Source organism: Anomaloglossus baeobatrachus, chromosome 2 (assembly GCF_048569485.1).
Source record: "Anomaloglossus baeobatrachus isolate aAnoBae1 chromosome 2, aAnoBae1.hap1, whole genome shotgun sequence".
NCBI lineage: Eukaryota > Metazoa > Chordata > Amphibia > Anura > Aromobatidae > Anomaloglossus > Anomaloglossus baeobatrachus.
Genome location: NC_134354.1, coordinates 8,573,921 through 8,646,009, shown reverse-complemented (window position 1 = coordinate 8,646,009; position 72,089 = coordinate 8,573,921). Strand labels below are relative to the sequence as shown.

Genomic DNA, 72,089 nt, shown 5'->3' with positions numbered 1-72,089 from the left:
TGCACATCTGGCCTCTGCACAGCATACTGTATCTTGCTGCAATGCACATCTGGCCTCTGCACAGCATACTGTATCTGGCTACAATGTACATCTGGCCTCTGCACAGCATACTGTATCTGACTGCAATGCACATCTGGCCTCTGCACAGCATACTGTATCTGGCTACAATGCACATCTGGCCTCTGCACAGCATACTGTATCTGGCTGCAATGCACATCTGGCCTCTGCACAGCATACTGTATCTGGCTGCAATGCACATCTGGTCTCTGCACAGCATACTGTATCTGGCTGCAATGCACATCTGGTCTCTGCACAGCATACTGTATCTGGCTGCAATGCACATCTGGTCTCTGCACAGCATACTGTATCTGGCTGCAATGCACATCTGGCCTCTGCACAGCATACTGTATCTGGCTGCAATGCACATCTGGCCTCTGCACAGCATACTGTATCTGGCTGCAATGCACATCTGGTCTCTGCACAGCATACTGTATCTGGCTGCAATGCACATCTGGTCTCTGCACAGCATACTGTATCTGGCTGCAATGCACATCTGGACTCTGCACAGCATACTGTATCTGGCTGCAATGCACATCTGGCCTCTGCACAGCATACTGTATCTGGCTGCAATGCACATCTGGCCTCTGCACAGCATACTGTATCTGGCTGCAATGTACATCTGGCCTCTGCACAGCATACTGTATCTGGCTGCAATGCACATCTGGACTCTGCACAGCATACTGTATCTGGCTGCAATGCACATCTGGCCTCTGCACAGCATACTGTATCTGGCTGCAATGCACATCTGGCCTCTGCACAGCATACTGTATATGGCTGCAATGCACATCTGGTCTCTGCACAGCATACTGTATCTGGCTGCAATGCACATCTGGTCTCTGCACAGCATACTGTATCTGGCTGCAATGCACATCTGGACTCTGCACAGCATACTGTATCTGGCTGCAATGCACATCTGGCCTCTGCACAGCATACTGTATCTGGCTGCAATGCACATCTGGACTCTGCACAGCATACTGTATCTGGCTGCAATGCACATCTGGCCTCTGCACAGCATACTGTATCTTGCTGTAATGCAAATCTGGCCTCTGCACAGCATACTGTATCTTGCTGCAATGCACATCTGGCCTCTGCACAGCATACTGTATCTTGCTGTAATGCAAATCTGGCCTCTGCACAGTATACTGTATCTGGCTGCAATGCACATCTGGCCTCTGCACAGCATACTGTATCTTGCTGTAATGCACATCTGGACTCTGCACAGCATACTGTATCTGGCTGCAATGCACATCTGGCCTCTGCACAGCATACTGTATCTGGCTGCAATGCACATCTGGCCTCTGCACAGCATACTGTATCTGGCTGCAATGCACATCTGGCCTCTGCACAGCATGCTGTATCTTGCTGTAATGCACATCTGGCCTCTGCACAGCATGCTGTATCTTGCTGTAATGCACATCTGGCCTCTGCACAGCATACTGTATCTGGCTGCAATGCACATCTGGCCTCTGCACAGCATACTGTATCTTGCTGTAATGCACATCTGGCCTCTGCACAGCATACTGTATCTTGCTGCAATGCACATCTGGCCTCTGCACAGCATACTGTATCTGGCTGCAATGCACATCTGGCCTCTGCACAGCATACTGTATCTGGCTGCAATGCACATCTGGCCTCTGCACAGCATACTGTATCTGGCTGCAATGCACATCTGGACTCTGCACAGCATACTGTATCTTGCTGTAATGCACATCTGGCCTCTGCACAGCATACTGTATCTGGCTGCAATGCACATCTGGACTCTGCACAGCATACTGTATCTGGCTGCAATGCACATCTGGCCTCTGCACAGCATGCTGTATCTGGCTGCAATGCACATCTGGCCTCTGCACAGCATGCTGTATCTTGCTGTAATGCACATCTGGCCTCTGCACAGCATGCTGTATCTTGCTGTAATGCACATCTGGCCTCTGCACAGCATACTGTATCTGGCTGCAATGCACATCTGGCCTCTGCACAGCACGCTGTATCTTGCTGTAATGCACATCTGGCCTCTGCACAGCACACTGTATCTTGCTGCAATGCACATCTGGCCTCTGCACAGCATACTGTATCTTGCTGCAATGCACATCTGGCCTCTGCACAGCATACTGTATCTTGCTGTAATGCACATCTGGACTCTGCACAGCATACTGTATCTGGCTGCAATGCACATCTGGCCTCTGCACAGCATACTGTATCTGGCTGCAATGCACATCTGGCCTCTGCACAGCATGCTGTATCTTGCTGCAATGCACATCTGGCCTCTGCACAGCATACTGTATCTGGCTGCAATGCACATCTGGCCTCTGCACAGCATACTGTATCTGGCTGCAATGCACATCTGGTCTCTGCACAGCATACTGTATCTGGCTGCAATGCACATCTGGACTCTGCACAGCATACTGTATCTGGCTGCAATGCACATCTGGCCTCTGCACAGTATACTGTATCTGGCTGCAATGCACATCTGGCCTCTGCACAGCATACTGTATCTTGCTGTAATGCACATCTGGCCTCTGCACAGCATACTGTATCTGGCTGCAATGCACATCTGGCCTCTGCACAGCATACTGTATCTTGCTGTAATGCACATCTGGCCTCTGCACAGCATACTGTATCTGGCTGCAATGTACATCTGGACTCTGCACAGCATACTGTATCTGGCTGCAATGCACATCTGGCCTCTGCACAGCATACTGTATCTGGCTGCAATGCACATCTGGACTCTGCACAGCATACTGTATCTTGCTGTAATGCACATCTGGCCTCTGCACAGCATACTGTATCTTGCTGTAATGCACATCTGGCCTCTGCACAGCATACTGTATCTGGCTGCAATGCACATCTGGCCTCTGCACAGCATGCTGTATCTTGCTGTAATGCACATCTGGCCTCTGCACAGCATACTGTATCTGGCTGCAATGCACATCTGGACTCTGCACAGCATACTGTATCTTCCTGCAATGCACATCTGGCCTCTGCACAGCATACTGTATCTGGCTGCAATGCACATCTGGGCTCTGCACAGCATACTGTATCTTGCTGCAATGCACATCTGGCCTCTGCACAGCATACTGTATCTGGCTGCAATACACATCTGGCCTCTGCACAGCATACTGTATCTGGCTGCAATGCACATCTGGACTCTGCACAGCATACTGTATCTGGCTGCAATGCACATCTGGCCTCTGCACAGCATACTGTTTCTTGCTGTAATGCACATCTGGCCTCTGCACAGCATACTGTATCTGGCTGCAGTGCACATCTGGCCTCTGCACAGCATACTGTATCTGGCTACAATGCACATCTGGCCTCTGCACAGCATACTGTATCTGGCTGCAATGCACATCTGGCCTCTGCACAGCATACTGTATCTGGCTGCAATACACATCTGGGCTCTGCACAGCATACTGTATCTGGCTGCAATGCACATCTGGCCTCTGCACAGCATACTGTATCTTGCTGCAATGCACATCTGGCCTCTGCACAGCATACTGTATCTGGCTGCAATGCACATCTGCACTCTGCACAGCATACTGTATCTGGCTGCACGCTGTGCAATATGGTAGGTGACACGTTTGCACATCTGTGATACGTGGTGGTAGGTCCTGCAATGTTGGTGGAGGGGTCGCATACACGGGCTGTGTGATGTGACCTCGCAGAAAGAAGTCCAATGGGGTGAGGTCAGGTGAGCGGAGGCCACACAGCTCCATACCCAATGACTTGTAGGAGGTCTCCACACTTCTATGCCTATAGCTGCCGCCGTTCTCAAGTTAATGGCGGTGGACACACTGTATACTGTACATATGTATATACAGGAATATACAGTCATTGCTGCTCTCTAATTATCAGCATCACGTTTTGGGCAAAATAAAGGTTTTATGGTGATAAACTTCGGATCTTTTGTAGAAAAACACTTCCTTCTGCTCAGGCAATGTTCCTCAACTCTGAGGACTGGTTTTCCCAGCAGGACAATGCGGCATGCCACACAGCTAGGTCAATCAATGTGTGGATGAAAGACCACCACATCAATCCTGTCATGGCCAGCCCAATCTCCAGACCTGAACCCCACTGAAAACCTCTGGAATGTAATCAAGAGGAAGATGGATAGTCACAAACCATCATGTCTGCACCAGGAGTGGCATAAGGTCACCCAAAAGCCGTGTGAAGAACGGAGGAAAGCCGGGATTACACATGATGGATATTCCACACAATATTGATTTCTGAATCTTCCTGAGGTAAAACATTATTATATTGTTGTGTGTAAATGATGATGGACTTGTTTTCTTTGCATTATTTGAGGTGAAAGCGCCGTGCATTCTGTGCATCCTGTGCATTCTGTGCATTCTGTGCATTGGGTGCATTCTGTGCCTCCTGTGCATTCTGTGCATCCTGTGCATTCTGTGCATTCTGCGCATTCTGTGTATCCTGTGCATCCTGTGCATCCTGTGCATTCTGTGCATCCTGTGCATTCTGTGCATTCTGTGCCTCCTGTGCATTCTGTGCATCCTGTGCATTCTGTGCCTCCTGTGCATTCTGTGCATTCTGTGCATCCTGTGCATTCTGTGCCTCCTGTGCATTCTGTGCCTCCTGTGCATTCTGTGCATCCTGTGCATTCTGTGCATTCTGCGCATTCTGCGCATCCTGTGCATTCTGTGCCTCCTGTGCATTCTGTGCATTCTGTGCATTCTGTGCATCCTGTGCATCCTGTGCATCCTGTGCATTCTGTGCATCCTGTGCATTCTGTGCATTCTGTGCATTCTGTGCATACTGTGCATTCTGTGCATCCTGTGCATTCTGTGCATACTTTGGATTGTTCTGTTATTTTCACCATTTCTCATTGTCAGAAAATAAATACAACATTTATTGCTGGAAATTCGGAGACGTCGTCAGTAGATTATATAAAGAGAAAAATTTGAAAAAAAAATGAACATTTTGCAAAGGTCTCTTAATTTTTTGCCAGAGCTGTATATACAGCAGTCTCGGCGTCTCCTAGGTAATGTATATACAGCAGTCTCGGCGTCTCCTAGGTAATGTATATACAGCAGTCTCGGCGTCTCCTAGGTAACGTATATACAGCAGTCTCGGCGTCTCCTAGGTAACGTATATACAGCAATCTCGGCATCTCCTAGGTAACGTATATACAGCAGTCTCGGCGTCTCCTAGGTAATGTATATACAGCAGTCTCGGCGTCTCCTAGGTAATGTATATACAGCAGTCTCGGCGTCTCCTAGGTAATGTATATACAGCAGTCTCGGCGTCTCCTAGGTAACGTATATACAGCAGTCTCGGCGTCTCCTAGGTAACGTATATACAGCAGTCTCGGCGTCTCCTAGGTAACGTATATACAGCAGTCTCGGCGTCTCCTAGGTAACGTATATACAGCAGTCTCGGCGTCTCCTAGGTAACGTATATACAGCAGTCTCGGCGTCTCCTAGGTAACGTATATACAGCAGTCTCGGCGTCTCCTAGGTAACGTATATACAGCAGTCTCGGCGTCTCCTAGGTAACGTATATACAGCAGTCTCGGCGTCTCCTAGGTAACGTATATACAGCAGTCTCGGCGTCTCCTAGGTAACGTATATACAGCAGTCTCGGCGTCTCCTAGGTAACGTATATACAGCAGTCTCGGCGTCTCCTAGGTAACGTATATACAGCAATCTCGGCGTCTCCTAGGTAACGTATATACAGCAGTCTCGGCGTCTCCTAGGTAATGTATATACAGCAGTCTCGGCGTCTCCTAGGTAACGTATATACAGCAGTCTCGGCGTCTCCTAGGTAACGTATATACAGCAGTCTCGGCATCTCCTAGGTAACGTATATACAGCAATCTCGGCGTCTCCTAGGTAACGTATATACAGCAATCTCGGCGTCTCCTAGGTAACGTATATACAGCAGTCTCGGCGTCTCCTAGGTAATGTATATACAGCAGTCTCGGCGTCTCCTAGGTAACGTATATACAGCAGTCTCGGCGTCTCCTAGGTAACGTATATACAGCAGTCTCGGCGTCTCCTAGGTAACGTATATACAGCAGTCTCGGCGTCCCCTAGGTAATGTATATACAGCAATCTCGGCGTCTCCTAGGTAATGTATACACAGCAGTCTCGGCGTCTCCTAGGTAATGTATACACAGCAGTCTCGGCGTCTCCTAGGTAATGTATATACAGCAGTCTCGGCGTCTCCTAGGTAATGTATACACAGCAGTCTCGGCGTCTCCTAGGTAATGTATATACAGCAGTCTCGGCGTCTCCTAGGTAATGGATACACAGCAGTCTCGGCGTCTCCTAGGTAATGGATACACAGCAGTCTCGGCATCTCCTAGGTAATAGGTAATGTATATACAGCAGTCTTGGCGTCTCCTAGGTAATGGATACACAGCAGTCTCGGCGTCTCCTAGGTAATGGATACACAGCAGTCTCGGCGTCTCCTAGGTAATGGATACACAGCAGTCTCGGCGTCTCCTAGGTAATAGGTAATGTATATACAGCAGTCTCGGCGTCTCCTGTGTGATGTATATACAGCAGTCTCGGCGTCTATATCCTGGTACCCAGGAAATGAGCTAAAGTAGATTCCACCAGCACCATGTACCCGGCCGCTTGTCCTAGGCTGGGACCTTCTTCCAAAAGAACCCCCCCAGCATCTGGAAACCCGCCGCTCATTCTCACCAGTACGTGCCGGCTGCCGTCTGCTCCTGACCAGTCATGACCTGGTTTAACCTTTTCTAAACATTTACAAGGACCCAAGATCCTGAATTATATTGTTCTGCTAGGAAAAAGTGGTTTGCACATAGCAGGGTCAGTGAGAGGAGCAGTGTCCCCAGCAGCACAGAGTATTTCAGGAGATCTGTGCTGACCTTGCATGAGATCACAGACTGACAGTTATATAGGAACAGAAGCACAGAGTATTTCAGGAGACCAGTGGGGGAATGTGAAATGAGTGACACCCAGTACAGTCTACGGGAGCGGTTCTCTTTATTACTGAGAGACCCCCAGTTCTCACATCAGCAGCCCCCCCCCCCTTTACATGTGGTCACATGATATAACAAGCTACAATATACAGAATTACAGTCCTGCCAATTGACACATCACCACAGGCACGAACACAATAAGTAATGCAGGTTACAGCGGTCTGGGGGTCTCGGGTGGTCCACAGCGTGCATTGGTTGTTTGATTCCTGAGAGACGTCTCCTTGTGGAGAATCAGCAATGATCTGAGCAGAGATAATGCAGCAGAAGAGAGGTGCGAGACGCCAGGTGCCCAAGGACCAACTGCGTCCTCCGCCGGCGGCCACTGGCCTGGGCTTACTGGAAACACAGACGCAGCACAAGGTGGAATCATGGATGAAGCACCCGTGTACATGGAAGAGTCGTGTGGACGTGGGAGTATCCCTCCCGTGGACTGTGGGAGTATCCCTCCCGTGGACGGTGCGCCAGCAAACTCCAAACCCACAAATACAAAACATCTCATCCCGGAGAAGAAATCCAGAGCTGGTACTGATGTGGTGCCTGGTACTGGGGAACGAGGGGGGCAGAAATTGGAATGGGGTTGTTCATTTACCGGTGAAGAAAGGGAGGAAGAGGCCGGGATGAGGAGGCTTCTATATTAGTGAGGAGAGGGGGGGCAGAGGCCGGGATGAGGAGGCTTCTATATTGGTGAGGAGAGGGGGGGCAGAGGCCGGGATGAGGAGGCTTCTATCTTGGTGAGGAGAGGGGGACGGGGCGGGATGAGGAGGCTTCTATATTGGTGAGGAGAGGGGGGGCAGAGGCCAGGATGAGGAGGCTTCTATATTGGTGAGGAGAGGGGGGCAGAGGCCAGGATGAGGAGGCTTCTATATTAGTGAGGAGAGGGGGGCAGAGGCCGGGATGAGGAGGCTTCTATATTGGTGAGGAGAGGGGGGCAGAGGCCGGGATGAGGAGGCTTCTATATTAGTGAGGAGAGGGGGGCAGAGGCCGGGATGAGGAGGCTTCTATATTGGTGAGGAGAGGGGGGCAGAGGCCAGGATGAGGAGGCTTCTATATTAGTGAGGAGAGGGGGGCAGAGGCCGGGATGAGGAGGCTTCTGTATTGGTGAGGAGAGGGGGCAGAGGCCGGGATGAGGAGGCTTCTATATTGGTGAGGAGAGGGGGCAGACGCCAGGATGAGGAGGCTTCTATATTGGTGAGAGGGGAGCAGAGGCCGGGATGAGGAGGCTTCTATATTGGTGAGGAGAGGGGAGCAGAGGCCGGGATGAGGAGGCTTCTATATTGGTGAGGAGAGGGGAGCAGAGGCCAGTATGAGGAGGCTTCTATATTAGGGAGGAGAGGGGAGCAGAGGCCGGGATGAGGAGGCTTCTATATTGGTGAGGAGAGGGGAGCAGAGGCCGGGATGAGGAGGCTTCTATATTGGTGAGGAGAGGGGGCAGAGGCCAGGATGAGGAGGCTTCTATATTGGTGAGGAGAGGGGAGCAGAGGCCGGTATGAGGAGGCTTCTATATTAGGGAGGAGAGGGGGGCAGAGGCCGGGATGAGGAGGCTTCTATATTAGGGAGGAGAGGGGAGCAGAGGCCGGGATGAGGAGGCTTCTATATTGGTGAGGAGAGGGGAGCAGAGGCCGGGATGAGGAGGCTTCTATATTGGTGAGAGGGGAGCAGAGGCCGGGATGAGGAGGCTTCTATATTGGTGAGGAGAGGGGAGCAGAGGCCGGGATGAGGAGGCTTCTATATTGGTGAGGAGAGGGGAGCAGAGGCCAGGATGAGGAGGCTTCTATATTGGTGAGGAGAGGGGGGGCAGAGGCCGGGATGAGGAGGCTTCTATATTAGGGAGGAGAGGGGGGCAGAGGCCGGGATGAGGAGGCTTCTATATTGGTGAGGAGAGGGGGGGCAGAGGCCGGGATGAGGAGGCTTCTATATTAGTGAGGAGAGGGGGGCAGAGGCCGGGATGAGGAGGCTTCTATATTGGTGAGGAGAGGGGGGCAGAGGCCGGGATGAGGAGGCTTCTATATTGGTGAGGAGAGGGGGGCAGAGGCCGGGATGAGGAGGCTTCTATATTGGTGAGGAGAGGGGGGCAGAGGCCGGGATGAGGAGGCTTCTATATTAGGGAGGAGAGGGGGGCAGAGGCCGGGATGAGGAGGCTTCTATATTGGTGAGGAGAGGGGGCAGAGGCCGGGATGAGGAGGCTTCTATATTAGTGAGGAGAGGGGGGCAGAGGACGGGATGAGGAGGCTTCTATATTGGTGAGGAGAGGGGGGGCAGAGGCCGGGATGAGGAGGCTTCTATCTTGGTGAGGAGAGGGGGACGGGGCGGGATGAGGAGGCTTCTATATTGGGGAGGAGAGGGGGGCAGAGGCCGGGATGAGGAGGCTTCTGTATTGGTGAGGAGAGGGGGGCAGAGGCCGGGATGAGGAGGCTTCTGTATTGGTGAGAGGGGAGCAGAGGCCGGGATGAGGAGGCTTCTATATTGGTGAGGAGAGGGGGGCAGAGGCCAGGATGAGGAGGCTTCTATATTGGTGAGGAGAGGGGGGCAGAGGCCGGGATGAGGAGGCTTCTGTATTGGTGAGAGGGGAGCAGAGGCCGGGATGAGGAGGCTTCTATATTGGTGAGGAGAGGGGGCAGAGGCCGGGATGAGGAGGCTTCTATATTGGTGAGGAGAGGGGAGCAGAGGCCGGGATGAGGAGGCTTCTATATTGGTGAGGAGAGGGGAGCAGAGGCCGGGATGAGGAGGCTTCTATATTGGTGAGGAGAGGGGGCAGAGGCCGGGATGAGGAGGCTTCTATATTGGTGAGGAGAGGGGAGCAGAGGCCAGGATGAGGAGGCTTCTATATTGGTAAGGAGAGGGGGGGCAGAGGCCGGGATGAGGAGGCTTCTATATTAGGGAGGAGAGGGGGGCAGAGGCCGGGATGAGGAGGCTTCTATATTGGTGAGGAGAGGGGGGGCAGAGGCCAGGATGAGGAGGCTTCTATATTGGTGAGGAGAGGGGGGGCAGAGGCCGGGATGAGGAGGCTTCTATATTAGGGAGGAGAGGGGGGCAGAGGCCGGGATGAGGAGGCTTCTATATTGGTGAGGAGAGGGGGGCAGAGGCCGGGATGAGGAGGCTTCTATATTGGTGAGGAGAGGGGGCAGAGGCCGGGATGAGGAGGCTTCTATATTGGTGAGGAGAGGGGGCAGAGGCCGGGATGAGGAGGCTTCTATATTGGTGAGGAGAGGGGGCAGAGGCCGGGATGAGGAGGCTTCTATATTGGTGAGGAGAGGGGGCAGAGGCCAGGATGAGGAGGCTTCTATATTGGTGAGGAGAGGGAGGGCAGAGGCTGGGATTAGGAGGCTTCTATATTGGTAAGGAGAGGGGGGCAGAGGCCGGGATGAGGAGGCTTCTATATTGGTGAGGAGAGGGGGGGCAGAGGCCAGGATGAGGAGGCTTCTATATTGGTGAGGAGAGGGGGGGCAGAGGCCGGGATGAGGAGGCTTCTATATTAGGGAGGAGAGGGGGGCAGAGGCCGGGATGAGGAGGCTTCTATATTGGTGAGGAGAGGGGGGCAGAGGCCGGGATGAGGAGGCTTCTATATTGGTGAGGAGAGGGGGCAGAGGCCGGGATGAGGAGGCTTCTATATTGGTGAGGAGAGGGGGCAGAGGCCGGGATGAGGAGGCTTCTATATTGGTGAGGAGAGGGGGCAGAGGCCGGGATGAGGAGGCTTCTATATTGGTGAGGAGAGGGGGCAGAGGCCAGGATGAGGAGGCTTCTATATTGGTGAGGAGAGGGGGGGCAGAGGCCGGGATGAGGAGACTTCTATATTGGTGAGGAGAGGGGAGCAGAGGCCGGGATGAGGAGGCTTCTATATTGGTGAGGAGAGGGGGGCAGAGGCCGGGATGAGGAGGCTTCTATATTGGTGAGGAGAGGGGGGCAGAGGCCGGGATGAGGAGGCTTCTATATTGGTGAGGAGAGGGGGGCAGAGGCCGGGATGAGGAGGCTTCTATATTGGTGAGGAGAGGGGGGCAGAGGCCAGGATGAGGAGGCTTCTATATTGGTGAGGAGAGGGGGGCAGAGGCCGGGATGAGGAGGCTTCTATATTGGTGAGGAGAGGGGGGCAGAGGCCAGGATGAGGAGGCTTCTATATTGGTGAGGAGAGGGGGGCAGGGGCCAGGATGAGGAGGCTTCTATATTGGTGAGGAGAGGGGGGCAGAGGCCAGGATGAGGAGGCTTCTATATTGGTGAGGAGAGGGGGGCAGAGGCCGGGATGAGGAGGCTTCTGTATTGGTGAGGAGAGGGGGGCAGGGGCCAGGATGAGGAGGCTTCTATATTGGTGAGGAGAGGGGGGCAGAGGCCGGTATGAGGAGGCTTCTGTATTGGTGAGGGGGGGCAGAGGCCGGGATGAGGAGGCTTCTGTATTGGTGAGGGGGGGGCAGAGGCCGGTATGAGGAGGCTTCTATATTGGTGAGGAGAGGGGGGCAGAGGCCGGGATGAGGCGGCTTCTATATTGGTGAGAGGGGGGCAGAGGCCGGTATGAGGAGGCTTCTATATTAGTGAGGAGAGGGGGGCAGAGGCCGGGATGAGGAGGCTTCTATATTGGTGAGGAGAGGGGGGCAGAGGCCGGGATGAGGAGGCTTCTATATTGGTGAGGAGAGGGGGGCAGAGGCCAGGATGAGGAGGCTTCTATATTGGTGAGGAGAGGGGGGCAGAGGCCGGGATGAGGAGGCTTCTATATTGGTGAGAGGGGGGCAGAGGCCGGTATGAGGAGGCTTCTGTATTGGTGAGGAGAGGGGAGCAGAGGCCGGTATGAGGAGGCTTGTATATTGGTGAGGAGAGGGGAGCAGAGGCCGGTATGAGGAGGCTTCTATATTGGTGAGGAGAGGGGGCAGAGGCCGGGATGAGGAGGCTTCTATATTAGTGAGGAGAGGGGGGCAGAGGCCGGGATGAGGAGGCTTCTATATTGGTGAGGAGAGGGGGGCAGAGGCCGGGATGAGGAGGCTTCTATATTGGTGAGGAGAGGGGAGCAGAGGCCGGGATGAGGAGGCTTCTACATCGGTGAAGAGAAGGGGGCAATGTTTGGGGGACGGGGGGCAGACGTCGAGGCGCTCCAGCTCCCATGAAGCGGGAGGTGCATACGGTGGGGTGTTCGCGCTCCTGCACTGGGAGAACTGGAATGAGGTAGGGCGTCTGTGGGACGGATCAATAATTCACACTCCAAAGCTATAGAAAATAATCCTCAGGCTCCGAGCACCCTCAGAGCTGCAATCACAATTCAGCTCAGGCAGTAGTTTCTGTGCTGGTGGATTTCAGGCTTCATGATGCCACCCAGTTACCCAGCACTGACCTGTGATCCGATGCTCGGGGGTCCCATCCTGTCCCCCCCCCTGGTTCTCCATAACTAAGGCACAAGACATTAATCTGTAGCTGGATGTAATGAGGACATGGATATTTGGCACTTGAGGACCCGGCAGCTTGTGGGGAGCAGCGGTGCCTCCGCTTTATTCCTCTGTTCTGCATCTTGTGCCTCGGACATACAATTTACCTAAAATACTCCAGTCAGAACAAGAGCTGCATTCACGATTCTGCTGTGACCTCTGCTCAGGCGAGAGGACAATACATGACTGAACAGTGACCAGCAGAAAACCAGCTCCTGCATCTGGTAAAGTGGAACCTTATGAATGCAGCTCTGGATGTGACCGGAGTGTAAGATCAGGATGAGGACGGTGTCCGTCCCGCCAAGCAGGATGCACAGGAGGCGGAGTTTCAGATGTAGCGCTATTGTCCTGCCACTCGCCGGGGATGTCGGCCATCTTGACGAACCACAGAGGAAAAAAAGTGCAAGAAACTGAGTGCTGCAGTGAGAATGAGTGTGTTGGGCTGAGTCCAGAGCCGGCACTGATGGAGCGTCAGCTCCGGGGGCTTACAGGTAGGTAATAGGTTGTGGTTTGAGCTTATTCCCTGATGGGGCGGAGATATCACAGCACTGCCGCCAAGCGAGAGGTAATCGTTACAGCAGAGGCGAGGAGAGCCGGCAGAGGGCGAGGAGAGCCGGCGGAGGGCGAGGAGAGCCGGCGGAGGGCGAGGAGAGCCGGCGGAGGGCGAGGAGAGCCGGCGGAGGGCGAGGAGAGCCGGCGGAGGGCGAGGAGAGCCGGCGGAGGGCGAGGAGAGCAGGCGGAGTTCATGCCTACCTGATGGCGGCGAGTCCTGAGATTGTCGCTGCCGGCCTCCGGTAGTGATCAGTAGTGATGGCGGAAATGCTGCAATTTCCAAAAGTTCACATCCGAAAAACACAAACTGTTCACAGCGTCCGTCTGTCCGGAGCCCGAAGATCACCGGGAACGCAAGTAACGCACCGACAACGGGACTGACCTCAGCGATCAGACAGACGGATGCGGTCACTCCGGCAATCTGCTGAACACCTCGTGCATTAGGGGGGTGTAGTCCGGCTGGATGTCCCAGATGTGCAGCAGCTGCTTACTGTGCTCGTCGTTCATGGAGCGCAGCTCCGTCAGACACTCCATGATCTTCGCCAAAATGAACCTGAGACCAGAAACGAAAAACAAACATCTGCTGTCAGCAACGGGGGCAACATCACTCCCCCCAAGGAAACGTGCGCCACATCTGTACAGTCACCGGCGGGAAAACACGAACCGTAGTATCCGTGCGCAGACCCCTTCTCAGGGAAGTCTCTGGTACTGTTCAGCCACCCTTTATACATACAGAGTCTCTACACGGCTGTACACTGCTTCCGGGTCCATTCCTCTCACCCATCCTCTGTGACCGAGTCTGTGATTGGTTGCCCTCACACTAGCTGTCTGGGCCCCAGAAGTGGACTGTAAAAATAAATCATTGGAAATCATGGTGCAGGATCTCCTGTAATATAATACACAGCGCAGGGCAATCAGGATGAGCCGGGTAAAGCGCCAGGATTGGAGCCTCTAATAGATGCACCAATTCTGGGGCGGCTGCCTGCTGCTATTTTTAGTCTTAGGGGGGACCAATAACCATGGGCCTACCCAGCCTGAGAATACCAGTCCCTAGCTGTCTACCCAGCTGGGTAACAAAATTGGGGGGGAAGGGGGACCGCAAGCCTTTTTTTTTTTAATTATTTTTCTTAAATAATGTAATACCTGGTAGTTTGATAACCAGCTAAGATAACACACAGCTGAGGACTGCAGCCTCCAGCTGTCTGCTTTATCTGCTCTGGGTATCAAACTACGGGGGACCCTACGCCATTTTTTTCAATTATTTTTACATTCCACTTCAGGGACCCAGACAGCTAGTGTCGGGGCAACCAATCACAGGCAAGAGGCAGCAGGAAAAGCAGTGAATATTCATGAGATTTAATGAGCTGACCCGTAAACAGTGTGACACCCACACGGAGACTCCGTAAGTATAGCTGTCCTGCTTAATCCGCACTTTGCTTCCTTTTGCAGCCCCCATTTTATAAAACTCGAGATCAGGTCTCAGACTTATATCTGGGTCGGGGTCAACTACAGAGCAATTTCAGTTCCAAACCGGACCTTTTTTTTTTTTAAAAAAGTCCAATTGGACCTGCTGAACCTGAACATCTGCAAATCTGCCTCTCTCTACCTAGGACGCACCCCCAGCTTTCTGGCACTGGATGCTACATTGCCACGCAGAATCCTTTGGTAATCTTCAGATTTCATGATGTCTTGCACACAGTCAAGGCCCCCAGAGGCAGCAAAAAATCCCCAAACATCTCTGACCTCCCCCATATGTGCCTGTAGGTGCTGTGTGCTTTACTTTGTAGGCCTCATTCTGTTTTCGTTAAACAGTAGAATGATTTGCTTTACCAAAAAGCTCTATCTTTGTCTCATTTGTCCACAAGACGCTTTTCTATAAAGATTTTGGTTCCTCACGTAAATTTTGGCTTTTTTCTGTCTCTGTGTCAGCAGTGGGGTCCTCCTGGGTCTCCTCCATAGTGTTTTTCTGTCTGTGTCAGCAGTGGGGTCCTCCTGGGTCTCCTCTATAGCGTTTCATGTCATTCAGATGTGGATGAATAGTTCTCGCTGACACTGATACCCCGTGAGCTGCAGGACAGCTTGAATTTCTCTAGAACGTGATTGGGGCTTATCCAAGTTCCGGACTATCCTGTGCTACTCGTCCAGGGAGATTATCTACAGTACCATGGGTTGTAAACTGCTTGATTATGTTACACACCATGGACAAAGGAACATCAAGATCTCTGGAGATGGACTTGTAACCTTGAGATTGATATTTTTCCACAACTTTGGTTCTCCAGTCCTCAGACAGTTTTCTTCTCCTCGTTCTGTTCTCCAGGCTTAGTGCAGCACACACAGTGCAAAGATGGAGTTAACTTCTCCCCTTTTTATCTGATTTCAGATGTGATTTCCATATTGCCCACATCTGTTACTTTCCACAGGTGAGTGTGAACGAGCGTCACATGCTTGAAACAAAGATATTTACCCACAATTTTGCCTGACTTATTTTTTGAGTTTTGTATACAGTATATACTCACACATAACAAAAAGACAGCTGCCCCTTTTCATATAATTAGTATCTCAATTTGTATACGTATTTTCTTAGCAGTTAATGCATGTTCCTATATTCACTGTTAACATAACTTAGCATTTCAGTGACCCTGTGTCTTTCTGTAATAACAGATCTCGTGTTCAGTATGAGCCTGTTCACACCTGCGTGTTAGGAAGCGCCATCAGGCTTTTTACACATACTTATATACCCCTCACCTGTTCTCCGGAGATGGCGGCCGCTGGCTCTCTATATACGTCGTGAGCGTTAGCGCCAGGTACTCCTGAATCTTATCGATCTTGTCGTGGTCGCTGACACCCGGTCGGTCTAGAATACAAAGAAGTAAAGTCTGACCCCGGGGCGCTGCGTCTGATCCCGGGGCGCTGCGTCGGGACCCTCCGGACTGGTGACTATGTCACGACTCCGTATCTAACCAGTACATGACATGAGCGGCTCATCACTGACCACCTGACAGATGTAATAGCGCCCCCTCCTGGTGGTCTCTGGTTTATTGCAGCAGTTTGTACTCTCGAGCTGCTCCGGGGACTAATTCATGTAAATGGTCAGATCATTAGTGTCAGGGGTTTGATCGGACTCACTATTGACTGTAAAGCGTCTGTTATTCTCAATTTAGGGGTCTAAATAATTGTGGGGTCTGAAATAACTTTGCGCGGCTGGATTCTTATTTGTTTTAAAGTCTTTTAAGACCCCCGGCCCTAGTCCAGCCCCGGGCTGCACAGACCCCCGCCCTAGTCCAGCCCCGGGCTGCACAGACCCCCCGCCCTAGTCCAGCCCCGGGCTGCACAGACCCCCCGCCCTAGTCCAGCCCCGGGCTGCACAGACCCCCGCCCTAGTCCAGCCCTGGGCTGCACAGACCCCCCGCCCTAGTCCAGCCCCTTATTACACTGACCCTCACCCTAGTCCAGCCCCTTATTACACTGACCCTCACCCTAGTCCAGCCCCTGATTACACTGACCCCGTCCTAGTCCATCCCCTTATTACACTGACCCCTTCAGTAGTCCAGCCCCTGATTACACTGACCCCCACCCTAGTCCAGCCCCTGAATACACTGACCCCCACCCTAGTCCAGCCCCTGAATACACTGACCCCCATCCTAGTCCAGCCCCTGATTATACCGACCCCCATCCTAGTCTAGCCCCAGATTACACTGACCCCGCCCTAGTCCAGCCCCTTATTACACTGACCCTCACCCTAGTCCAGCCCCTGATTACACTGACCCCGTCCTAGTCCAGCCCCTTATTACACTGACCCTCACCCTAGTCCAGCCCCTGATTACACTGACCCCGTCCTAGTCCAGCCCCTTATTACACTGACCCTCACCTTAGTCCAGCCCCTGATTACACTGACCCCGTCCTAGTCCAGCCCCTTATTACACTGACCCCTTCAGTAGTCCAGCCCCTGATTACACTGACCCCCACCCTAGTCCAGCCCCTGAATACACTGACCCCCATCCTAGTCCAGCCCCTGATTTACACTGACCCCCATCCTAGTCCAGCCCCTGATTACACTGACCCCCATCCTAGTCCAGCCCCTGAATACACTGACCCCCATCATAGTCCAGCCCCTGATTACACTGACCCCCATCCTAGTCCAGCCCCTGAATACACTGACCCCCATCCTAGTCCAGCCCCTGATTACACTGACCCCGTCCTAGTCCAGCCCCTTATTACACTGACCCCTTCAGTAGTCCAGCCCCTGATTACACTGACCCCCATCCTAGTCCAGCTCCTGAATACACTGACCCCCATCCTAGTCCAGCCCCTGATTACACTGACCCTCACCCTAGTCCAGCCCCTTATTACACTGACCCCCACCCTAGTCCAGCCTATTACACTGACCCTCACCCTAGTCCAGCCCCTTATTACACTGACCCTCACCCTAGTCCAGCCCCTTATTACACTGACCCTCACCCTAGTCCAGCCCCTGATTATACCGACCCCATCCTAGTCCAGCCCCTGATTATACCGACCCCCATCCTAGTCCAGCCCCTGATTATACCGACCCCCATCCTAGTCCAGCCCCTGATTATATCGACCCCCATCCTAGTCCAGCCCCTGATTACTGACCCTGCCCTAGTCCAGCCCCTGATTACACTGACCCCCCGCCCTAGTCCAAGCCTTGATTACATTGACACCCCCTAGTCCAGCCCCTGATTACATTAACCACACCCCCAGCACCACCCATGATTAGGGCAGAACTGGAGCTACAGATGGCGACGACCTCTTGGCCACTACTTACAGATGGAGCATACAGTACCTGCAGAGAACAGGGAGATGGCCTGCATCAGCGCGTACTCCTCGATATGCAGGCACAGCTTCTTCAGCATACAATGGAAACGGATCAGCGGTTCTAAGAAGAGCTGGCGGAATCCGGCTGTGGGGGAGGGGCGATATACAATCCGTGATCATTACCATACAGCGAGTACACAGTGCCATATGACAGACTGGCCGCCGCCGGGCACTCACCCATCGACAGGTCGTCACTGTTATAGCTGAACTGACCGCAGGACCAGGTTTTCGTGCGGTCATCAAACACCGTATTGAATCGGATGACGCAGATCTCCAGAGCGCAGCCTTTCAGCAGAGCGATCTGGTCCTCAATGCCCAAATCCCTGATGAAGGAGGCATGGCGGGAAGTCACATGACTTTCTGATGGGCGCTGGGCCTTATATGAGGAAAGGAGGAGCTGTACCTGAAATACGGGATATTTTTGGCAAAATTGATCACGCCCTTGATCACGTAGGTAACGAGGTCGGATATGTGAGGTAACATCAAGAAGACGGTGGATTCCTGCAGCCGGTCCTGGTGCCGTCGGATTGGCTACGAAAGACACAAAGCACATGAGGGGGCAATGCCACAATCCCCCAAACTGGATCCTATGTCACCCCCTCACCCCCCCGATGAGCGAGGATGTAAGACAGCTGTAATCACAATAACCCCCTGTATACAGTGTACTCCACACTGCACATGATTACTAACAGCGATATCTACAGTGAAGCATGGCGGAGGCTTGGGGATGTCTACAGTGAAGCACGGCGGAGGCTCGGGGATGTCTACAGTGAAGCACGGCGGAGGCTCGGTGATGTCTACAGCGAAGCATGGCGGGGGCTCGGCAATGTCTACAGTGAAGCACGGCGGTGGCTCAGTGATATCTACAGTGAAGCATGGCGGGGGCTCGGTGATGTCTACAGTGAAGCACGGCAGGGGCTCAGTGATATCTACAGTGAAGCACGGCAGGGGCTCAGTGATATCTACAGTGAAGCACGGCGGAGGCTTGGTGATGTCTACAGTGAAGCATGGTGGGGGCTTGGTGATATCTACAGCGAAGCACAGAGGGGGCTCGGCAAGGTCTACAGTGAAGCACGGCAGGGGCTCAGTGATATCTACAGTGAAGCATGGTGGGGGCTCGGTGATGTCTACAGTGCAGCACAATGGATTCTGGAGTGGTCACCACAGGGTTATGATCTCAACCACGTACAAAATCTCTGGTGGGATGTGGAGAAGCGGCTGCAGCAAACTCAAGAATATTAGTGACCTGGAGGCCCATGAGACCGGGCTGAGATTCCTCAGGCTGCCACCAGCTGGTGATGGTGATGTATGGGGTCTGCAGCAGGTGGTAACAGCCAGAGGGCATCTCCAAGTCCTGAAGACGCTGGTCATGAAGGGGTGAATATTCCCGGCACTGGGTCAGTGAGTGTGGATTCGCGGGGAATTTGGAGAAACCTCTTTATACTAATGTTGATCAGATATTTACATTGTTCTTCCTTTATTACAAACAGCAGAAAGGCTGTAACTTTTACTAATGAAGTTAATGACAATGGGGAAGTGTTATTAGAAGCAGAGATGCAGTGTAAAGCATGGCGAGACTCAGCCTGAGGTGACAGGAAGCAGCTAAAGTAGAGACATTTCTGAAGAGCCCCGCCCCTGTCCCGCCCCCGAGGAGCGTCCGTCCTCCGTTCATACCCGGTAGTTCCTGAAGTAGGCAAAGTTACTGTCAAACGTCTTCTTTTGGGCTTCTGAGAGCTGCGTCACCAGCCGCTCCTGCTCCTCCGTCATGCGGGACAACGTGGGGCACAGGCTCGGGATTTGGGACAATTTCTGCTTCTTCTTAATAAGGGAGCGTCGCAGCTCCACGGCCTCGTCCGACATGATCACTGCAGACGACAGGAAGGTGAAAACATGGCGGCGCACGGCAGACGACCGCAAGCAGACGTCACCACGACCATAACTGCGTCTGACCGACGTGACGACTGGTGCGACGACCGAGGCCAGAATCATCTATAGAAGTGCCGCCACTTTACATGTGTTACCATAGTAACCAGGAGGCCACGCAGACACATGGAGCACCACACACGGGACTCACGCTCCTTCTTCATCCCGATGTCCAGGCATTTCTTCAGGCGGCAGGCCTGGCAGTGCCGGCGATTGTTCTTATTGATGACGCAGGAGTTCTGGAAGGGACAGCTGAGCCGCAGGCTGCGCTTCATGGCACGTCTGCGGAGAGAGGACGAGAGATGAGCTGAGGGGGACACGAGGGGACGGGAATCACCGTGACACACGGGGAAACGAGGGGACGGGAATCACCGCGACACGCGGGAAAACGAGGGGACGGGAATCACCGTAACACACAGGGAAACGAGGGGACAGCTGAGCCGCAGACTGCGCTTCATGGCACGTCTGCGGAGAGAGGACGAGAGATGAGCTGAGGGGGACACGAGGGGACGGGAATCACCGCGACACACGGGGAAACGAGGGGACGGGAATCACCGCGACACACGGGGAAACGAGGGGACGGGAATCACCGCGACACACGGGGAAACGAGGAGACGGTAATCACCGCGACACACGGGGAAACGAGGGGATAGCTGAGCCGCAGGCTGCGCTTCATGGCACGTCTGCGGAGAGAGGACGAGAGATGAGCTGAGGGGGACACGAGGGGACGGGAATCACCGCGACACACGGGGAAACGAGGGGACGGTAATCACCACGACACACGGGGAAACGAGGGGACAGCTGAGCCGCAGGCTGCGCTTCATGGCACGTCTGCAGAGAGAGGACGAGAGATGAGCTGAGGGGGACACGAGGGGACGGGAATCACCGTGACACACGGGGAAACGAGGGGACGGGAATCACCGCGACACACGGGGAAACGAGGGGACGGGAATCACTGTGACACACGGGGAAACGAGGGGACAGCTGAGCCGCAGGCTACGCTTCATGGCACGTCTGCGGAGAGAGGACGAGAGATGAGCTGAGGGGGACACGAGGGGACGGGAATCACCGCGACACACGGGGAAATGAGGGGACGGTAATCACCGTAACACACGGGGAAACGAGGGGACAGCTGAGCCGCAGACTGCGCTTCATGGCACGTCTGCGGAGAGAGGACGAGAGATGATCTGAGGAGGAAACGAGGGGACGGTAATCACCGTAACACACAGGGAAACGAGGGGACGGTAATCACCGCGACACACGGGGAAACGAGGGGACGGTAATCACCGCGACACACGGGGAAACGAGGGGACAGCTGAGCCGCAGGCTGCGCTACATGGCACGTCTGCGGAGAGAGGACGAGAGATGAGCTGAGGGGGAAACGAGGGGACGGGAATCACCGCGACACACGGGGAAACGAGGGGACGGGAATCACCGCGACACACGGGGAAACGAGGGGACGGGAATCACTGTGACACACGGGGAAACGAGGGGACAGCTGAGCCGCAGGCTGCGCTTCATGGCACGTCTGCGGAGAGAGGACGAGAGATGATCTGAGGAGGAAACGAGGGGACGGTAATCACCGTAACACACAGGGAAACGAGGGGACGGTAATCACCGCGACACACGGGGAAACGAGGGGACGGTAATCACCGCGACACACGGGGAAACGAGGGGACAGCTGAGCCGCAGGCTGCGCTACATGGCACGTCTGCGGAGAGAGGACGAGAGATGAGCTGAGGGGGAAACGAGGGGACGGTAATCACCGCGACACACGGGGAAACGAGGGGACGGTAATAACCGTAACACACGGGGAGACGAGGGGACATCTGAGCCGCAGGCTGCGCTTCATGGCACGTCTGCGGAGAGAGGACGAGAGATGAGCCGAGGGGCACACGAGGGGACGGTAATCACCGCGACACACGGGGAAACGAGGGGACGGTAATCACCGTAACACACGGGGAAACGAGGGGACATCTGAGCCACAGGCTGCGCTTCATGGCACGTCTGCGGAGAGAGGACGAGAGATTAGCTGAGGGGGAAACGAGGGGACAGGAATCACCGTAACACACGGGGAAACGAGGGGACGGTAATCACTGTGACACACGGGGAAACGAGGGGACAGCTGAGCTGCAGGCTGCGTTTCATGGCACGTCTGCGGAAAGAGGCCGAGAGATGAGCTGAGGGGGAAACGAGGGGACAGGAATCACCGTAACACACGAGGAAACGAGGGGACGGGAATCACTGTAACACACAAGGAAACGAGGGGATGGCAATGAGTGTGACACATGGGGAGAAGAGGGGACGGCTATGAACGTGACACACGAGGAAACGAGGGGAGAAGACAATAACTGTGACACACGGGTAGACCAGGGGACAGCAATGACCGTGACACACGGGGAGTAGAGGGGACGGCAATGACCATGACACACGGAGAGAAGAGGGGACGGCAATGACCGTGACACACGGAGAGAAGAGGGGACGGCAATGACCGTGACACACGGAGAGAAGAGGGGACGGCAATGACCGTGACACACGGAGAGAAGAGGGGACGGCAATGACCGTGACACACGGAGAGAAGAGGGGACGGCAATGACCGTGACACACGGAGAGAAGAGGGGACGGCAATGACCGTGACACACGGAGAGAAGAGGGGACGGCAATGATCGTGACACACAGAGAGAAGAGGGGACGGCAATGACCGTGACACACGGAGAGAAGAGGGGACGGCAATGACCGTGACACACGGAGAGAAGAGGGGACGGCAATGACCGTGACACACGGAGAGAAGAGGGGACGGCAATGACCGTGACACACGGAGAGAAGAGGGGACGGCAATGACCGTGACACACGGAGAGAAGAGGGGACGGCAATGACCGTGACACACGGAGAGAAGAGGGGACGGCAATGACCATGACACATGGAGAGACGAGGGGACGGCAATGACCGTGACACACGGAGAGAAGAGGGGACGGCAATGACCGTGACACACGAGGAAACGAGGGGAGAAGACAATAACCGTGACACACGGGTAGACCAGGGGACTGCAATGACCGTGACACACGAAGAGAAGAGGGGACGGCAATAACCGTGACACACAGAGAGAAGAGGGGACGGCAATGACCGTGACACACGGAGAGAAGAGGGGACGGCAATGACCGTGACACATGGAGAGACGAGGGGACGGCAATGACCGTGACACACGGAGAGAAGAGAGGACGGCAATGACCGTGACACACAAAGAAACGAGGGGAGAAGACAATGACCATTACACACAAGGAAATGAGGGGACGGCAATGAACGTGACACACTATATACCCCCAATCCTGCGCTCTATACACCTGGTGCTCATGTATACGCTATATACCCCCAGTCCTGCCCCTCTATACACCGGGTGCTCATGTATACACTATATACCCCCAGTCCTGCCCCTCTATACACCGGGTGCTCATGTATACGCTATATACCCCCAGTCCTGCCCCTCTATACACCGGGTGCTCATGTATACACTATATACCCCCAGTCCTGCCCCTCTATACACCGGGTGCTCATGTATACGCTATATACCCCCAGTCCTGCCCCTCTATACACCTGGTGCTCATGTATACGGTATATACCCCCAGTCCTTCCCTCTATACACCAGGTACTCATGTATACAGTATATACCCACAGTCCTGCCCCTCTATACACCTGGTGCTCATGTATACGGTATATACCCCCAGTCCTTCCCTCTATACACCAGGTACTCATGTATACGGTATATACCCCCAGTCCTGCCCTTCTATACACTGGGTGCTCATGTATACACTATATACCCCCAGTCCTTCCCTCTATACACCTGGTGCTCGTGTATACACTATATACCCCCAGTCCTGCCCTCTACACACCAGGTGCTCATGTATACGCTATATACCCCCAGTCCTGCCCCTCTATACACCGGGTGCTCATGTATACGCTATATACCCCCAGTCCTGCCCCTCTATACACCGGGTGCTCATGTATACGCTATATACCCCCAGTCCTGCCCCTCTATACACCGGGTGCTCATGTATACACTATATACCCCCAGTCCTGCCCCTCTATACACCGGGTGCTCATGTATACGCTATATACCCCCAGTCCTGCCCCTCTATACACCTGGTGCTCATGTATAAGCTATATACCCCCAGTCCTTCCCTCTATACACCTGGTACTCATGTATACAGTATATACCCACAGTCCTGCCCTTCTATACACCTGGTGCTCATGTATACGGTATATACCCCCAGTCCTTCCCTCTATACATCAGGTACTCATGTATACAGTATATACCCACAGTCCTGCCCTTCTATACACCTGGTGCTCATGTATACGGTATATACCCCCAGTCCTGCCCTTCTATACACTGGGAGCTCATGTATACACTATATACCTCCAGTCCTTCCCTCTATACACCTGGTGCTCGTGTATACACTATATACCCCCAGTCCTGCCCTCTACACACCAGGTGCTCATGTATATACTATATACCCCCAGTCCTGTCCCTCTATACACCTGGTGCTCATGTATACGGTATATACCCCCAGTCCTGCCCCTCTATACACCTGGTGCTCATGTATACGCTATATACCCCCAGTCCTGTCCCTCTATACACCTGGTGATCATGTATACGGTATATACCCCCAGTCCTGTCCCTCTATACACCAGATGCTCATGTATACGCTATATACCCCCAGTCCTGCCCCTCTATACACCGGGTGCTCATGTATACGCTATATACCCCCAGTCCTGTCCCTCTATACACCTGGTGCTCATGTATACGGTATATACCCCCAGTCCTGTCCCTCTATACACCAGATGCTCATGTATAAGCTATATACCCCCAGTCCTGTCCCTCTATACACAGGGTACTCATGTATACGCTATATACCCCCAGTCCGTTCCTTCTATACACCTGGTGCTCATGTATATGGTATATACCCCCAGTCCGGTCCCTCTATACACCGGGTACTCATGTATACACTATATACCCCCAGTCCTTTCCTTCTATACACCTGGTGCTCATGTATACGGTATATACTCCCAGTCCTGTCCCTCTATACACCGGTTGCTCATGTATAAGCTATATACCCCCAGTCCTGTCCCTCTATACACCTGGTGCTCATGTATAAGCTATATACCCCCAGTCCGGTCCCTCTATACACCTGGTGCTCATGTATAAGCTATATACCCCCAGTCCTGTCCCTCTATACACCGGTTGCTCATGTATAAGCTATATACCCCCAGTCCGGTCCCTCTATACACCTGGTGCTCATGTATACGGTATATACCCCCAGTCCTGCCCCTCTATACACCTGGTGCTCATGTATACGCTATATACCCCCAGTCCTGTCCCTCTATACACCTGGTGATCATGTATACGGTATATACCCCCAGTCCTGTCCCTCTATACACCAGATGCTCATGTATACGCTATATACCCCCAGTCATGCCCCTCTATACACCGGGTGCTCATGTATACGCTATATACCCCCAGTCCTGTCCCTCTATACACCTGGTGCTCATGTATACGGTATATACCCCCAGTCCTGTCCCTCTATACACCAGATGCTCATGTATAAGCTATATACCCCCAGTCCTGTCCCTCTATACACAGGGTACTCATGTATACGCTATATACCCCCAGTCCGTTCCTTCTATACACCTGGTGCTCATGTATACGGTATATACCCCCAGTCCGGTCCCTCTATACACCTGGTGCTCATGTATAAGCTATATACCCCCAGTCCTGTCCCTCTATACACCGGTTGCTCATGTATAAGCTATATACCCCCAGTCCGGTCCCTCTATACACCGGTTGCTCATGTATACGCTATATACCCCCAGTCCTGCCCCTCTATACACCGGTTGCTCATGTATACGCTATATACCCCCAGTCCTGCCCCTCTATAAACCGGGTGCTCAAGTATACACTATATACCCCCAGTCCTGCCCTCTAAACACTGGCTTGTGCTTTTAGGCCTGGCCACAATGGAGTCCTATAGTTGCCTAGTAACCAGCATTTTTCCTTGGAGACCATAGAGTGAATGGGTGCAGATAATGGGGGCCGGCACGAGTCCGCGGCCGCTGCCTCACGAGACTTATGACTGACGTTCAGACATGCTCCACTTTCCTCTCAGAGAAGGCTTGGTGTGATTACATATAATGGCCGCCTGGCAACAGCGCGGAGGGTTTCCTGGAAACACTAACAAACGCTCGCTCCCCCTGTACATGAGAGCCGTGGATTCCAGGGATTGTGGAGGACGGCGTGCGGGGGCCACTAACAAAAGAGCAGGGTCTGCAGCGGCCCCAGTCCAAAAACCACCCAACGTGATGATCCGGGTCAGTACAACTACAACCAAACACTGCAAGCGGCTCGCACTGGGACGAGCGCCCCCCGAGCACAGCACAGAGCGCGCCCCCCCGAGCACAGCACAGAGCGCGCCCCCCCGAGCACAGCACAGAGCGCGCCCCCCCGAGCACAGCACAGAGCGCGCCCCCAAACACAGCACAGAACACACCCCCGAGCACAGAGCGCGCCCCCCGAGCACAGCACACAGCACACCCCCAAACACAGCACAGAACACACCCCCGAGCACAGAGCGCGCCCCCCGACCACAGAGCGCGCCCCCGAGCACAGAGCGCACCCCCCGAGCACAGCACAGAGCGCACCCCCAAACACAGCACAGAACACACCCCCGAGCACAGAGCGCGCCCCCCCCGAGCACAGCACAGAGCGCACCCCCAAACACAGAACAGAACACACCCCCGAGCACAGAGCGCGCCCCCGAGCACAGCACAGAGCGCGCCCCCCGAGCACAGCACAGAGCGCGCCCCCCGAGCACAGCACACAGCGCACCCCAAACACAGCACAGAACACACCCCCGAGCACAGAGCGCGCCCCCCGACCACAGAGCGCGCCCCCGAGCACAGAGCGCACCCCCCGAGCACAGCACAGAGCGCACCCCCAAACACAGCACAGAACACACCCCCGAGCACAGAGCGCGCCCCCCGAGCACAGCACAGAGCGCACCCCAAACACAGAACAGAACACACCCCCGAGCACAGAGCGCGCCCCCGAGCACAGCACAGAGCGCACCCCCCGAGCACAGCACAGAGCGCGCCCCCCGAGCACAGCACAGAACGCACCCCAAACACAGCACAGAACACACCCCCGAGCACAGAGCGCGCCCCCGAGCACAGAGTGCACCCCCCGAGCACAGCACAGAGAGCGCCCCCGAGCACAGCACAGAGCGCGCCCCCCGAGCACAGCACAGAGCGTGCCCCCCGACCACAGAGCGCGCCCCCGAGCACCGCACAGAGCGCACCCCAAACACAGCACAGAACACCCCCCCGAGCACAGAGCGCGCCCCCGAGCACAGCACAGAGTGTGCCCCCCAAGCATAGAGCGCACCCCCGAGCACAGAGCGTGCCCCCGAGCACAGCACAGAGCGCACCCCCAAACACAGCACAGAACACACCCCCGAGCACAGAGCGCGCCCCCCGAGCACAGCACAGAGAGCACCCCCCAAGCACAGAGCGCACCCCCCGAGCACAGCACAGAGCGTGCCCCCCCAAGCACAGCACAGAGCGCGCCACCCGAGCACAGCACAGATCGCGCCCCCCGAGCACAGCACAAAGCGCACCCCCAAACACAGCACAGAACACACCCCCGAGCACAGAGCGCACCCCCGAGCACAGCACAGAGTGTGCCCCCCGAGCATAGAGTGCACCCCCGAGCACAGAGCGCGCCCCCCGAGCACAGCACAGAGCGCGCCCCCCCCAAGCACAGCAAAGAGCGCGCCCCCCGAGCACAGCACAGAGCGCGCCCCCCGAGCACAGCACAGAGCGCGCCCCCCGAGCACAGCACAGTGTGCGCCCCCCGAGCACAGGACAGAGCGCGCCCCCCGAGCACAGCACTGACCGCGCACCCCGAGCACAGCACTGACCGCGCCCCCCGAGCACAGCACCGAGCACAGCACAGAGCACACCCCAGAGCACAGCACAGAGCGCACCCCAGAGCACAGCACAGAGCGCACCCCAGAGCACAGCACAGAGCGCACCCCAGAGCACAGCACAGAGCGCACCCCAGAGCACAGAGCGCACCCCCGAGCACAGCACAGAGCGCACCACCGAGCACAGCACAGTGTGCGCCCCCCGAGCACAGCACAGAGCGCGCCCCCCGAGCACAGCACAGAGAGCGCCCCCCGAGGACAGCACAGAGAGCGCCCCCCGAGCACAGCACAGAGCGCGCCCCCCGAGCACAGCACAGAGTGCGCGCCCGAGTACAGCACAGAGCGCGTCCCCGAGCACAGCACAGAGTGCACCCCTTGAGCACAGAGTGCAGCACAAAGCGTGCCCCCAAGCACAGAGTGCAGCACAAAGTGTGCCCCCGAGCACAGAGCGCAGCACAGAACGCAGCACAGAATGCGCCCCCGAGCACAGAGCGCGCCCCCGAGCATGGTGCACCCCTTACCCTACTCTAGTGGCATGGTGCACCCCTTACCCTGTTGTAGTGGCACGGTGCGCCCCTTACCCTTCTCTAGTGGCACGGTGCACCCCTTACCCTTCTCTAGTGGCACGGTGCGCCCCTTACCCTGCTCTAGTGGCACGGTGCGCCCCTTACCCTTCTCTAGTGGCACGGTGCACCCCTTACCCTGCTCTAGTGGCACGGTGCGCCCCTTACCCTGCTCTAGTGGCACGGTGCGCCCCTTACCCTGCTCTAGTGGCACGGTGCGCCCCTTACCCTGCTCTAGTGGCACGGTGCACCCTTTACCCTGCTCTAGTGGCACGGTGCACCCTTTACCCTGCTCTAGTGGCACGGTGCACCCTTTACCCTGCTCTAGTGGCATGGTGCACCCCTTACCCTTCTCTAGTGGCACGGTGCACCCCTTACCCTGCTCTAGTGGCATGGTGCACCCCATACCCTGCTCTAGAGGCACGGTGCGCCCCTTACCCTGCTCTAGTGGCACGGTGCACCCCTTACCCTGCTCTAGTGGCACGGTGCACCCCTTACCCTGCTCTAGTGGCATGGTGCGCCCCTTACCCTGCTCTAGAGGCACGGTGCGCCCCTTACCCTGCTCTAGTGGCACGGTGCGCCCCTTACCCTGCTCTAGTGGCACGGTGCGCCCCTTACCCTGCTCTAGTCGCACGGTGCACCCCTTACCCTGCTCTAGTGGCATGGTGCACCCCTTACCCTGCTCTAGTGGCACGGTGCGCCCCTTACCCTGCTCTAGTCGCACGGTGCACCCCTTACCCTGCTCTAGTGGCATGGTGCTCCCCTTACCCTGCTCTAGTCGCACGGTGCGCCCCTTACCCTGCTCTAGTCGCACGGTGCGCCCCTTACCCTGCTCTAGTGGCATGGTGCACCCCTTACACAAAACCGGAGCACAGTTATCAATGGAAATGACATTATTTCTGAAAAACGCAACTGAACAGACAGTGTGCTGTCATTTCCATCTCCAGTGTATATATACAGTCATATGAAAAAGTTTGTGCACCCCTATTAATGTTAACCTTTTTTCTTTATAACAATTTGGGTTTTGCTATTTCAGTGTCATATATCTAATAACTGATGGACTGAGGAATATTTCTGGATTGAAATGAGGTTTATTGCACTAACAGAAAATGTGCAATCCGCATTTAAACAAAATTTGACCGGTGCAAAAGTATGGGCACCTCAACATAAAAGTGACATTAATATTTTGTAGATCCTCCTTTTGCAGAAATCACAGCCTCTAGTCGCTTCCTGTAGCTGTTAATGAGTTCCTGGATCCTGGATGAAGGTAGATTTGACCATTCCTGTTTACAGAACAATTCCAGTTCAGTTATGTTTGATGGTCGCCGAGCATGGACAGCCGCTTCACATCATCCCACAGATTGTCAATGATATTCAGGTCTGGGGACTGGGATGGCCATTCCAGAACATTGTAATTGTTCCTCTGCATGAATGCCTGAGTAGATTTGGAGCGGTGTTTTGGAGCATTGTCTTGCTGAAATATCCATCCCCTGCGTAACTTCAACTTCGTCACTGATTCTTGCACATTATTGTCAAGAATCTGCTGATACTGAGTTGAATCCATGCGACCCTCAACTTTAACAAGATTCCCGGTGCCGGCATTGGCCACACAGCCCCAAAGCATGATGGAACCTCCACCAAATTTTACTGTGGGTAGCAAGTGCTTTTCTTGGAATGCCGTGTTTTTTGCCTCCATGCATAACGCCTTTTTGTATGACCAAACAACTCAATCTTTGTTTCATCAGTCCACAGGACCTTCTTCCAAAATGTAACTGGTTGTCCAAATGTGCTTTTGCATACCTCAGGCGACTCTGTTTGTGGCGTGCTTGCAGAAACGGCTTCTTTCGCATCACTCTCCCATACAGCTTCTCCTTCTGCAACGTGCGCTGTATTGTTGACCGATGCACATTGACACCATCTGCAGCAAGATGATGCTGCAGGTCTTTGGAGGTGGTCTGTGGATTGTCCTTGACTGTTCTCACCATTCTTCTTCTCTGCCTTTCTGATATTTTTCTTGGCCTGCCACTTCTGGGCTTAACAAGAACTGTACCTGTGTTCTTCCATTTCCTTACTATGTTCCTCACAGTGGAAACTGACAGTGTAAATCTCTGAGACAACTTTTTGTACCTTCCCCTGAACAACTATGCTGAATAATCTTTGTTTTCAGATCATTTGAGAGTTGTTGTGAGGAGCCCATGATGCCACTCTTCATAGGAGAGTCAAATAGGAGAACAACTTGCAAGTGGCCACCTTAAATACCTTTTCTCATGATTGGATACACCGGCCTATGAAGTGCAAAGCTCAATGAGGTTACAAAACCAATGTAGTGCTTTAGTAAGTCAGTAAAAAGTAGTTAGGAGTGTTCAAATCAAGAAATTGATAAGGGTGCCCATACTTTTGCACCGGTCAAATTTAGTTTAAATGCGGATTGCACATTTTCTGTTAGTACAATAAACCTCATTTCAATCCAGAAATATTCCTCAGTCCATCAGTTATTAGATATATGAAGCTGAAATAGCAAAAACCCAAATTGTTATAAAGAAAAAAGGTTACCATTAATAGGGGTGCACAAACTTTTTCATATGACTGTATATACACAGAAACACACACACAGAGCACATACCACACACCACACACACATGTATATACACAGAGCACATGAACACATGTATACACACACACACATTCTGTATATAGCTATATTATCTGTGTGTGTGTGTATGTGTATATTATATATATATATATATATATATATATATATATATATATATATATATATATATATATATATATATATATATATGTATATATATACACACACCCCAGCACACACAGGGTGTTGTGAGCGTGTATCCTTCCGTGTTACAGAATACAGGCCTCCGGTCGCAGGTGGCTGCAGTTTCTTGGCGTTGAGTACTATTACATCCAGTAGGTGGCGCTGGACTCCGGTCCTCATTGACGCGCTGTTTGCAGATTTCGGTTTTCCGGCACTGCGCGCTCTGCACATCTCCCTACCTGATACTCCACACTGGTATTTAACAGGTTAAAATTGCAAACCATAAAAAAGGCGGATAAAGAGCCTCACTTTTCCCCGGATAACGCCGGTAATTCCGGCTGCTTTTCTGTTACCAAGAAATAATAAGCAAAATAAAAACATACAAAAAAAAGTGCAAACACAAGAGCCCCTCAATGTTCTCTAAACTGAAAAAAACCCAAAAAACTAAAATTAAGAAAAAAAATGGAAAGGAATTAAATCACAAAAAATATTTTAAAAAACCAAACTAAATTCAGACCCTGACACGGAACTAACGAAAGAAGATGTAAAGTGCTAAATATAGTGAATCTCTAGAAGTATCGCCGGCAGAGCGCAGCTGAGCCTCTCCTATGACGAGCGCGGACCTCCTGGGACTCATGTGACGGCGTCGGTGCGCACCAGCACTAATCCCGGCTGTTATGGTGGATCTGTCCCAGTTAACCAGGTTAGGTTTCCTCAGCCTCGGGAGTCTCATGTGATCGCTCTCCGATGAGAAGCCACCCAATAACAAACATTGCAGTGCTCAAGGTGGTCACATTCACGGCCGATGTCCGCTCAATACCCCCACCATGGACACCCACCTGAAGAAGCCCTTGCAGCCTTCGCATGTCATGGCATTAAAGTGATAGCCGGTCGCTCGGTCTCCACAGGCTCGGCAGATTTTGGGTTCTCCATCATCCTCGTCCTCCCCTGTCCCGCAGCTGGTGGAGGTGTCTTCCTCCTCCTCTTCCTCCAGTACGATGGTTTCCTGGACCTTGAACATGGTTTAGTCACAGAGTACGGATGCTTGGGAACAGCCACTTCTTTTAGTGACGGGAGAGGCTCCTCGAGCGCCTACGCGAGTGAGATCTACAAGAAATAACGAGGAGCATTAACAGAAGATCCTGCTGTGAAACCAGTCACCCTGACCAGGAGACACGAGATGAGGGGGAGGAGGGGGATGCGGCTACACGTGTAACAGACGACAAGCCTTCTACCGTCATCATCTCCGTGTAAAGAATTCCCAAAGACAGGACCCAAACTCATCCATAGCTCCATGGATGATTCACCATCTAATCATAGAGGATTCCCGAAGAAGGACCAGGACCATCCACAGACCAACGGAGAATTCACCATCTAATCCTAGAGGATTCCCGAAGAAGGACCAGGACCATCCACAGACCAACACAGAATTCACCATCTAATCACAGAGGATTCCCGAAGAAGGACCAGGACCATCCACAGACCAACACAGAATTCACCATCTAATCATAGAGGATTCCCGAAGAGAGGACCAGGACCATCCACAGACCAACACAGAATTCACCATCTAATCCTAGAGGATTCCCGAAGAAGGACCAGGACCATCCACAGACCAACACAGAATTCACCATCTAATCATAGAGGATTCCCGAAGAGAGGACCAGGACCATCCACAGACCAACACAGAATTCACCATCTAATCCTAGAGGATTCCCGAAGAAGGACCAGGACCATCCACAGACCAACGGAGAATTCACCATCTAATCATAGAGGATTCCCGAAGAGAGGACCAGGACCATCCACAGAACAACGGAGAATTCACCATCTAATCCTAGAGGATTCCCGAAGAGAGGACCAGGACCATCCAGAGACCAACAGAGAATTCACCATCTAATCCTAGAGGATTCCCGAAGAAGGACCAGGACCATCCACAGACCAACGGAGAATTCACCATCTAATCATAGAGGATTCCCTGACGAGAGGACCAGGACCATCCACAGACCAACGGAGAATTCACCATCTAATCATAGAGGATTCCCTGACGAGAGGACCAGGACCATCCACAGACCAACGGAGAATTCACCATCTAATCATAGAGGATTCCCTGACGAGAGGACCAGGACCATCCACAGACCAACAAAGAATTCACCATCTAATCACAGAGGATTCCCAAAGAGAGGACCAGGACCATCCACAGACCAACAGAGAATTCACCATTTAATCATAGAGGATTCCCGAAGAGAGGAGCAGGACCATCCACAGAACAACGGAGAATTCACCATCTAATCCTAGAGGATTCCCGAAGAGAGGACCAGGACCATCCACAGAACAACGGAGAATTCACCATCTAATCCTAGAGGATTCCCGAAGAGAGGACCTGGACCATCCAGAGACCAACAGAGAATTCACCATCTAATCATAGAGGATTCCCGAAGAAGGACCAGGACCATCCACAGACCAATAGAGAATTCACCATCTAATCACAGAGGATTCCCGAAAAAGGACCAGGACCATCCACAGACCAACGGAGAATTCACCATCTAATCATAGAGGATTCCCTGACGAGAGGACCAGGACCATCCACAGACCAACAAAGAATTCACCATCTAATCACAGAGGATTCCCGAAGAGAGGACCAGGACCATCCACAGACCAACAGAGAATTCACCATCTAATCATAGAGGATTCCCTGACGAGAGGACCAGGACCATCCACAGACCAACAAAGAATTCACCATCTAATCACAGAGGATTCCCGAAGAGAGGACCAGGACCATCCACAGACCAACAGAGAATTCACCATTTAATCATAGAGGATTCCCAAAGAGAGGAGCAGGACCATCCACAGACCAACGGAGAATTCACCACCCAAGCATAGAAGACTCCCAAAGACAGGACCGGGACAATCCACAGACCAACGGAGAATTCCCCACCCCAGTATAGAAGACTCCCGAAAACAGGACCAGGACCATCCATAGACCCACAGAGAAGTCACCATCCCAGTATAGAAGACTCCCGAAAACAGGACCAGGACCAGTCACAGACCCAGAGAGAATTCCCCACCCCAGTATAGAAGACTGCAGAAGATAGCACCGGGACCATCCACAGAGAAATCACCACCCCTGTGTAGAAGACTCCCGAAGACAGGATCAGGATTACCCAGAGAGAATTCCCCACCCAAGTATAGAAGACCCCAAAAGACAGAACCAGGACCATCCACAGAAAATTCACCACCTCAGTATAGAGGATTGTTGAAGACAGAACCTGAACCATCCACACACCCAGAGAGAATTCCCCACCCCAGTATAGAAGACTCATGAAGACAGGACCTGGACCAGCCACACACCCACAGAGCGTTCATGTCTGTGCGTCCTCCGAACCCCCTGATGAGTAATCCATCCTACCTGATATCGTGGCTTTGTGGACACCATCATTGTTTGTATTATAGTGTACAGCCCCAGATATCCCATCACAAGTAGTAACTCCAGAAATTCCAAAGCAAAGCGCGGACAGGTCGTCTCCAGAGGAGAAACGCGTCTACACATCACAGGGAGGTGTATAGAGGTCTACAGCTGGTCCAGTTCTGGTGCAGTCACTGCTCGGGGGGTCGGTGGCTTTTCCTCCACCGTTGCTAAACTGCACCCTGATCGGGTGACGCAGGGGAACAATACACCCAGAACGAGCCAGTCTATACTGGAGGAAGAAGAAGAGGACTACGGGGAAGACGCACTCCAGGAAACCAGCGCGAAGAATATTCCTGGAAGACGCAGCCGACTCCCCCGACACTGACACAGAAAACCGCCGGCCTCAGGCCCCCGAGAAGAAACACTAAACCCTACAGATCCAGAAATGCCTGTCTGTGAGGTGTGGGCGCAATACGGATACAAAACACCATGAGCAGAAGGTCCGAGGCGTCACCGAGCCACTCACTATTGTACTCACCAACAAGTACACACAGAGGAAATATAGCCACAGCAAAGAGAGCCACAGGGGTGCCACAAGAGAGCCAGCCACAAGAGAGGCACAAGAGAGCCACAGGGGTGCCACACAGGGTGTCACAGGGGAGCCACACGAGAGCCACTCATTATTGTACTCACCAACAAGTACACACAGAGGAAATATGGCCACAGCAAAGAAAGCCACAGGGGTGCTACAAGAGAGCCAGAGGAGAGCCACAAGAGAGCCACAGCGGTACCACACAGGGTGCCACAGGGGAGCCACAAGAGAGCCACAGGGGTGCCACACAAGAGCCAATATGAGAGCCAATACGAGAGCCAATACGAGAGCCACACAGGGTGTCACAGGGGATTCATGCGAGAGCCAATACAAGAGCCACAAGAGAGCCACAAGAGAGCCACAAGAGAGCCACAAGAGAGCCACAAGAGAGGCACAAGAGAGCCACAAGAGAGGCACAAGAGAGCCACAAGAGAGGCACAAGAGAGGCACAAGAGAGGCACAAGAGAGGCACAAGAGAGCCACACAGGGTGCCACAGGGGAGCCATGCAAGAGCCAATACGAGAGCCACACAAAAGCCAATAAAAAGAGCCACACGAAAGCCAATACGAGAGGCACACAAGAGCCACCTGGAGGAACAGAGGCATATACACAGCACAGAATACATGTGGCAGCACAAGTACGTCCTATTGGATAAATCATCACCAGCAGATTGACTTATTCTTCAGAAAACTCAAGTAATGTGCATGTGCTTGTAGTAATGTAGACACTAGCCTATTAAAGCTCTGGGGTAGCCTCACCCTCTGTGTGCCAAGTGTTCTCACTAGCCACCAGACCACAGTGCACGTTTCGGATATTGGCTTCTTCAGGTGCATGATTAACATCTGCCTTATATTATATGGTGACCAGAGCCGAGCCCGGACGCCGGCCCGCAGAGCCGAGCCCAGACACCGGCCCGCAGAGCAGAGCCCGGACGCAGGCCCGCAGAGCAGAGCCCGGACGCCGGCCCGCAGAGCAGAGCCCGGACGCCGGCCCGCAGAGCACAGCCCGGACGCCGGCCCGCAGAGCAGAGCCCGGACGCAGGCCCGCAGAGCAGAGCCCGGACGCAGGCCCGCAGAGCAGAGCCCGGACGCAGGCCCGCAGAGCAGAGCCCGGACGCAGGCCCGCAGAGCAGAGCCCGGACGCAGGCCCGCAGAGCAGAGCCCGGACGCAGGCCCGCAGAGCAGAGCCCGGACGCAGGCCCGCAGAGCAGAGCCCGGACGCAGGCCCGCAGAGCAGAGCACGGACGCAGGCCCGCAGAGCAGAGCCCGGACGCCGGCCCGCAGAGCAGAGCCCGGCTGCTAGACCGCAGAGCAGAGCCCGCAGAGCAGAGCCCGGACGCCGGCCCGCAGAGCAGAGCCCGGACGCCGGCCCGCAGAGCAGAGCCCGGCTGCCAGACCGCAGAGCAGAGCCCGCAGAGCCGAGCCGGAGAGCGCACAAATATGACAGATACTTTCAATGTGTAACTGATAAAAAGAAACATAAAAGGAACTGAAGAGAAGCAGAAAACGCGATTGTAGCGATGTCAGGATATAATGTGACACATGACGGCAGCAATTAATGACAGTGCCGCGCCATGTATGTCACACGCACCGACCCTTCCGGAAGATTATCTCTTTTATATATTATTTTTATATTATTTATGGAAACAAAAAGTCAAAAAAAAAAAAATGTAACACAAATGTCCATAAAAAGCTGCAATAACACAAGTGAGACGAGTGGTGTAAAAGGACGGACAACAGCAAAAGACAACAAAAAATACAGCAAATAAAGAGAATCCAGAAATATAAGAGAAGGAACAAAGCGAGGGTCTGCCCAAGCGGTGCGGAGACAGTCACCGCCAGAGAACATCACCCCAAAATACAACAGATTTAGCTGATTTTAAGTCACGTACAGCTCTTCAGCTGTGCACAATATAAGGTCCATACTGTGGATATAAAACTCTACACGCCCCTAATAACACCCCAGGCGTTTGTCATAAACAAAAACTACCAGGAAGACTAAAAACAGAACATCAGAAAATCCCACCCGAGCAGTGTGAAAGACTAGTGATGTCCTGTGGAAGAGACTGGAAGAAGAGTGGACCAAAATCCCCCCAGAGCAGTGTGAGAGACTAGTGATGTCCTGTGGAAGAGACTGGAAGAAGAGTGAACCAAAATCCCCCCAGAGCAGTGTGAGGGACTAGTGATGTCCTGTGGAAGAGACTGGAAGAAGAGTGGGCCAAAATCCCCCCAGAGCAGTGTGAGAGACTAGTGATGTCCTGTGGAAGAGACTGGAAGAAGAGTGGACCAAAATCCCCCCAGAGCAGTGTGAGAGACTAGTGATGTCCTGTGGAAGAGACTGGAAGAAGAGTGGGCCAAAATCCCCCCAGAGCAGTGTGAGAGACTAGTGATGTCCTGTGGAAGAGACTGGAAGAAGAATGGGCCAAAATCCCCCCAGAGCAGTGTGAGGGACTAGTGATGTCCTGTGGAAGAGACTGGAAGAAGAGTGGACCAAAATCCCTCCAGAGCAGTGTGAGGGACTAGTGATGTCCTGTGGAAGAGACTGGAAGAAGAGTGGGCCAAAATCCCCCCAGAGCAGTGTGAGAGACTAGTGATGTCCTGTGGGAGAGACTGGAAGAAGAATGGGCCAAAATCCCCCCAGAGCAGTGTGAGAGACTAGTGATGTCCTGTGGAAGAGACTGGAAGAAGAGTGAACCAAAATCCCCCCAGAGCAGTGTGAGGGACTAGTGATGTCCTGTGGAAGAGACTGGAAGAAGAGTGGGCCAAAATCCCCCCAGAGCAGTGTGAGAGACTAGTGATGTCCTGTGGAAGAGACTAGAAGAAGAGTGGGCCAAAATCCCCCCAGAGCAGTGTGAGAGACTAGTGATGTCCTGTGGAAGAGACTGGAAGAAGAGTGGACCAAACTCCACCCAAAGCAGTGTGAGAGACTAGTGATATCCTGTGGAAGAGACTGGAAGAAGAGTGGGCCAAAATCCCCCCAGAGCAGTGTGAGAGACTAGTGATGTCCTGTGGAAGAGACTGGAAGAAGAGTGGACCAAAATCCCCCCAGAGCAGTGTGAGAGACTAGTGATGTTCTGTGGAAGAGACTGGAAGAAGAGTGGGCCAAAATCCCCCCAGAGCAGTGTGAGAGACTAGTGATGTCCTGTGGAAGAGACTGGAAGAAGAGTGAACCAAAATCCCCCCAGAGCAGTGTGAGAGGCTAGTGATGTCCTGTGGAAGAGACTGGAAGAAGAGTGGGCCAAAATCCCCCCAGAGCAGTGTGAGAGACTAGTGATGTCCTGTGGAAGAGACTGGAAGAAGAGTGGACCAAAATCCCCCCAGAGCAGTGTGAGAGACTAGTGATGTCCTGTGGAAGAGACTGGAAGAAGAGTGGGCCAAAATCCCCCCAGAGCAGTGTGAGAGGCTAGTGATGTCCTGTGGAAGAGACTGGAAGAAGAGTGAACCAAAATCCCCCCAGAGCAGTGTGAGAGGCTAGTGATGTCCTGTGGAAGAGACTGGAAGAAGAGTGGGCCAAAATCCCCCCAGAGCAGTGTGAGAGACTAGTGATGTCCTGTGTAAGAGACTGGAAGAAGAGTGGGCCAAAATCCCCCCAGAGCAGTGTGAGAAACTAGTGATGTCCTGTGGAAGAGACTGGAGGAAGAATGGGCCAAAATCCCCCCAGAGCAGTGTGAGAGACTAGTGATGTTCTGTGGAAGAGACTGGAAGAAGAGTGGGCCAAAATCCCCCCAGAGCAGTGTGAGAGACTAGTGATGTCCTGTGGAAGAGACTGGAGGAAGAGTGGGCCAAAATCCCCCCAGAGCAGTGTGAGAGACTAGTGATGTCCTGAGGAAGAGACTGGAGGAAGAGTGGACCAAAATCCCCCCAGAGCAGTGTGAGAGACTAGTGATGTCCTGAGGAAGAGACTGGAAGAAGAGTGGGCCAAAATCCCCCCAGAGCAGTGTGAGAGACTAGTGATGTCCTGAGGAAGAGACTGGAAGAAGAGTGGACCAAAATCCCCCCAGAGCAGTGTGAGAGACTAGTGATGTCCTGTGGAGAGACTGGAAGAAGAGTGGGCCAAAATCCCCCCAGAGCAGTGTGAGAGACTAGTGATGTCTTGTGGAGAGACTGGAAGAAGAGTGAACTAAAATCCCCTCAGAGCAGTGTGAGAGACTAGTGATGTCCTGTGGAAGAGACTGGAAGAAGAGTGAACTAAAATCCCCCCAGAGCAGTGTGAGAGACTAGTGATGTACTGTGGAAGAGACTGGAAGAAGAGTGGGCCAAAATCCCCCCAGAGCAGTGTGAGGGACTGGTGATGTCCTGTGGAAGAGACTGGAAGAAGAGTGGACCAAAATCCCCCCAGAGCAGTGTGAGAGCCTAGTGATGTCCTGTGGAAGAGACTGGAAGAAGAGTGACCAAAATCCCCCCAGAGCAGTGTGAGGGACTAGTGATGTCCTGTGGAAGAGACTGGAAGAAGAGTGACCAAAATCCCCTCAGAGCAGTGTGAGAGACTAGTGATGTACTGTGGAAGAGACTGGAAGAAGAGTGACCAAAATCCCCCCAGAGCAGTGTGAGAGGCTAGTGATGTCCTGTGGAAGAGACTGGAAGAAGAGTGGGCCAAAATCCCCCCAGAGCAGTGTGAGGGACTAGTGATGTCCTGTGGAAGAGACTGGAAGAAGAGTGGGCCAAAATCCCCCCAGAGCAGTGTGAGGGACTGGTGATGTCCTGTGGAAGAGACTGGAAGAAGAATGGACCAAAATCCCCCCAGAGCAGTGTGAGAGACTAGTGATGTCCTGTGGAAGAGACTGGAAGAAGAGTGAACTAAAATCCCCTCAGAGCAGTGTGAAAGACCAGTGATGTCCTGTGGAAGAGACTGGAAGAAGAGTGACCAAAATCCCCCCAGAGCAGTGTGAGGGACTGGTGATGTCCTGTGGAAGAGACTGGAAGAAGAGTGGACCAAAATCCCCCCAGAGCAGTGTGAGAGACTAGTGATGTCCTGTGGAAGAGACTGGAAGAAGAGTGAACTAAAATCCCCTCAGAGCAGTGTGAAAGACCAGTGATGTCCTGTGGAAGAGACTGGAAGAAGAGTGGGCCAAAATCCCCCCAGAGCAGTGTGAGGGACTGGTGATGTCCTGTGGAAGAGACTGGAAGAAGAGTGAACCAAAATCCCCCCAGAGCAGTGTGAGAGACTAGTGATGTCCTGTGGAAGAGACTGGAAGAAGAGTGAACCAAAATCCCCCCAGAGCAGTGTGAGAGACTAGTGATGTCCTGTGGAAGAGACTGGAAGAAGAGTGGGCTAAAATCCCCCCAGAGCAGTGTGAGAGACTAGTGATGTCCTGTGGAAGAGACTGGAAGAAGAGTGGGCCAAAATCCCCCCAGAGCAGTGTGAGAGACTAGTGATGTCCTGTGGAAGAGACTGGAAGAAGAGTGGGCCAAAATCCCCCCAGAGCAGTGTGAGAGACTAGTGATGTCCTGTGGAAGAGACTGGAAGAAGAGTGGGCCAAAATCCCCCCAGAGCAGTGTGAGAAACTAGTGATGTCCTGTGGAAGAGACTGGAAGAAGAGTGGGCCAAAATTCCCCCAGAACAGTGTGAGGGACTAGTGATGTCCTGTGGAAGAGACTGGAAGAAGAGTGAACCAAAATCCCCCCAGAGCAGTGTGAGAGACTAGTGATGTCCTGTGGAAGAGACTGGAAGAAGAGTGAACCAAAATCCCACCAGAGCAGTGTGACAGACTAGTGATGTCCTGTGGAAGAGACTGGAAGAAGAGTGGGCCAAAATCCCCCCAGAGCAGTGTGAGGGACTAGTGATGTCCTGTGGAAGAGACTGGAAAAAGAGTGGGCCAAAATCCCCCCAGAGCAGTGTGACAGACTAGTAATGTCCTGTGGAAGAGACTGGAAGAAGAGTGGACCAAAATCCCCCCAGAGCAGTGTGAGGGACTAGTGATGTCCTATGGAAGAGACTGGAAAAAGAGTGGACCAAAATCCCCCCAGAGCAGTGTGAGGGACTAGTGATGTCCTGTGGAAGAGACTGGAAGAAGAGTGGACCAAAATCCCCCCAGAGCAGTGTGAGGGACTAGTGATGTCCTGTGGAAGAGACTGGAAGAAGAGTGGACCAAAATCCCCCCAGAGCAGTGTGAGAGGCTAGTGATGTCCTGTGGAAGAGACTGGAAGAAGAGTGGACCAAAATCCCCCCAGAGCAGTGTGAGAGACTAGTGATGTCCTGTGGAGGAGACTGGAAGAAGAGTGGACCAAAATCCCCCCAGAGCAGTGTGAGAGACCAGTGATGTCCTGTGGAAGAGACTGGAAGAAGAGTGGGCCAAAATCCCCCCAGAGCAGTGTGAGAGGCTAGTGATGTCCTGTGGAGAGACTGGAAGAAGAGTGGGCCAAAATCCCCCCAGAGCAGTGTGAGAGACTAGTAATGTCCTGTGGAAGAGACTGGAAGAAGAGTGGACCAAAATCCCCCCAGAGCAGTGTGAGAGACTAGTGATGTCCTGTGGAAGAGACTGGAAGAAGAGTGGACCAAAATCCCCCCAGAGCAGTGTGAGAGACTAGTGATGTCCTGTGGAAGAGACTGGAAGAAGAGTGGGCCAAAATCCCCCCAGAGCAGTGTGAGAGGCTAGTGATGTCCTGTGGAGAGACTGGAAGAAGAGTGGGCCAAAATCCCCCCAGAGCAGTGTGAGAGACTAGTGATGTCCTGTGGAAGAGACTGGAAGAAGAGTGGGCCAAAATCCCCCCAGAGCAGTGTGAGAGGCTAGTGATGTCCTGTGGAGAGACTGGAAGAAGAGTGGGCCAAAATCCCCCCAGAGCAGTGTGAGAGACTAGTGATGTCCTGTGGAAGAGACTGGAAGAAGAGTGGGCCAAAATCCCCCCAGAGCAGTGTGAGAGACTAGTGATGTCCTGTGGAAGAGACTGGAAGAAGAGTGGGCCAAAATCCCCCCAGAGCAGTGTGAGAGGCTAGTGATGTCCTGTGGAGAGACTGGAAGAAGAGTGGGCCAAAATCCCCCCAGAGCAGTGTGAGAGACTAGTGATGTCCTGTGGAAGAGACTGGAAGAAGAGTGGACCAAAATCCCCCCAGAGCAGTGTGAGGGACTAGTGATGTCCTGTGGAGAGACTGGAAGAAGAGTGGACCAAAATCCCCCCAGAGCAGTGTGAGAGACTAGTGATGTCCTGTGGAAGAGACTGGAAGAAGAGTGGGCCAAAATCCCCCCAGAGCAGTGTGAGAGACTAGTGATGTCCTGTGGAAGAGACTGGAAGAAGAGTGAACCAAAATCCCCCCAGAGCAGTGTGAGAGACTAGTGATGTCCTGTGGAGGAGACTGGAAGAAGAGTGGGCCAAAATCCCCCCAGAGCAGTGTGAGAGGCTAGTGATGTCCTGTGGAAGAGACTGGAAGAAGAGTGGGCCAAAATCCCCCCAGAGCAGTGTGAGAGGCTAGTGATGTCCTGTGGAAGAGACTGGAAGAAGAGTGGGCCAAAATCCCCCCAGAGCAGTGTGAGAGACTAGTGATGTCCTGTGGAAGAGACTGGAAGAAGAGTGGACCAAAATCCCCCCAGAGCAGTGTGAGGGACTAGTGATGTCCTGTGGAGAGACTGGAAGAAGAGTGGACCAAAATCCCCCCAGAGCAGTGTGAGAGACTAGTGATGTCCTGTGGAAGAGACTGGAAGAAGAGTGGACCAAAATCCCCCCAGAGCAGTGTGAGAGACTAGTGATGTCCTGTGGAGGAGACTGGAAGAAGAGTGGACCAAAATCCCCCCAGAGCAGTGTGAGAGACTAGTGATGTGCTGTGGAAGAGACTGGAAGAAGAGTGGCCAAAATCCCCCCAGAGCAGTGTGAGAGACTAGTGATGTCCTGTGGAAGAGACTGGAAGAAGAGTGGGCCAAAATCCCCCCAGAGCAGTGTGAGAGACTAGTGATGTCCTGTGGAGGAGACTGGAAGAAGAGTGGACCAAAATCCCCCCAGAGCAGTGTGAGAGACTAGTGATGTCCTGTGGAAGAGACTGGAAGAAGAGTGGACCAAAATCCCCCAGAGCAGTGTGAGAGACTAGTGATATCCTGTGGAAGAGACTGGAAGAAGAGTGGCCAAAATCCCCCCAGAGCAGTGTGAGGGACTAGTGATGTCCTGTGGAAGAGACTGGAAGAAGAGTGGGCCAAAATCCCCCCAGAGCAGTGTGAGAGACTAGTGATGTGCTGTGGAAGAGACTGGAAGAAGAGTGGACCAAAATCCCCCCAGAGCAGTGTGAGGGACTAGTGATGTCCTGTGGAAAAGACTGGAAGAAGAGTGGGCCAAAATCCCCCCAGAGCAGTGTGAGAGACTAGTGCTGTCCTGTGGAAGAGACTGGAAGAAGAGTGGACCAAAATCCCCCCAGAGCAGTGTGAGAGACTAGTGATGTCCTGTGGAAGAGACTGGAAGAAGAGTGGGCCAAAATCCCCCCAGAGCAGTGTGTGAGACTAGTGATGTCCTGTGGAGGAGACTGGAAGAAGAGTGGACCAAAATCCCCCCAGAGCAGTGTGAGAGACTAGTGATGTCCTGTGGAAGAGACTGGAAGAAGAGTGGGCCAAAATCCCCCCAGAGCAGTGTGAGAGACTAGTGATGTCCTGTGGAGGAGACTGGAAGAAGAGTGGACCAAAATCCCCCCAGAGCAGTGTGAGAGGCTAGTGATGTCCTGTGGAAGAGACTGGAAGAAGAGTGGGCCAAAATCCCCCCAGAGCAGTGTGTGAGACTAGTGATGTCCTGTGGAGGAGACTGGAAGAAGAGTGGACCAAAATCCCCCCAGAGCAGTGTGAGAGACTAGTGATGTCCTGTGGAAGAGACTGGAAGAAGAGTGGGCCAAAATCCCCCCAGAGCAGTGTGAGAGACTAGTGATGTCCTGTGGAAGAGACTGGAAGAAGAGTGGGCCAAAATCCCCCCAGAGCAGTGTGAGAGACTAGTGATGTCCTGTGGAAGAGACTGGAAGAAGAATGGGCCAAAATCCCCCCAGAGCAGTGTGAGAGACTAGTGATGTGCTGTGGAGGAGACTGGAAGAAGAGTGGACCAAAATCCCCCCAGAGCAGTGTGAGAGACTAGTGATGTCCTGTGGAAGAGACTGGAAGAAGAGTGGGCCAAAATCCCCCCAGAGCAGTGTGAGAGACTAGTGATGTGCTGTGGAAGAGACTGGAAGAAGAGTGGACCAAAATCCCCCCAGAGCAGTGTGAGAGACTAGTGATGTCCTGTGGAAGAGACTGGAAGAAGAGTGGGCCAAAATCCCCCCAGAGCAGTGTGTGAGACTAGTGATGTCCTGTGGAGGAGACTGGAAGAAGAGTGGACCAAAATCCCCCCAGAGCAGTGTGAGAGACTAGTGATGTCCTGTGGAAGAGACTGGAAGAAGAGTGGGCCAAAATCCCCCCAGAGCAGTGTGAGAGACTAGTGATGTCCTGTGGAGGAGACTGGAAGAAGAGTGGACCAAAATCCCCCCAGAGCAGTGTGAGAGGCTAGTGATGTCCTGTGGAAGAGACTGGAAGAAGAGTGGGCCAAAATCCCCCCAGAGCAGTGTGTGAGACTAGTGATGTCCTGTGGAGGAGACTGGAAGAAGAGTGGACCAAAATCCCCCCAGAGCAGTGTGAGAGACTAGTGATGTCCTGTGGAAGAGACTGGAAGAAGAGTGGGCCAAAATCCCCCCAGAGCAGTGTGAGAGACTAGTGATGTCCTGTGGAAGAGACTGGAAGAAGAGTGGGCCAAAATCCCCCCAGAGCAGTGTGAGAGACTAGTGATGTCCTGTGGAAGAGACTGGAAGAAGAGTGGGCCAAAATCCCCCCAGAGCAGTGTGAGAGACTAGTGATGTCCTGTGGAGGAGACTGGAAGAAGAGTGGACCAAAATCCCCCCAGAGCAGTGTGAGAGACTAGTGATGTCCTGTGGAAGAGACTGGAAGAAGAGTGGGCCAAAATCCCCCCAGAGCAGTGTGAGAGACTAGTGATGTGCTGTGGAAGAGACTGGAAGAAGAGTGGACCAAAATCCCCCCAGAGCAGTGTGAGAGACTAGTGATGTCCTGTGGAAGAGACTGGAAGAAGAGTGGGCCAAAATCCCCCCAGAGCAGTGTGTGAGACTAGTGATGTCCTGTGGAGGAGACTGGAAGAAGAGTGGACCAAAATCCCCCCAGAGCAGTGTGAGAGACTAGTGATGTCCTGTGGAAGAGACTGGAAGAAGAGTGGGCCAAAATCCCCCCAGAGCAGTGTGAGAGACTAGTGATGTCCTGTGGAGGAGACTGGAAGAAGAGTGGACCAAAATCCCCCCAGAGCAGTGTGAGAGACTAGTGATGTCCTGTGGAAGAGACTGGAAGAAGAGTGGGCCAAAATCCCCCCAGAGCAGTGTGAGAGACCAGTGATGTCCTGTGGAAGAGACTGGAAGAAGAGTGAACCAAAATCCCCCCAGAGCAGTGTGAGAGACTAGTGATGTCCTGTGGCTGCACATGTGCTGGAGTCATTCACATCGACCCCCGGGGCACGTCCTACTGATTGTGACTGTTGTTATCTGCAGAACATTTACTGATCATCTGTCTCTGTGCTAGTCATATACAGTACATATGTCTATACAGGAATATACAGTTATTGCTGCTCTCTAATTATCAGCATAATAAAGGGTTTATGGTGATAAACTTTGGATTTTTTGTAAAACCCTCTTCTAGTGGCATGGTGCACCCCTTACCCTGCTCTAGTGGCATGGTGCGCTCCTTACCCTGCTCTAGTGGCACGGTGCGCCCCTTACCCTGCTCTAGTGGCACGGTGCGCCCCTTACCCTGCTCTAGTGGCATGGTCCGCCCCTTACCCTGCTCTAGTGGCATGGTGCGCCCCTTACCCTGCTCTAGTGGCACGGTGCGCCCCTTACCCTGCTCTAGTGGCACGGTGCGCCCCTTACCCTGCTCTAGTGGCACGGTGCGCCCCTTACCCTGCTCTAGTGGCATGGTGCGCCCCTTACCCTGCTCTAGTGGCATGGTCCCGCCCCTTACCCTGCTCTAGTGGCACGGTGCGCCCCTTACCCTGCTCTAGTGGCATGGTGCGCCCCTTACCCTGCTCTAGTGGCACCGGTGCGCCCCTTACCCTGCTCTAGTGGCACGGTGCGCCCCTTACCCTGCTCTAGTGGCACGGTGCGCCCCTTACCCTGCTCTAGTGGCATGGTGCGCCCCTTACCCTGCTCTAGTGGCATGGTCCGCCCCTTACCCTGCTCTAGTGGCATGGTGCGCCCCTTACCCTGCTCTAGTGGCATGGTGCGCCCCTTACATATAGACCTTCACAAGATCATCAATGTATATGAAAAAAGCAAGTGATCAGACGTTGTTCTCGGATTTTCATCTCCAGTGAATATACAGTGTATATATATATACACACTCTTCAGCAGTCGCCTGAGGCAGTAAATCACTTGCAGGTATTACCAGTAATGTAATGATTAATACAAAGCTGCGACATCATAGGACGTAGAACAGATGTTACCCCGGCCCCAGAATCACCGCAAGGATTAACCGCAGATCCCAGAAACACGAGACGCAGCTAATAACCTGGAGTGGCTTTAATTAAAAGACCTGCATTATAGTAATTATATTATTCTATATAGGGGCAGTATTATAGCAGTTATATTCTTGTATATAGGGGCAGTATTATAGTAATTATATTATTCTATATAGGGGCAGTATTATAGTAGTTATATTCTTGTATATAGGGGCAGTATTATAGCAGTTATATTCTTGTACATAGGGGCAGTATTATAGTAGTTATATTCCTGTACACAGAGGGCAGTATTATAGTAGTTATATTCTTGTACATAGGGGCAGTATTATAGTAGTTATATTCTTGTACATAGGAGGCAGTATTATAGTAGTTATATTCTTGTACATAGGGGGCAGTATTATAGTAGTTATATTCTTGTACATAGGGGGCAGTATTATAGTAGTTATATTCTTGTACATAGGAGGCAGTATTATAGTAGTTATATTCTTGTATATAGGGGCAGTATTATAGTAGTTATATTCTTGTATATAGGGGCAGTATTATAGTAGATATATTCTTGTACATAGGGAGCAGTATTATAGTAGTTATATTCTTGTACATAGGGGGCAGTATTATAGTAGTTATATTCTTGTACATAGGGGGCAGTATTATAGTAGTTATATTCTTGTACATAGGAGGCAGTATTATAGTAGTTATATTCTTGAATATAGGGGGCAGTATTATAGTAGTTATATTCTTGTACATAGGGGCAGTATTATAGTAGTTATATTCTTGTATATAGGGACAGTATTATCGTAGTTATATTCTTGTACATAGGGGGCAGTATTATAGTAGTTATATTCTTGTATATAGGGGCAGTATTATAGTAGATATATTCTTATACATAGGGACAGTATTATAGTAGTTATATTCTTGTATATAGGAGCAGTATTATAGTAGTTATATTCTTGTACATAGGGGGCAGTATTATAGTAGTTATATTCTTGTATATAGGAGCAGTATTATAGTAGTTATATTCTTGTACATAGGAGGCAGTATTATAGTAGTTATATTCTTGTACATAGGGGGCAGTATTATAGTAGTTATATTCTTGTACATAGGGGGCAGTATTATAGTAGTTATATTCTTGTACATAGGAGGCAGTATTATAGTAGTTATATTCTTGTACATAGGGGGCAGTATTATAGTAGTTATATTCTTGAATATAGGGGCAGTATTATAGTAGATATATTCTTATACATAGGGACAGTATTATAGTAGTTATATTCTTGTATATAGGAGCAGTATTATAGTAGTTATATTCTTGTACATAGGAGCAGTATTATAGTAGTTATATTCTTGTATATAGGGAGCAGTATTATAGTAGTTATATTCTTGTACATAGAGGACAGTATTATAGTAGATATATTCTTGTACATAGGAGCAGTATTATAGTAGTTATATTCTTGTACATAGGGGGCAGTATTATAGTAGTTATATTCTTGTATATAGGAGCAGTATTATAGTAGTTATATTCTTGTATATAGGAGCCGTGTTATAGTAGTTATATTCTTGTATATAGGGGCAGTATTATAGTAGTTATATTCTTGTATATAGGAGCCGTGTTATAGTAGTTATATTCTTGTACATAGGGGTGGTATTATAGTAGTAATATTCTTGTACATAGGGGGCAGTATTATAGTAGTTATATTCTTGTACATAGGGGGCAGTATTATAGTAGTTATATTCTTGTATATAGGGGGCAGTATTATAGTAGTTATATTCTTGTATATAGGGGGCAGTATTATAGTAGTTATATTCTTGTACATAGGAGGCAGTATTATAGTAGTTATATTCTTGTACATAGAGGCAGTATTATAGTAGTTATATTCTTCTACATAGGGGGCAGTATTATAGTAGTTATATTCTTGTACATAGGAGCAGTATTATAGTAGTTATATTCTTGTACATAGGGGGCAGTATTATAGTAGTTATATTCTTGTATATAGGGGCAGTATTATAGTAGTTATATTCTTGTATATAGGGGCAGTATTATAGTAGTTATATTCTTGTACATAGGGGGCAGTATTATAGTAGTTATATTCTTTTACATGGGGCAGTATTATAGTAGTTATATTCTTGTATATAGGAGCAGTACTATAGTAGTTATACTCTTGTACATGGGGCAGTATTATAGTAGTTATATTCTTGTATATAGGAGCAGTATTATAGTAGTTATATTCTTTTACATGGGGCAGTATTATAGTAGTTATATTCTTTTACATGGGGCAGTATTATAGTAGTTATATTCTTTTACATGGGGCAGTATTATGGTAGTTATATTCTTGTATATAGGAGCAGTATTATAGTAGTAATATTCTTTTACATGGGGCAGTATTATAGTAGTTATATTCTTGTATATAGGAGCAGTATTATAGTAGTTATATTCTTGTACATAGGGGCAGTATTATAGTAGTTATATTCTTGTATATAGGGGCAGTATTATAGTAGTTATATTCTTGTACATAGGGGCAGTATTATAGTAGTTATATAATTGTACATAGGGGGCAGTATTATAGTAGTTATATTCTTGTACATAGGGGGCAGTATTATAGTAGTTATATTCTTGTACATGGGGCAGTATTATAGTAGTTATATTCTTGTATATAGGAGCAGTATTATAGTAGTTCTATTCTTTTACATGGGGCAGTATTATAGTAGTTATATTCTTTTACATGGGGCAGTATTATAGTAGTTATATTCTTTTACATGGGGCAGTATTATAGTAGTTATATTCTTGTACATAGGGGCAGTATTATAGTAGTTATATTCTTTTACATGGGGCAGTATTGAAGTTGTCTCATTGTACTTTACCTTTGGGTGGGGGAGACTGTGGATGGATATTATGGGGTTGCACATCTGCAGAAAGGCTATGTGCTTTCTCTTGCATTGTATGGAGAATCCCACCTCTAGGTGGTTGTCTCCGGTCCTGACACTGTGCCCCTCATTATTGTTGTACACTGATATATAGTGCTTGCTTTATGCGCAGTGTGCAGAGCTGTCCCCTCGCTCCGCCGGCTGCACAGCGCAGGGGAGTGACAGACGCAGCGCTCTCCGGCTGATCGCAGTTTTCCCTGGATTTCTGCCAGTTTTGCCGTTCACCACATCCCCTCTTATTATGACAGAATACGGGAAACGTGTCACCGCACGACGTGGCACCTGTACATTTTACTGGTATTTCTTCTATTCTGTATTTATTCTGGATATTTTCCCTGATTGTTTTCAGTCACTGACAGGCAGCAGAGATCTGTCCATTCATTGTTATAGACTGTAGTGCTGCACAGGCCTGAAGGGTTTCACGGGGGAGGATTTGTCACATCCGCAGGATCAGGTCGCTGTGCTTGTAGCTTGTTAGGCTGTGTCCATGGGACTCTGCACCCGTGGAGTTTGCTGAGGAAAACCTGCGGATTTATCTTGATTTTCCAGATAAATCCGCAGGTTTTATGAAGTGCAGACACTCCCCATGTTATCCTATGGGACATGGGGAGTGTCTGTGTCCATGCTGCGGTATGTGCGGCTGTGGAATATGCTGCGGTATGTGCGGCTGTGGAATATGCTGCGGTATGTGCGGCTGTGGAATATGCTGCGGTATGTGCGGCTGTGGAATATGCTGCGGTATGTGCGGCTGTGGAATATGCTGCGGTATGTGCAGCTGTGGAATATGCTGCGGTATGTGCGGCTGTGGAATATGCTGCGGTATGTGCGGCTGTGGAAGATGCTGCGGTATGTGCAGCTGTGGAAGATGCTGCGGTATGTGCGGCTGTGGAATATGCTGCGGTATGTGCAGCTGTGGAAGATGCTGCGGTATGTGCAGCTGTGGAAGATGCTGCGGTATGTGCGGCTGTGGAAGATGCTGCGGTATGTGCGGCTGTGGAAGATGCTGCGGTATGTGCAGCTGTGGAAGATGCTGCGGTATGTGCGGCTGTGGAAGATGCTGCGGTATGTGCGGCTGTGGAAGATGCTGCGGTATGTGCGGCTGTGGAAGATGCTGCGGTATGTGCGGCTGTGGAAGATGCTGCGGTATGTGCGGCTGTGGAAGATGCTGCGGTATGTGCGGCTGTGGAAGATGCTGCGGTATGTGCGGCTGTGGAAGATGCTGCGGTATGTGCGGCTGTGGAAGATGCTGCGGTATGTGCGGCTGTGGAATATGCTGCGGTATGTGCGGCTGTGGAAGATGCTGCGGTATGTGCGGCTGTGGAAGATGCTGCGGTATGTGCGGCTGTGGAAGATGCTGCGGTATGTGCAGCTGTGGAAGATGCTGCGGTATGTGCGGCTGTGGAAGATGCTGCGGTATGTGCGGCTGTGGAATATGCTGCGGTATGTGCGGCTGTGGAATATGCTGCGGTATGTGCGGCTGTGGAAGATGCTGCGGTATGTGCGGCTGTGGAATATGCTGCGGTATGTGCGGCTGTGGAATATGCTGCGGTATGTGCGGCTGTGGAAGATGCTGCGGTATGTGCGGCTGTGGAAGATGCTGCGGTATGTGCGGCTGTGGAAGATGCTGCGGTATGTGCGGCTGTGGAAGATGCTGCGGTATGTGCGGCTGTGGAAGATGCTGCGGTATGTGCGGCTGTGGAAGATGCTGCGGTATGTGCGGCTGTGGAATATGCTGCGGTACGTGCGGCTGTGGAAGATGCTGCGGTACGTGCGGCTGTGGAAGATGCTGCGGTATGTGCGGCTGTGGAAGATGCTGCGGTATGTGCGGCTGTGGAATATGCTGCGGTATGTGCGGCTGTGGAATATGCTGCGGTATGTGCGGCTGTGGAATATGCTGCGGTATGTGCGGCTGTGGAATATGCTGCGGTATGTGCGGCTGTGGAATATGCTGCGGTATGTGCGGCTGTGGAATATGCTGCGGTATGTGCGGCTGTGGAAGATGCTGCGGTATGTGCGGCTGTGGAAGATGCTGCGGTATGTGCGGCTGTGGAAGATGCTGCGGTATGTGCGGCTGTGGAATATGCTGCGGTATGTGCGGCTGTGGAATATGCTGTGGATTTCCCACAGCCGCACATAACTGCATGTCCATTATTCCTGTGGAAATATCTGTGGAATTCCCGCTCCTTCACTATGGAGATAGAGGCCGGGACTTCCGCAGGTATTTCCGCACTTGTCCCGCAGGTTTACCGCAACAACTCCGCACATATAGCGCAGCAATGGATAACTGCGGATCCCGGGGAGCAGCTGCGGGAAACCTGCGGACGTACCTGTGGATATAGCCGCGGGTACATTGTCCCATGGGCACGTAGCCTTACAATGTATCAGGGCATCTTGTAGACGCTACTCCGGGATCTCCAGACACAACAGCCCAAGTCTGTACACCGCCGCGCACTCCCTGACCAGGACCGCGACAGAAGAAAGCGATCACGTGACACATCCAATGAGCCCCAACCTCATCTCCTGATATCCCGTCTGTGCCTCTGTGGCGCCCCTGAGGCTCTGGTCGCCACAGGGTACTGCACCTCAGTTACGGTGTGATATCCATCTCCGGTAAGAGGGGGTTAACCATCGGTGTCACCACATTTCATCTCACGTACAGTCAGGTGCTTGGTGCTTCCCGCTGGGGAGCTGTCTTGGGGCAGACGGGGGGTGGCCATTCAGAGACATGGCTCTTTCCAGTCGCTAGGGCAACCGCCAAGGGGCAGGCACCATTGGGGGTAGAAGGAGGCGCAACACTCTCACAGAGCAGACGAAACGGGACCACAGCTCTGACAGGACACTTCTGGAGCTCTTCGGTCTACACAGGGCCCGGGGCTTGGAGCGGAATCAGCCGGGGTTCCTAACTTCCACGGGGGACACCCTCAGGAAAAGACGCTCTCTGTCTCTTCATACACCGGTGGTGGCCCCTCACTGGCTTGGGATGACCGGAGCCCACAACGGCAGAGACCACTGGGGAGCGACACCATCCCGGCTGCCATAACACCTGCCCCGGCGAGGAATTCTGCAGCTGCGGCTACTACTGGCCGCACACCACAGGGGGCGTCACTACAAACCTTCCCCATCACCCCGCTTTCCCTTCCTTTTACTGTACGCCTCGGGGCAACGGAACCGGGCAAGGCCACCGCGTGACACTGCCTGACCCGACTTCCCGTCAGCGCCCCCAATATCTGCCCTCCCGTCAGCGCCCCCAATATCCGCCCTCCCGTCAGCGCCCCCAATATCCGCCCTCCCGTCAGCGCCCCCAATATCCGCCCTCCCGTCAGCGCCCCCAATATCCGCCCTCTCGTCAGCGCCCCCAATATCCGCCCTCTCGTCAGCGCCCCCAATATCCGCCCTCTCGTCAGCGCCCCCAATATCCACCCTCTCGTCAGCGCCCCCAATATCCACTACTCAATCATGTGCCCAGGTCTCCATCCTGTCTATATAACAACTACAGTTTGGTCCAGAAATCTTTGCCCAGTGACCGAATCTCGGTGATTTCAGCTCTGCAGGTCACTATTTATTTGAAATGAAACAACTGATCTACAATTGAAGTGGAGACTTTCAAGTTTAATTAAAGGGGTTCAATAAAAAATCTCCTGTGAAACATTTAGGAATTGCCGCCATTATTCTACAAATCCTTCTTTCAGGAGCTCAAAAGTAATTGGACAAGAACTTTCCCAAAAATAAAATGTTCATGTTTAACCCTTTATAGAGAATCCTTTGTAGCAATGACTGAACGCTTCCAGCTGTGGATGTCTCCATCGCTGGTCTCCTCCGGTGTGAGGCTTTTGGCCATGGACGTCTCCTTGTGGTGACTCCTCTGTATTTGCTCCTTGTGGTGACTCCTCTGTATTTCCTCCTTGTGGTGACTCCTCTGTATTTCCTCCTTGTGGTGACTCCTCTGTATTTCCTCCTTGTGGGGACTCCTCTGTATTTCCTCCTTGTGGGGACTCCTCTGTATTTCCTCCTTGTGGGGACTCCTCTGTATTTCCTCCTTGTGGGGACTCCTCTGTATTTGCACCTTGTGGTGACTCCTCTGTATTTGCACCTTGTGGTGACTCCTCTGTATTTGCACCTTGTGGTGACTCCTCTGTATTTGCACCTTGTGGTGACTCCTCTGTATTTCCTCCTTGTGGTGACTCCTCTGTATTTGCTCCTTGTGGTGACTCCTCTGTATTTGCACCTTGTGGTGACTCCTCTGTATTTCCTCCTTGTGGTGACTCCTCTGTATTTCCTCCTTGTGGGGACTCCTCTGTATTTCCTCCTTGTGGGGACTCCTCTGTATTTGCTCCTTGTGGTGACTCCTCTGTATTTCCTCCTTGTGGTGACTCCTCTGTATTTCCTCCTTGTGGTGACTCCTCTGTATTTGCCCCTTGTGGTGACTCCTCTGTATTTCCTCCTTGTGGTGACTCCTCTGTATTTGCTCCTTGTGGTGACTCCTCTGTATTTGCTCCTTGTGGTGACTCCTCTGTATTTGCTTCATGTGGTGACCCCTCTGTATTTCCTCCTTGTGGTGACTCCTCTGTATTTGCCCCTTGTGGTGACTCCTCTGTATTTGCCCCTTGTGGTGACTCCTCTGTATTTGCTCCTTGTGGTGACCCCTCTGTATTTGCTCCTTGTGGTGACTCCTCTGTATTTGCTCCTTGTGGTGACCCCTCTGTATTTGCTCCTTGTGGTGTCTCCTCTGTATTTGCACCTTGTGGCGACTCCTCTGTATTTGCCCCTTGTGGTGACTCCTCTGTATTTGCCCCTTGTGGTGACTCCTCTGTATTTGCTCCTTGTGGTGACTCCTCTGTATTTGTACCTTGCGGTGACTCCTCTGTATTTGCTCCTTGTGGGGTCACATTAACAGCTCCAAATACAAATGCCGCATCTGGAATCAGCTCCAGACCTTTTTCCTGATTAATTGATGATTAATAATAATGAGGGAATCGCGCATGATCCATTTAAGAGATGATTTATACCTTTATATACATTTAATTTATACCTCGACTGTGATTGGTTACTTTTTGTGTTTGTAGTATTTTTAATGATTTTTAAATTTTCAATAAAAATTGATTTTATACTATTGCACCTTATGCTTTATTTATGAAAATCCATCGAGATTTCTCATCTGTGTTTTGATTGGTCTGTGAAGCTCGGTGAGTTGGGGTAATACTCCCCGTTTATTTATTATTGGACATTTTGATTTGAGCCATTTAAGAGAGTCTGAGATAATTGTCCAATTACTCAGCCCGACGCGGCCCGGCTCTCCCCCCTCCCGACGCGGCCCGGCCCGGCTCTCCCCCCTCCCGACGCGGCCCGGCCCGGCTCTCCCCCCTCCCGACGCGGCCCGGCCCGGCTCTCCCCCCTCCCGACGCGGCCCGGCTCTCCCCCCTCCCGACGCGGCCCGGCTCTCCCCCCTCCCGACGCGGCCCGGCTCGGCTCTCCCCCTCGCGACGCGGCCCGGCTCTCCCCCCTCCCGATGCGGCCCGACTCTCCCCTTCCCGACCCGGCCCGACTCTCCACCTCCCGACACGGCCCGGCTCTCCCCCCTCCCGACGCGGCCCGGCTCGGCTCTCCCCCTCGCGACGCGGCCCGGCTCTCCCCCTCGCGACGCGGCCCGGCTCTCCCCCTCGCGACGCGGCCCGGCTCTCCCCCTCGCGACGCGGCCCGGCTCTCCCCCTCGCGACGCGGCCCGGCTCTCCCCCTCGCGACGCGGCCCGGCTCTCCCCCTCGCGACGCGGCCCGGCTTTCCCCCTCGCGACGCGGCCCGGCTCTCCCCCTCGCGACGCGGCCCGGCTCTCCACCTCCCGACGCGGCCCGGCTCTCCACCTCCCGACGCGGCCCGGCTCTCCACCTCCCGACGCGGCCCGACTCTCCACCTCCCGACGCAGCCTGGTTCTCCCCCTCCATGTGTATCTCAGCTCTCCCCCATATCGCTGCAGTCTGTACTGGTGGGTGACTGTGCGCACATGGGGGCGTCTTGTCACATGAGATTGGCCTCCCAGACCGCGACATCCCAAACGTAAGAAGAAAACCTGTAAAACCTGAAAATGAGGCCGACACAGGGGAAACGAGCGGCAGAAAAAAGTGCGCTGACGTCACCCGGGCCGGGATCACCCATCTGCCCGACACACAGGACTCCACAGCCGGGGGCTCTCCGTCCAAAACAGCCACATTCACCGGCGCAGCCCAGAAGACGAAACGGAGGAGACGGTGCAGCCCAGAAGACGAAACGGAGGAGACGGCGCAGCCCAGAAGACGAAACGGAGGAGACGGTGAACCTGGAGGAAGGATAAAATCTAGAAGATCCCCCCCAATCCCAAAGTAACGCTCAGGAATTGTCCCTACTCTCACGGCCGGCATCCTGCAAAGTGTTAAAAAAACATAAAAAAACATAAAAAAAAAAAAAAAAAAAGAAGTACAAGGCCCCCCCCCTTTTTGCCCCATTGAAAATAAAACAAATAATAAAATCCACACATTTTTGGTATCGCCGAGTTCAGAATCGCCCGCGCTATCAAATTATAAAGTCAATTACTGTGTGCGCTAAACGACGGAGAGAAAAAATTAAAATGCCAAAATTACGATAAAATACAATAACGGGCAATCAACACATCGCATCGAGGCAAAAATGTAATTAGAAACATCGGCTCAAGACGCAAAAAATCAGCCGCTACTGAGAGCCAGATCCCGAAAAATCAGCCGTCACTGAGAGCCAGATCCCGAAAAATCAGCCGTCACTGAGCGCCAGATCCCGAAAAATCAGCCGTCACTGAGCGCCAGATCCCGAGAAATCAGCCGTCCCTGAGCGCCAGATCCCGAAAAATCAGCCGTCACTGAGCGCCAGATCCCGAAAAATCAGCCGTCACTGAGTGCCAGATCCCGAGAAATGAGAACACGACGGGCCTCGGGAAAAGGCAACAAAAGCGCAATTATTTTTAATTTTTAACAAACTTCTGGATTTTCTCCGTTGTGCGTCTTTTGGGAGGAAAGAATTTAAATAAAGTATTTTACAGATTCCTCCATCTTCATTGTGTCTCCAGACTCCTCAGCCCAGGGGAGCAGACGACGAGCAAGGGGGGGGGGCAACACAGGGGAGCAGACGACGAGCAAGGGGGGGGGGGCAACACAGGGGAGCAGACGACGAGCAAGGGGGGGGCAACACAGGGGAGCAGACGACGAGCAAGGGGGGGGGGCAACACAGGGGAGCAGACAACGAGCAAGGGGGGGGGGCAACACAGGGGAGCAGACAACGAGCAAGGGGGGGGGGGGACAACACAGGGGAGCAGACAACGAGCAAGGGGGGGGACAACACAGGGGAGCAGACGACGAGCAAAGGGGGGGGACAACACAGGGGAGCAGACGACGAGCAAGGGGGGGGGGACAACACAGGGGAGCAGACGACGAGCAGGGGGGGGGGGGACAACACAGGGGAGCAGACAACGAGCAGGGGGGGGACAACACAGTGGAGCAGACAACGAGCAAGGGGGGGACAACACAGGGGAGCAGACGACGAGCAAGGGGGGGGGGACAACACAGGGGAGCAGACGACGAGCAAGGGGGGGGACAACACAAGGGAGCAGACAACGAGCAAGGGGGGGCAACACAGGGGAGCAGACGACAAGCAAGGGGGGGACAACACAGGCGAGCAGACAACGAGCAAGGGGGGGCAACACAGGGGAGCAGACGACAAGCAAGGGGGGGACAACACAGGGGAGCAGACGACGAGCAATGGGGGGGGACAACACAGGGGAGCAGACAACGAGCAAGGGGGGGGACAACACAGGGGAGCAGACAACGAGAAAGGGGGGGACAACACAGGGGAGCAGACGAGCAAGGGGGGGAACAACACAGGGGAGCAGACAACGAGCTAGGGGGGACAACACAGGGGAGCAGACGAGCAAGGGGGGGACAACACAGGGGAGCAGACAACGAGCAAGGGGGGGGACAACACAGGGGAGCAGACAACAAGCAAGGGGGGGACAACACAGGGGAGCAGACAACGAGCAAGGGGGGGGGGACAACACAGGGGAGCAGACAACAAGCAAGGGGGGGGACAACACAGGGGAGCAGACAACGAGCAAGGGGGGGACAACACAGGGGAGCAGACAACGAGCAAGGGGGGGGACAACACAGGGGAGCAGACAACGAGCAAGGGGGGGGGACAATGAGCAAGGGGGGGGGGACAACACAGGGGAGCAGACAACGAGCAAGGGGGGGGGGACAACACAGGGGAGCAGACGACGAGCAAGGGGGGGGACAACACAGGGGAGCAGACGACGTGCAAAGGGGGGGAAGACACCGGGGAGCAGACGACGAGCAAAGGGGGGGGAAGACACCGGGGAGCATACGACGTGCAAAAGGGGGAAGACACCGGGGAGCAGACGACGAGCAAAAGGGGGACGACACCGGGGAGCAGACGACGAGCAAAAGGGGGACGACACCGGGGAGCAGACGACGAGCAAGGGGGGCACAACACCGGGGAGCAGACGACATGCAAAGGGAGCACAACACCGGGGAGCAGACGACGTGCAAAGGAGGGAAGACACTGGGGAGCAGACCACATGCAAGGGGGGGGGGGGGGAGACACTGGCAAGCACACCGCTATACCCCCACCTATATACACAGACACCACCGTATACACACCGCTATACCCTCACCTATATACATAGACACACCACCCCACACACACCGCTATACCCTCACCCACACACACACACACATACACACACACACACACTGTACACACCGCACATCTTCCTGACAGCTGCAGACAATAGCGGGAATACTAGAAACACTTCAGATACTAAGTGCCGGTGACCATTATCCGCAGAGTCCTGAGCACCTGCAGCTGCTGCGCCTCCTCCCCCCACACCACGACCAGCAGCGATAAGACACGAGAAACTCATAATAGTGACATCACAGAAGGCCATGAAGAGCGCCGCGCGTTACACAAGTCTGGAATGGAGGCCCAAAAAAAGGTGAAGAAGCCGCAACTCCAATATCATCATAAGAAGCGTCAGCTCCAGATTACACAGAGAGGAAAGGGGAAGATCAGAAGCGGGGGATCGGGAGCGATGAGAAGAAAGAGAATAGACGGCTCTGATGGGGGAAATGGGAAGAAACAAGGGAAGAACGGAGCGAGAAATGGATGGAACAGTGAAGTGGAGAAAGCCTGAGGATACGGGGAGTTTACAGCCAAAGACGCTGGATACGTGACCAGGATGGACGGTCTCACTGCGGGGCTATGTGTGAGGGTCCTACAAGACCAGTTACTTCATACACTCTAGTACTATGGGGATGAAGAGGACAACATAGTGTCCAGCAGAACAATGATCCGAAGAATACGCCGAAATTGGGGAAAAAAAAGGGACAATGAAGAAGAGGAGCCGGATTGTCTCCACAGTCCCCAGACCTTAACCCAATCCTACACTTGTGGGGAGGGGGGGGGGGGAGAGAAGCTGTATACAGCGGAAACCAGAAGTTTACATACACTAAAAACTGCAGGTTTTTCCCTCTGCTCTCTATACAGACACATCTGCAGGTTTTTCCCTCCGCTCTCTATACAGACACATCTGCAGGTTTTTCCCTCCGCTCTCTATACAGACACATCTGCAGGTTTTTCCCTCCGCTCTCTATACAGACACATCTGCAGGTTTTTCCCTCCGCTCTCTATACAGACACATCTTCAGGTTTTCGCTCCACTCTCTATACAGACATCTGCAGGTTCTTCCCTCCGCTCTCTATACAGACACATCTGCAGGTTTTTCCCTCCGCTCTCTATACAGACACATCTGCAGGTTTTTCCCTCTGCTCTCAATACAGACACATCTGCAGGTTTTTCCCTCCGCTCCATATACAAACACATCTGCAGGTTTTTCCCTCCGCTCTCTATACAGACACATCTTCAGGTTTTCGCTCCACTCTCTATACAGACATCTGCAGGTTCTTCCCTCCGCTCTCTATACAGACACATCTGCAGGTTTTTCCCTCCGCTCTCTATACAGACACATCTGCAGGTTTTTCTCCCATTTTAGGTCAATTAGGAACCAAAATTATTTATATTCCCCAAATGCCGGAATAATGAGAGAGAGAATATTTTCAAGCATTTTTATTACTTTCTGCAAAAGTTTCCATACACTGAGTACTGTGCCTTTAAACATCATGGGACCGCCCATATGATGAGGTCATGTCTTTAGAAGCTTCTGATAGGTTTATTGGCCACATCTGAGTTAATTACAGACACACCTGTGGATGTAGTGTAATGCACCTGAAACTCACGGCTTCTTTGTGCAGCATCATGGGAAAGTCAAAAGAAATCAGCCAAGATCTCAGGAGGAGAATTGTGGACTTGCACAAGTCTGGTTCATCCTTGGGTGCAATTTCCAGATTCCTGAAGGTGCCTCGTTCATCTGTACAAACAATTATACACAAGTACAGACAAGATGTGAATGTCCAGTCATCATACCGCTCAGGAAGGAGACGGGTTCTGTGCACCAGAGAGAAGCGTGCTTTGGTCAGACATGTGCAGATCAACCCAAGAACAAAAGCAAAAGACCTTGTGAAGATGCTGGCGGAAGCTGGTAAGATTGTGTCATTATCCACAGTGAAGCGAGTCCTGTATCAACATGGGGTGAAAGGCCACTCTGCAGGAAGAAGCCATTACTCCAAAAGACACAAAAAAAAACCCAGATTAATGTTTGTAAATGCAACAGCAACAAAGAGCTTAATATGTGGAGACGTCCTGGAGTCTGAGGAAACTAAAATTGAACTGCAAGAGGGACGGGTGACTTCACAAAATAGATGCATCATAAGGAGAGAAGATTATGTGGCCATACTGAAGAACATCTCAAGACATCAGCCAGTAACTTACAGCTTGGGCGGAAATGGGTCTTCCAGATGGACAATGACCCGAAGCTACTGCCAAACTGGGTACACAGTGGCTTAAGGATAACAAGGTCAATGTTTTGGAGTGGCCATCATAAAGTCCTGATCTCAATCCTATGGAAAATGTATGAGCAAAGCTGAAAAGACCGGAGCAAGCGGTGACCTCCAAACATGGCTCAGCTCCACCAGATCTGTCCGGAGGAATCGGCCCAAATTCCACCAACTATTGTGAGAAGCTTCTGGAAGGATCCAAGATGTTTCCCCCACGTCACACAGTGTAAGGGCAATGCCACCAAATACTAATGACCTGGAGGGAACGTCACTGTGCAGAAAGGAAGAAAAATGCCCGAAAACATTCTCTCTCTCATTATTCTGGGATTTGGAGAATAGAAAGAATTTTGGTTTTTAATTGACCGAAAACGGGAGAGGTTTATTCTGCTGTCCCCCCTCTGGTCGTCAGTGCACAGTGCAGCGAGGGCCCGGATGTGAATGCACTAATCGAAAACGGCCACAGAATGGGCATCAAAAGGTTAAATGAGTCACTGATATCTCAGTGCCGTGGCTGGGGCATCACTGTGTAATGGTGGGGAGCGATCAGTGGCCCAAAGTCATTTAACCCTTGTTTCTTACCCCTCTATAGGTCACCTGTAAGGCCACATCTGAAATATGGGATCCAAGTTTGGGCTCCACATTTTTATAATATTCAAAAGTTCAAAGGTGGCAACTGGATTATTACGACGAGGGGGAACGGAGGCCGCCCGTACGAGGGGGAACGGAGGCCGCCCGTACGAGGGGGAACGGAGGCCGCCCGTACGAGGGGGAACGGAGGCCGCCCGTACGAGGGGGAACGGAGGCCGCCCGTACGAGGGGGAACGGAGGCCGCCCGTACGAGGGGGAACGGAGGCCGCCCGTACGAGGGGGAACGGAGGCTGCCCGTACGAGGAGGAACGGAGGCTGCCCGTACGTTGAGGAACGGAGGCCGCCCGTATGATGAGCAATGGAAATAACCGTGTCAGAGGATATCTTATTATATGTATAAATACATGTGTGGTCAATATAAAGCTTCAAGAGGAACCTCAAGACCCACCTCTTCCAACAAGCCTACAACCTACAATAGCCCTCAGCCCAGTAGACCACTGCGCAACCAGCTCTGTCCTCACCTATTGTACCATCACCCATTCCCTGTAGACTGTGAGCCCTCGCAGGCAGGGTCCTCTCTCCTCCTATACCAGTCTGTCTTGTACTGTTAATGATTGTTGTACGTATACCCTCTTTCACTTGTAAAGCGCCATGGAATAAATGGCGCTATAATAATAAATAATAATAATAATAATAATAATATAAAGGACGGCGCAGGACTTATTCCTTCCAAAGACAATACTAAGGACCAGGGGGCACTCACTGCGGGGGAAGACAATACTAAGGACCAGGGGGCACTCACTGCGGGGGAAGACAATACTAAGGACCAGGGGCACTCACTGCGGGAGAAGACAATACTAAGGACCAGGGGCAGTCACTGCGGGGGAAGACAATACTAAGGACCAGGGGCAGTCACTGCGGGAGAAGACAATACTAAGGACCAGGGGCAGTCACTGCGGGGGAAGACAATACTAAGGGCCAGGGGGCACTCACTGCGGGGGAAGACAATACTAAGGGCCAGGGGGCACTCACTGCGGGGGGAAGACAATACTAAGGACCAGGGGGCACTCACTGCGGGGGGAAGACAATACTAAGGACCAGGGGCACTCACTGCGGGGGAAGACAATACTAAGGACCAGGGGGCACTCACTGCGGGGGAAGACAATACTAAGGACCAGGGGGCACTCACTGCGGGGGGAAGACAATACTAAGGACCAGGGGGCACTCACTGCGGGGGGAAGACAATACTAAGGACCAGGGGGCACTCACTGCGGGGGGAAGACAATACTAAGGACCAGGGGGCACTCACTGCGGGGGAAGACAATACTAAGGACCAGGGGGCACTCACTGCGGGGGGAAGACAATACTAAGGACCAGGGGCACTCACTGCGGGGGGAAGACAATACTAAGGACCAGGGGGCACTCACTGCGGGGGGAAGACAATACTAAGGACCAGGGGGCACTCACTGCGGGGGGAAGACAATACTAAGGACCAGGGGGCACTCACTGCGGGGGAAGACAATACTAAGGACCAGGGGGCACTTACTGCGGGGGGAAGACAATACTAAGGACCAGGGGGCACTCACTGCGGGGGGAAGACAGTACTAAGGACCAGGGGGCACTCACTGCGGGGGGAAGACAGTACTAATGACCAGGGGGCACTCACTGCGGGGGGAAGACAGTACTAATGACCAGGGGCAGTCACTGCGGGGGGAAGACAATACTAAGGACCAGGGGCATACACTGCGGGGGAAGACAATACTAAGGACCAGGGGCACTCACTGCGGGGGGAAGACAATACTAAGGACCAGGGGCACTCACTGCGGGGGAAGACAATACTAAGGACCAGGGGGCACTTACTGCGGGGGAAGACAATACTAATGACCAGGGGGCACTCACTGCGGGGGGAAGACAATACTAATGACCAGGGGGCACTCACTGCGGGGGGAAGACAATACTAAGGACCAGGGGGCACTCACTGCGGGGGGGAAGACAATACTAATGACCAGGGGGCACTCACTGCGGGGGGGAAGACAATACTAATGACCAGGGGGCACTCACTGCGGGGGGAAGACAATACTAAGGACCAGGGGCATACACTGCGGGGGAAGACAATACTAAGGACCAGGGGGCAGTCACTGCGGGGGGGAAGACAATACTAAGGACCAGGGGCAGTCACTGCGGGGGAAGACAATACTAAGGACCAGGGGCACTCACTGCGGGGGGAAGACAATACTAAGGACCAGGGGGCACTCACTGCGGGGGGGAAGACAATACTAAGGACCAGGGGGCACTCACTGCGGGGGAAGACAATACTAAGGACCAGGGGGCACTCACTGCGGGGGAGAAGACAATACTAAGGACCAGGGGGCACTCACTGCGGGGGGAAGACAGTACTAAGGACCAGGGGGCACTCACTGCGGGGGGAAGACAGTACTAAGGACCAGGGGGCACTCACTGCGGGGGGAAGACAGTACTAAGGACCAGGGGGCACTCACTGCGGGGGGAAGACAGTACTAAGGACCAGGGGGCACTCACTGCGGGGGGAAGACAGTACTAAGGACCAGGGGGCACTCACTGCGGGGGGAAGACAGTACTAAGGACCAGGGGGCACTCACTGCGGGGGGAAGACAGTACTAAGGACCAGGGGGCACTCACTGCGGGGGGAAGACAGTACTAAGGACCAGGGGGCAGTCACTGCGGGGGAAGACAATACTAAGGACCAGGGGGCACTCACTGCGGGGGAAGACAATACTAAGGACCAGGGGGCACTCACTGCGGGGGGGAAGACAATACTAAGGACCAGGGGCATACACTGCGGGGGAAGAAAAAAGAGATTCCGGCAGCTAAATAGGAAAGGGTTCTTTACAGTTGGAGCAGTCAGACTGTGGAATGCGACCACAAGAGGTAGTAATGGCAGATACTAGAACAGCTTTATATACGGACGGAGGATTCCTCACACAACATTGTGGGTTATAGATGATAAGTGATGAAATGTGGAATTGGTGGAGGAAGAGGAACGAGACGGACGGGGGCTTCATTCCCCCATATAACTATGGAATTATGGGTAATATTTATCCACATTCAATTTTATTGTGATTTTTATTTTTGTTAATAAACCTGAAAAAACAGAATAATAATAATAATTATTCATGAATAAGAAACTGAACTCATGAAAGGACGGAACCAAGAAATATCTGAGAATGGATCGTGCACAGGTGAGAAGAAGACTCCTGACAGACCCCACCTCAGGAGACACTGTGGCCCCCCCACCTCAGGAGACACTGTGGCCCCCCCACCTCAGGAGACACTGTGGCCCCCCCCCACCTCAGGAGACACTGTGGCCCCCCCCCCCACCTCAGGAGACACTGTGCCCCCCCCCCCACCTCAGGAGACACTGTGCCCCCCCCCCACCTCAGGTGACACTGTGGCCCCCCCACCTCAGGTGACACTGTGGCCCCCCCACCTGAGGAGACACTGTGGCCCCCTCCACCTCAGGAGACACTGTGGCCCCCTCCACCTCAGGAGACACTGTGGCCCCCTCCACCTCAGGAGACACTGTGGCCCCCTCCACCTCAGGAGACACTGTGGCCCCCTCCACCTCAGGAGACACTGTGGCCCCCTCCACCTCAGGTGACACTGTGGCCCCTCCACCTCAGGTGACACTGTGGCCCCTCCACCTCAGGTGACACTGTGGCTCCTCCACCTCAGGTGACACTGTGGCTCCTCCACCTCAGGTGACACTGTGGCTCCTCCACCTCAGGTGACACTGTGGCTCCTCCACCTCAGGTGACACTGTGGCTCCTCCACCTCAGGTGACACTGTGGCCCCCTCCACCTCAGGTGACACTGTGGCCCCTCCACCTCAGGTGACACTGTGGCCCCCTCCACCTCAGGTGACACTGTGGCCCCTCCACCTCAGGAGACACTGTGGCCCCTCCACCTCAGGTGACACTGTGGCCCCTCCACCTCAGGTGACACTGTGGCCCCTCCACCTCAGGTGACACTGTGGCCCCTCCACCTCAGGAGACACTGTGGCCCCTCCACCTCAGGTGACACTGTGGCCCCTCCACCTCAGGTGACACTGTGGCTCCTCCACCTCAGGTGACACTGTGGCCCCCTCCACCTCAGGTGACACTGTGGCCCCCTCCACCTCAGGAGACACTGTGGCCCCCTCCACCTCAGGAGACACTGTGGCCCCTCCACCTCAGGTGACACTGTGGCCCCTCCACCTCAGGAGACACTGTGGCCCCCCCACCTCAGGAGACACTGTGCCCCCCCCCACCTCAGGAGACACTGTGGCCCCCCCCACCTCAGGAGACACTGTGGCCCCCTCCACCTCAGGAGACACTGTGGCCCCCTCCACCTCAGGAGACACTGTGGCCCCCTCCACCTCAGGAGACACTGTGGCCCCTCCACCTCAGGTGACACTGTGGCCCCTCCACCTCAGGAGACACTGTGGCCCCCCCACCTCAGGAGACACTGTGGCCCCCCCACCTCAGGAGACACTGTGGCCCCCCCACCTCAGGAGACACTGTGGCCCCCCCACCTCAGGAGACACTGTGGCCCCCTCCACCTCAGGAGACACTGTGGCCCCCCCACCTCAGGAGACACTGTGGCCCCCCCACCTCAGGAGACACTGTGGCCCCTCCACCTCAGGTGACACTGTGGCCCCCTCCACCTCAGGTGACACTGTGGCCCCCCCCACCTCAGGAGACACTGTGGCCCCTCCACCTCAGGAGACACTGTGGCCCCCCCACCTCAGGAGACACTGTGGCCCCCTCCACCTCAGGTGACACTGTGGCCCCTCCACCTCAGGAGACACTGTGGCCCCCCCCACCTCAGGTGACACTGTGGCCCCCTCCACCTCAGGAGACACTGTGGCCCCCTCCACCTCAGGTGACACTGTGGCCCCCTCCACCTCAGGTGACACTGTGGCCCCCTCCACCTCAGGTGACACTGTGGCCCCCTCCACCTCAGGTGACACTGTGCCCCCTCCACCTCAGGAGACACTGTGGCCCCCCCACCTCAGGAGACACTGTGGCCCCCTCCACCTCAGGAGACACTGTGGCCCTCCACCTCAGGAGACACTGTGGCCCCCCCACCTCAGGAGACACTGTGGCCCCCCCCACCTCAGGAGACACTGTGGCCCCCCCCACCTCAGGAGACACTGTGGCCCCCCCCACCTCAGGAGACACTGTGGCCCCCCCCACCTCAGGAGACACTGTGGCCCCGGGTTGCAGGAAGCTGAGGTGAGTGCATTGCTCCCGGTCAGGTGACGCAGGGTGTGTGACCCCGGCGCGGTGAGCACAGGTGAGTGCGGCCCCGTCCTCCGCCGCTCCTGTCCGTCCTCCGCCGCTCCTGTCCGTCCCCCGCTGCTCTCCGCTCCCCTCCGCACTCACCTTTGCCCCCGGTCGCTGCTGTCGCCGCCGCTTCTCCGTCTTCCTTCGCCGGCTGGAATCCCCGCACTGACAGCGGACACCGCTCCGAACCAGCGGCAGCCAACCACAAGTGAGCGGGGCGGGGTCAGGGCGGACAACAGCCAATCAATGGACAGTGGGCGGAGCTACTCAAATATGTGACGTCAGCGCACTCAGGTAGTTTCCTGGAACTCCACGAAGTCCAGGCTGCGGATATCAGTGACGTCATCACTGGAGCGGAATATCCTAGAAAAGGCAGATCTACTGCACTGCATATATCACTGCACTGTAATAATGTATCACTGCACTGTAATAATGTATCACTGCACTGTAATAATGTATCACTGCACAATAATCATATATCACTGCACTGTAATAATGTATCACTGCACAATAATCATATATCACTGCACTGTAATAATGTATCACTGCACAATAATCATATATCACTGCACTGTAATAATGTATCACTGCACTGTAATAATGTATCACTGCACTGTAATAATGTATCACTGCACAATAATCATATATCACTGCACTGTAATAATGAATCACTGCACAATAATCATATATCACTGCAGTGTAATATTAATATACAGTTAGGTCCAGAAATCTTTGGCCAGTGACACAATTTTGGCGAGTTGGGCTCTGCATGCCACCACATTGGATTTGAAATGAAACCTCTACAACAGAATTCAAGTGCAGATTGTAACGTTTAATTTGAAGGTTTGAACAAAAATATCTGATAGAAATTGTAGGAATTGTCACATTTCTTTACAAACACTCCACATTTTAGGAGGTCAAAAGTAATTGGACAAATAAACCAAACCCAAACAAAATATTTTTATTTTCAATATTTTGTTGCGAATCCTTTGGAGGCAATCACTGCCTTAAGTCTGGAACCCATGGACATCACCAAACGCTGGGTTTCCTCCTTCTTAATGCTTTGCCAGGCCTTTACAGCCGCAGCCTTCAGGTCTTGCTTGTTTGTGGGTCTTTCCGTCTTAAGTCTGGATTTGAGCAAGTGAAATGCATGCTCAATTGGGGTAAGATCTGGTGATTGACTTGGCCATTGCAGAATGTTCCACTTTTTTGCACTCATGAACTCCTGGGTAGCTTTGGCTGTATGCTTGGGGTCATTGTCCATCTGTACTATGAAGCGCCGTCCGATCAACTTTGCGGCATTTGGCTGAATCTGGGCTGAAAGTATATCCCGGTACACTTCAGAATTCATCCGGCTACTCTTGTCTGCTGTTATGTCATCAATAAACACAAGTGACCCAGTGCCATTGAAAGCCATGCATGCCCATGCCATCACGTTGCCTCCACCATGTTTTACAGAGGGTGTGGTGTGCCTTGGATCATGTGCCGTTCCCTTTCTTCTGCACACTTTTTTCTTCCCATCATTCTGGTACAGGTTGATCTTGGTCTCATCTGTCCATAGAATACTTTTCCAGAACTGAGCCGGCTTCATGAGGTGTTTTTCAGCAAATTTAACTCTGGCCTGTCTATTTTTGGAATTGATGAATGGTTTGCATCTAGATGTGAACCCTTTGTATTTACTTTCATGGAGTCTTCTCCTTACTGGTGACTTAGAGACAGATACACCTACTTCACTGAGAGTGTTCTGGACTTCAGTTGATGTTGTGAACGGGTTCTTCTTCACCAAAGAAAGTATGCGGCGATCATCCACCACTGTTGTCATCCGTGGACGCCCAGGCCTTTTTGAGTTCCCAAGCTCACCAGTCAATTCCTTTTTTCTCAGAATGTACCCGACTGTTGATTTTGCTACTCCAAGCATGTCTGCTATCTCTCTGATGGATTTTTTCTTTTTTTTCAGCCTCAGGATGTTCTGCTTCACCTCAATTGAGAGTTCCTTAGACCGCATGTTGTCTGGTCACAGCAACAGCTTCCAAATGCAAAACCACACACCTGTAATCAACCCCAGACCTTTTAACTACTTCATTGATTACAGGTTAACGAGGGAGACGCCTTCAGAGTTAATTGCAGCCCTTAGAGTCCCTTGTCCAATTACTTTTGGTCCCTTGAAAAAGAGGAGGCTATGCATTACAGAGCTATGATTCCTAAACCCTTTCTCCGATTTGGATGTGAAAACTCTCATATTGCAGCTGGGAGTGTGCACTTTCAGCCCATATTATATATATATAATTGTATTTCTGAACATGTTTTTGTAAACAGCTAAAATAACAAAACTTGTGTCACTGTCCAAATATTTCTGGACCTAACTGTATCACTGCACTGTAATAATAATATATTACTGCACTATAATATTAATATATCACTGCCCAGTAATAATATATCACTTCACTTTAATAATGTATCACTGCACTGTAATAATATATAACTGCACTGTAACAATAATATATCACTGCACTGTAATAATAATATCACTGCACTGTAATAATATATCACTGCACCATAATACTATATAACTGCACTGTATTATTAATATATCACTGCACAATATTTTTACTATATCACTGCACTGTAATAATATATCACTGCACTGTAATACTATATCACTGCACTGTAATATTAATATATCACTGCATTATAATAATCTATCACTGCACTGTAATATTAATATATCACTGCACTGTAATAATATATCACTGCACTGTAATAATCACTGCACTGTAATATATCACTGTACTGTAATAATATATCACTGCTCTATAATAATCACTGCACTGCAATATTATATCACTGCACTGTAATAATATATTACTGCACTATAATGTTAATATATCAGTGCGCTGTAATAATATATCACTTCATTGTAATAATAATATATCACTGCACTGTATTAATATATCACTGCACTGTAACAATAATGTATCACTGCACTGTAATATTGTATCACTGCACTGTAATAATATATCACTTCACTGTAATAATGATACATCACTGCACTATAATATTAATATATCACTGCACTGTAATAATGTATCATTGCACTGTAATATTAATATATCACTGCACTATAATGTATCACTGCACAATGATAATACAGTCATATGAATAAGTTTGTGCACCCCTGTCACAAACCACCGGGGGGGTCACTCAGAAATCCCCCGCGCTGGCTACCAGTACGTCACAATCGGGGGGTAACAAGTGGGGGTCACCCCTCCTTTATACCTCCCGACCGACAGACAGAGCACGTGACGCGCTCTCTAGCGCCCCTCTTATAGTCAGGCCAATTATGGAATTGCCCGACCATAAGCAAGGAGGCCGCTATACTACTTATGCCGATTATTGAAGGGTCCCCGGTGAGAGTAGGGTATATATTCCCCCCGACCTCCGCGGGCAGAATATATAAAATCTCCCCGAATCTCACTGGCCTCCCCACAATAATCCTTGGCACAACTCGCTGCCACCAACCGCTTCACGGTAACTATTAGCCGAACACACAGACGTGGGATTCAAGATCGAGATAACAGAACAGCCCAAGATTAATTATATAATTTAATCAGCCTAAAGCACACTAGAAACTACAATATATACAATAGGGAATCTACAGAATATACATATGTCAGAGTACAGTTACAATCAAAGCATGGGTTACAAACAGGCATACACAGTTCCAGCAGTTACCTTGTTGCGTCTGGCCACAGGGGGGCGCTGTAGACCAGGTTTCCAGGAACTCCCTCACAGGTCTTTCCCAACCAGGCCCCCGAGCAGAAGAACACTGGAAAATGGCCGAAGTAGGGTTATCAACCTGGGCAGATCCAGGTCCCCTCCTACCTTAGTGACCTCACAGGGAAGCACTGCCACTCCCCCTGCATGGATCAGAATTATCCAGCAAAGGGGATATTGGCCATAACTTTGCCTGGGAGCGTCGTAGGCAGACGCCAATGCTCTCATTGTGACAGTTATGAATTTAGCTACAGAACGAGGGGACTCATGACCTGTCTGCCAGTTCCCCATTGGCTGATATCACGCCTGGGGCATTTCCCAATGTCCTGCTCCCATAAAAAGGGTGTGCCGGCATCGTCTGCATGCGGAGACACCATTTTTATGGTTGCCATATTTATCGGAAATATGGCTTGCGAGATATGAACCATTTTTTACTGGAGTCGTTCTGTCTGGCTACTTCCAGAGCCTTGCTAATTAGATAGCAGCTCCTACTACAGGGTGACGGCAGGGAGTCATCCTGTGTCCATTGTTCCCACACCACCTCATCTCCATATCACAGGACATGGCCATGGGATTTGTTGCTAAACCAGTTGTGTGAAGGAAAGGGGGGGTGACACCAGGAGAGGGCTTCCTGACATACTTGAATATCATGATTTATCGTCATATCTCCGGATTTACCTCACACCTCCCCCCTTTTGAGGGCGCTAGGGGGCAGCACACTCCGGTGTTCCCCCGTGCGCCCGTCCGCGACCTCTCCTTGTCGGGACAGCCCGTCTGCGTTACCGTGGTCACGGCCCCTTTTGTGGCGAATGGTGAAGTTGTATTGCTGGAGCGCAAGGCTCCATCGCAACAATCGCCCATTCGTCCCAGAGACGGTGTGCAACCAGCTGAGGGGATTGTGGTCCGTCTCCACGATGAAGTGGCGCCCGTATAGATAGGGTTGCAGACGCTGCAGGGCCCACACTATGGCCAGGCACTCCTTCTCCATTGTGGAATAGGCCACTTCCCTCGGTAACAGCTTCCGGCTCAGGTACAAGACTGGGTGCTCTTGGCTCGCAGAGTCCACCTGGCTGAGCACCGCACCGAGGCCGAAGTCACTGGCGTCGGTCTGTACTACAAACGGCCGCGTGAAGTCGGCTGCCTGTAGCACGGGCGGGCTGGACAGGGCGTCCTTTAGGGCCCGGAAGGCTGTCTCGCAGTCCATTGTCCAATCGACTGCAGAGGGCAGCTTCTTCTTGGTGAGGTCCGTCAAGGGCTTTGCCAGGCTACTATAGCATGGAACAAACCTCCTATAGTACCCAGCGGTCCCCAAGAAGGACATCACCTGCTTCTTGGTCCTGGGGGTGGGCCAGGATGCGATGGCTTCCACTTTCTCAGGCTCGGGCTTCAGTGTTCTCCCGCCTACCCGGTGACCGAGGTACTGGACCTCGCTCATGGCCAGCTGACACTTGCCCGGCTTGATGGTCAAACCTGCCCGGTGGACCCGCCTGAGCACCTGTGCTAGATGCTCTAGGTGATCTTCCCAGGTGGGACTGAAGACGGCAATGTCATCCAGGTACGCGGCCGCGTACCCTTCAAGTCCCTTGAGCAGGGTGTTGACCATCCGCTGGAAAGTGGCAGGGGCATTCCTCATCCCGAATGGCATCACCGTGGACTCGTACAGTCCAAATGGGGTAATAAAGGCAGAGCGTTCCCTGGCCTTGCGAGTCAGGGGGATCTGCCAATATCCCCGGCTCAGGTCCATGATGGTCAGGTACTGAGCCCCGGCCAACTGATCGAGCAGGTCATCGATGCGTGGCATTGGGTACGCATCGGCGACCGTGACAGCATTGAGCCCCCTGTAGTCCACGCAGAACCGAGTGGTTCGGTCCTTCTTAGGGACGAGGACTACAGGCGAGGCCCAAGCGCTGTTGGATGCCTGGATCACCCCCAGCTTCAGCATCTCGTCAATCTCCTGGCGCATGTGTTGCTGCACCTCCAGGGAGACCCGATATGCTGAACGCCGGATCGGGGGATGATCCCCAGTGTCCACGTGATGGACAGCCAAGTCAGT

General features: G+C 52.6%; 1 protein-coding gene across 1 annotated transcript; it reads right to left on the bottom strand.

Moving 5' to 3' along the window:
- Positions 1–11,916: 11,916 nt before the first annotated feature.
- Positions 11,917–66,421, bottom strand: NR1I2 (nuclear receptor subfamily 1 group I member 2). Its single transcript, XM_075332777.1, has 9 exons — positions 66,362–66,421; positions 31,892–32,159; positions 19,892–20,022; positions 19,492–19,682; positions 18,221–18,348; positions 17,995–18,140; positions 17,786–17,902; positions 15,727–15,835; positions 11,917–13,534 (listed from the first exon to the last, which is right to left on the bottom strand). The coding sequence occupies exons 2-9, from the start codon at positions 32,071–32,073 to the stop codon at positions 13,390–13,392; spliced, it is 1,149 nt and encodes a 382-aa protein (XP_075188892.1). The 5' UTR covers positions 32,074–32,159; positions 66,362–66,421; the 3' UTR covers positions 11,917–13,389.
- Between the last annotated feature and the right edge of the window lie 5,668 nt (positions 66,422–72,089).

Excerpts from the sequence above, each read along its gene's own strand:
- NR1I2 (XM_075332777.1), bottom strand. The coding sequence starts at position 32,073 with ATGTTCAAGGTCCAGGAAACCATCGTACTGGAGGAAGAGGAGGAGGAA. Across the intron at positions 18,349-19,491 it reads CCTACTTCAGGAACTACCGG|CCAATCCGACGGCACCAGGA; the intron begins GTATGAACGGAG and ends TGTCTTTCGTAG. Across the intron at positions 13,535-15,726 it reads CCGCCATCTCCGGAGAACAG|GTTCATTTTGGCGAAGATCA; the intron begins GTGAGGGGTATA and ends TTCTGGTCTCAG.